The 72089-nt window shown below is 42.5% G+C and overlaps 1 protein-coding gene across 3 annotated transcripts; it reads left to right on the forward strand.

Moving 5' to 3' along the window:
• The first annotated feature begins 16291 nt into the window (after window positions 1–16291).
• Window positions 16292–50196, forward strand: LOC101335186 (patatin-like phospholipase domain-containing protein 4). Of its 3 annotated transcripts, none has more exons than XM_073799732.1 (7): window positions 16292–16354; window positions 17916–18100; window positions 23237–23331; window positions 23987–24122; window positions 33595–33660; window positions 44163–44315; window positions 45036–50196. In XM_073799732.1, exons 2-7 carry the CDS (start codon window positions 17921–17923, stop codon window positions 45174–45176), a joined length of 771 nt encoding a protein of 256 aa, XP_073655833.1. In that variant the 5' UTR covers window positions 16292–16354; window positions 17916–17920; the 3' UTR covers window positions 45177–50196. The 3 variants fall into 3 exon arrangements, with proteins under 3 accessions (XP_073655833.1, XP_033706089.1, XP_033706090.1); XM_033850198.2 differs by lacking the exon at window positions 16292–16354 and adding an exon at window positions 16452–16748; XM_033850199.2 differs by lacking the exon at window positions 16292–16354 and adding an exon at window positions 21963–22887 and having other exon boundaries at window positions 17989–18100.
• Window positions 50197–72089: the final 21893 nt, after the last annotated feature.

The raw sequence follows: 72089 nt of genomic DNA on the forward strand, positions 1-72089 counted from the left end.
TGTAGAACATAATGGTCTGACTTACACACATCATGAAATGATGACAATATGTGTAGTGAAGATGCATCATCTCATATATTAGATACATTAAAGAAACAGAAAAAAATATGTATTTTTTCCTTGTGATGAGAACTCAGGATCTATTCTTAACGATTTCATATAAAATGTGCAGCAGTGTTAATTATCTTTATTATGTGGTACACTACATGCTTATTACTTATCTTACAACTGCAAGTTTGTACCTTTCCACTGCCTTCATCTCATTCCCCCTCTTGCCACCCCCCACCTCATAATCACAAATCTGATTTTCTTTTTTTTTTTTTTTTTTTTTGCAAGTTAAGTTTCATTTGGGGTGAAATGAGGACTGCATCCCAGGAGACACTGCTTCAGATAGCTCTGAGAGTTAAACTGCTCCGAAGAGGCAAGGGGGGAGCCAGGCAGGTTTGCAACAAAGGGCAGGTAGTCTGAATGTCATAAGATTATTGTTAATTAACGAAAACCAGACATCTCAAGTTAAAGAATTTAGGGCTTTTCTATGTATGGGAAGATGCAAGAGCCTGGGCTCACTGAAATCCTTCCTTTGATAGGCACCTCAGCTATCTGGGGCCACTATCCTGTGTTTTCATATCCTGAGTTTCCTCAGGGCTCACCGCGGGGAGTGGCTGCCGTCTGATGGCTGCTAGATGGCAGGTATTCTTCCCTTCCTGAGTTCCCTCAGGGCTCACCCTCTCACCTGGCTGCAATCACTGATGACTGTGACATCCTTTGTTTACTGATAGGGCAGGAAATATCCGATTTCTCAAATCATCCTCTTGGTCAGGAATTCGACCAATACTTGGGAGACACGCATGACCAAATTTAGTCCCATGGTGCTGGAAGGCTCATCCCAGATCAACTCCTGTTGATATGCCACTCCAGGTGCTAATTTCCGGATTAGGCCCTGTTGATAATTAAAGATTCTCTGGATCCTCTGTCTGTTCTGATCCAGGAAATGTTCTCCCTTATTGCTTCTTCCCATACCTAGAACCATGTTATTACAATTATTTTATAAGACTCATAAATGTGATCTATTTCCTCAAGATGTTTAGTCATCATCAATTTTGTTGGAGACCTGGTTACACACTGGGTACTGTTTAAGAGACAACAATCTTATAAAATAGACAGGATGTAAGTAATGCAGCTAGTAACACTGACAAAGCCATAGTGTAGCAGGGAGACATAAAGCACAAACAATTTGGAAACAAAGAACAAATTAAAACACTGATTAGTAAAACTATTTGTAATCCAGTTGCAATAAACCATCAAGTCCACCGGAGAGCCAGCTGGAGAAGCCAAATTCCGGCAAGTCTGAACCTTTTTCTATGAGTCTCTTTGTTCTTGAAGTATAATTGACCTTCAACACTATGCTAGTTCCTGTTACACAATGCAGTGATTTGATACTTCTATACATTTCAAAATGATCACCATGATTAGTCTGGTTACCATCTGTCACCACACAAAGATATTATATAATTATTGACTCTCTGATGAATGCACTTTTAAACTCTTTACCCATACTGTGAAATTCCATTGGCAGGGTACAGCTCAGGAGTCATGCTGCTTTAACACGTGACCTGACCCCAGGGACTGGGTTAGGCAGGATTCCACATCACTGGTGGCACCTTAATTTAACGCTTACACTCCTGTCTTGCAATGGCTGGTGTCATCTTTTCTCTCTCATTAGACTGTAGCCTACCTGCCTCATTCATTATTATATCCACGGGCCTGTGAAAATGCCAACACACAGAGCACTCACAGGTGAATATTGCTGTAAAAATACATTCATAGATTAAGGAGACAGTTAATAACCTCTCAACAAGACTGTGTGGAATAAAATACTTACTTCAAAGTATGAGCTCTGACGGGTGTTAAAAAAATCTATCATATTACTTTATGGACAGTCTTGCTCTTCGTCCATTTGATACTTTAGCACTGACACCCATGGCATGTTGTAATTTATAAATTTAGTAAGACACAAGTTCAGACAGCATTGTTAAAGCTGTTGGGAAGACATCATTTAGGTGGTGAAAAAGCCTAGCAAATAATCAAACATTGACATCTAATATAATCTTTCTTCTCTTTGTATCATTCACAAGGGGACACTACTATGCGTTAAAATGATTTCACAAGTCTAGGTTATTGATAAGATGTCTGGAAGCAAGATATGCAAACAGGAGTCTTACATACATTTAATATTAGGTCACTGACTGTATCATCAATAAAGTTATTGGCAGTTACTGGGTTAGATTATCTCATACTGATGGCTTTTTATATAATGTTTCATGCTAAGTTTGAGATAGAAATCTCTAGAAAGTAAATTATACATTATATGTGCCTATGTGTGTTGGAATATACATCATACATATTAATTTTACATGGGTAGTCATTACTTTATCTAAATTTGTATTTGTTTGTATCCTTTAAATTTTCTATGAAGAATATGTGTTTATTTAGAAATAAGACAAATATTTTATTTCTTAAAAAACTAAACTCTTACAGGAGTAGAAGTAACTCACTTCTTTTGTGAAATAATGATTCCCCCTTGAGTGTGCGTGTGTATATCCATATACAAACATAGTTCAAACGCCTATTTTCATGACCTAGAAGTTACATTAGCAATAGCTCTAATTATGAGAGCTCATTAATAGGAAATTATACTAGTTAATATAGAAATTATACTTTTTTTTTTTTTTTTGCGGTACGCGGGCCTGTCACTGTTGTGGCCTCTCCCGTTGCGGGGCACAGGCTCCGGACGCGCAGGCTCAGCGGTCATGGCTCACGGGCCCAGCCGCTCCGCGGCACATGGGATCCTCCCGGACCGGGGCACGAACCCGTGTCCCCTGTATCGGCAGGTGGACTCTCAACCACTGCGCCACCAGGGAAGCCCCTGGAAATTATACTTATTTTTAAAATGTAGTTTTCCTCACTAAAAAAAATGAGTTCATAAAGTAGACTCTAAGTAACGGCTATTTAGAACCTCAATGAACATTTTAGATACAAATAAACATAGAAACAGTCTGAACAAGTAACATGCTCTATAGCCATCTGACTTTTATTCAGGACAGAACCTAATTCATCTACCTTTCAATCAATCAGTACTCTATAAAGGTGAAGGAGGCAAGAGATGAGAGGGACAAAAATGACCATCTTAATCTCAGCTTTTTTTTTTTTTTTAACATTTTCATTGGAGTATAATTGCTCTACAATGGTGTGTTAGTTTCTGCTTTATAACAAAGTGAATCAGTTATACATATACATATGTCCCCATAACGCTTCCCTCTTGCATCTTCTTCTTTTGAATGTTTACATATTTGATTTTATATCGCGATTTCGGTCATGTCTCAAGGAAGGCACACAGAGCATGTGTGCCCTTTGATGCACTGTAGACTCAAGTGGATGATGATAACTGGGTCTGAAAGCTGACTGCCTTCTCTTTGCAGGTGATGTGGGGAATGATAAAGCACAGGCAGGGGAGAGTCTGCTGGTTTCTAACTGGACTAGGGCCATGTTAAAGTGAGACCTCCCTGGCACTCCCAACCCTGGGAATTGGGGCTTCTCTCTGCCATTTACATCCTTCTGGGATCTGCAGTGTCTCACTCACATCAGCCAGCAGGGGGCAGCCTGTAGACAGTTACAGAAAACAATAAACTCGGACCATGTGAGGAAACCTATTTTCACGTATGGGTCAGTTCCATCTGGCATTACGTTTGTGGGATTTTGCACGTCATCTTGCAGGATGCAGGCCCACTCTTCTGAAAGTCACTCAGTAACTAAAGGCAAACATTTCTGAGAATCTGCTGTGCTTAATTGCTACTATCCCTTTAATCGAGTTCCTTGGACAAAATCAAGGATCAGAAGTTGTCTCAACACTTTGAGAGCAGCCAATGAATAACCGGGGGGAAGGGAAACTATAAGATAGTGATAATAGTCTCTCAACAGTGTGCACTAAAACAACCGCAGTTTACTACTTCCCAGTAAAACAGCTAAGGGTACAGCTTTGCCCTCCGGCGAACCTGGGTCTCTTTCCTTTGCTCCCTCTATTTGGCCAGGTAATCTGGGGAAAGTGCTTCAGCGTGTGTGAGGCCACTTTCTCTACCTGCTTCAGAGCATTTATTGTGGAGGTGGAGATGAGGAACATAACACAATTAGCAAAGGCTCTGGCACACAGTATGGGCTCTGTAACTATTACCTGATTACTATTAATTATGATTATTCTTCATGCACAGGACATTTAATCCAGTGCAAAGGTGCAGCAGAAACTGTCAGGAGTATCTGTCCAGCCCTCGAGCCTCCAGGCCTTGAAGCCCATCCCTCGCCATTCCTCATTGCTTGGACCAGGGATGGAGCCTGATACACATTTGGCCAAGCATATATTCCCTCTACCGGACACGCAGCCTAGAGGGAAAGGGAGGCTATTCTTTGTGCCGTTTGGCTGAACTGAGGGGCTCCCACGTTTGGTCACGTGCACCTTGAGAAGCAGAGAGAGCAGATCTCCTGAGAGGAAGGGAAATACAAGAGATGCTGCATTAGAATCCACAAGACCCTGGCATTCCACATTTGCAGCAACACGGATGGACCTGGAGACTGCCATACTGAGTGAAGTAAGTCAGACAGAGAAAGACAAATATCATATGATATCGCTTATATGTGGAATCTAAAGAAACGGTACAAATGAACCTATTTACAAAACAGAACTTGAGTCACAGAAGTAGAAAACAAACTTATGGTTATCAGCGGGGAAGCGGCGGTGGGGGGGGGGGAGACGGAGGGATAAATTGGAAGATTGGGATTGACATATACACACTACTTTATATAAAATAGATAACTAATAAGAACCTATTGTATAGTGCATGGAACTCTACTCAATACTCTGTAATTACCTATATGGGAAAAGAATCTAAAAAAGAGTGTATATATGTATACGTATAACTGATTCACTTCGCTGTACACCTGAAACTAACACAACATTGTAAATCAACCAAACTCCAATAAAAATTAATTTTAATTAAAATGTTAAAAAAAAAAAAGACCCTGGCAATCCAAAGCAGAAGCATGGTTTCCACAAGCTTTCCCCTTTTCAGTGCCCATCCCCTCTAGACTTCCATCGTTCCTTGGGTTCTGTATTCCAACAGTAATTTTCTTTATCCACATATGATTATTTTTGTTTTTTTCTCTCAGCAACCAAGGGAGCCTTAACTAAGGCAACAAATCTCAAAAACAGAGAATTTTTTTAAAGAGCTCATTATTTTATAAGTAGAACCCAATAATCAAGACAGACTCATTTCAGGTGTAGCAAAATATTTCTTTTCTCCCCTTTTCCTCCAAGATGATATCTGGGTATATGGGAGAGTATTTCCGAGCAGGGCTAGCTAGATGGGCCCCATGCTCAGAAGGCTCTCACACCTGGTTTACTGCTCTGCTGTCACCAACTTGAAATTCTTAATAATTTTACCTCTGAGCTTGCGTTTTACAAGGGAAGTCCGATGGGACAGTAAAGCGTACACACGAATGAGCAGAGAGGATGCATGCGACGTGCATTTCTGCTTTCCCTTGCCACCACTCTCTTGCACAGGGCCTGTGGTGCCCGTGAACAGGCACAGAATTCCAGTGGACCCGCAACGTGTGGCAGACACCCAGTCTCACAGCCAGCACAAGGTCAGCACGCCACACCCGGAACTGAGCCGGCAGGGGTGCTGCCAGCCTCAAGAGGACACGTTATTCATCCCCATCACAACTTCCTACAAATGCAGAAAGAAGGCACAAGGGTACTAAGAAACACAAATGACCAAGAGAGAACCCTATTACTCCCTTTCTTCCTGAGGTCACTTCCCTGTATTGGCCAATCTCTTAACCTGGAAGTGATGACATAGAAGAAAAGTGAAAGAGTAACTCTAGCTGTTTTCCTTGCAGTCCGTGCACACTGGTCAGGTGGAGAATGACCAACGTGGACTGTTCAACAGGCTGTGCAGAATCTTCCAGACCCCCTGATGATCAGGCTGAGGCTTATTCTAGCACTGGCTCTCTACGTGGGCACCTCCGTCGCCCAAACCTGCAACATGGCTCTGGTGTCATGGTGGCCAAATTGAGAACTTCTCAAGAACAGTGGTCCTCAGCCCTGGCTACACCTTAGATTCACCTGGGAGCTGTGTCTCCCTAATGATAATATTGATGTCCAGGCTCCATCCTACACGCATCAAAAGGAGCAGAATTAAGACACTGTACTGGTGTACCACAGTTCCCGAGGCTATGTCTGCAGAAACAGGCAGGGCGATCTTTGTCTACAAACCCCAACATACAAACATGAAGTGGGGGATTAGCACACTGATTTTCTACCTCAACACCCCTCCTTCCCTCACTCAGCTGTGCCAGGGCGTGGGATGGGTTTTCCCCCTTCGCTTAGGCAGGGACTTGCCCTAAGTCGTAACCTGAGTCCTCTTCATCCACAGGTAGCCAATCCCAATCAACAGTCCTCGTGCCATCACAGCACCTGACGGGTGCGGAGGCCCGAGGCAAAGAGGCTGCACCGAAGCTTCGGGCGTGAACAGTGCTGCCTCGTGTGAACAAAGAGAGAAGGGAAGAGACCCCCAAGCCTGAGACGCGAGAACCTCCATGTTTAACGGTTTGCTGCAGGACGAGCCTCTGAAGTTCCTGGGGTGACGGTGCAGCTGGACAGGATCACTGCTGCCTTCACTTAGCAATGTCTTTATGACAACGATCGTCGTGAACGCCCCGTGAGCGGACATCTGCTTTTGAACATCTTGGGGGACAGTAGAGCAAAGCAGTCAAGGAATGAATCCCGGCTGGGCCAACGATCAAGCGTGCGATCTCGAGAAAGTTACTTTGTCTCTTTGTGCCTCATTCAGCCATCGTCACCACGTGAGCGCCACCGTCGGTCGCCCCACAGGGTTCTTAGGGACGTTGAATGTGCACTGGCGCGGGCAAGGCCCCTGGAGGAGACAAACACCAAAGACCACGCAAGTGCACGTTCAACAAGCAGCAGCGAATGCAAATTTGGCATTGCTCCACGCCTTTGAGGACAGAAATAGAAACCAAATAAAAAGCACGCTCAGAGAGCCTTTGCGCTGCAGAAAGTATCAGTCACTTGCCACTCTAACATAGAAAGTACAGGGGAAAAAAAAGGCCTAAGTCAAATGTCAAGAAAAATGTGTAACTAATAGAAATGCCTCTGATTTCAACAATTACGCGTCAACATCTGATGAAAACACACCTCGGGTGGGTGGCCCATACAAGTGGGGTCACTGAAATGAAGTCTACGTGGTTACGAGATCCTTCTCACTCAATATTAAGCAAAAATGTTATTTTAGTTTCTTTGCTAACTGAAGGAAAATAACCTTTACACTCGTCTGTGTTCACAGAATGCTGAAATGAAGCTAACTTATATTTTAAATATTACCTTGTGAATGCTTCTGTACCCTACAGAATCCACATTTTTTCCATAATACAACTGGGAATATGGGGTCATGTTGGTGATGAGCTGATTTTCTAAAATTTGGAGTGTATGAAAAAAGTAAATTAAAAATAAAATTTGGGGCTTCCCTGGTGGCGCAGTGGTTGAGAGTCCGCCTGCCGATGCAGGGGACACGGGTTCGTGCCCTGGTCCGGGAAGATCCCACATGCTGCAGAGCGGCTGGGCCCGTGAGCCATGGCCACTGAGCCTGCGCGTCCGGAGCCTGTGCTCCGCAACGCGAGAGGCCACAACAGTGAGAGGCCCGCATAACACAAAAAACTAAATAAAAATAAAATAAAATAAAACAAAATTTGGAGTATACGTGCATGAAAAAACAGGAAAATTAAATTTCAGAATTACAAAGACCTTTTGGAGAGCCCTGACCTTACAATTTTACTTTTCCAGCTGTTTTTTAAGTGCAACGTGGCCATGCAGCTACTCCAAGGACTCTATTAGGAAAAGTTTACTTGCTGACAGTGGCCCTTCAAAAGCATGCTAAGACTGCAGTCATGCTCCCTCAAGGGGAGAGAGTGAATAAAATACGGGAAAGAAAGTTTGGCGCTTAAAATGACAGCTTAAATAGGGCTCTCTGGCTTCCATGTGGGGATTCAGAAATACAAAACTAATGTTAGGCTGGAGGTAGACTTTCCCAAGCAAGGAATGCTGTTGAATGACTTTGAACTTGCCATCTCTTTTATTCACAGAGAATGAATTCTGTGTGTTCATTATTTTAAATATATCTGCCTACTGGGAAATAGCACAGTTCATCAGAACTTGGGATTTTTTTTTCCCCCAGGAAAAACAGAATCAGTCCATACGATTCAAGAAGTACGGCTCCAAAATACTACCACATTCTTACAGTCACTACTCTGCCGCTAGTTTTCTGAGAATTCAAGCCCTAACAGAAGATTCAGAAATTACAGCTGTCTTTTCCATGTCAGCCTGGGTCCTTTCAAACTTTCACTTTGACCTCCATTTCAGACTTCTCACCAATCTTACCCATTCATTTTGTAGCTTTGTGAATAGGGAATGTTTCTGTGTATAGTTTGCTATAACACATCACTTTTGTCTTAGAAATTCTGTGAAGATGTAAAGAATGATTTTGAAAGTTTATGTTAGCGGTATATTTCTTATGGTTTTAAAATCAAGTATGAAATACATTAGTGGACACTCACTAAATGGGGACTCTACTCTCTTCCCAAATGCTCAGAAGTAAGGGATGATGGGAGGACCTTTGAGATCACTTCCCACTCTACAAAATGCTTTTGGTAGAAGGGCATCGTCATTATTGTCACAGCTGTTAAAAACAAACATCTATTTAGCCTCTACTTCTCTGACCCTATGTGTAGGGTAAGATCCTTGGTAGCACTCCAAGAACCACAGCTCCCTACATGGAAATTTATCACAGGGAAACATTTGCATCCATTTACGCCGATTTGGTGAGCAACAGTCTTGTGCCATCTCTAATATCCAAAATAGCTCGTATAATTCAAAAAAGGCAAACAAAACTACTGATTAATTCAATGGTGAACATTTATGCCAAGCAGCATGTACTGTTCACCTAAACATACCTAAAATCGCAACCAACTTTTCAACGCCGCAAACATTACAGTCGTGTTCTTATTTGTTTGGGGAAATGCTCGCCAGATGAATACGTATCATGAAGTTTTATACATCGAAAAGACTGAATTTCCCTGTTTTATGTAGAGATTATAGCTGCACTTTTGCTTGTTTAACTCAACAAATATTATCAGGTACTGCAGTGGATGTGCTGGTTTAGGCTCGCCCAGCTGACTCCATCTGGACTCGGCAATGCTTCCCTTCATTCTGTCCATCGTCTGCAGTACTCGCTCCCCCGTTCATGGGCTCACATCACTGTATCACCATTTGCTGTTCACGCTGACTCTTCCAGGGACACACATGCGACAAAAATAGAACCAGCAGGAGTCTTTTTCTAAGTTTGAAAGGTGGGTAGTGAAAGAACTTTTCCACTGATATGCTGAGAGTCTGTGAGGCTGCCAGCAGCCTCCTGGGGATGTCCGGACTGCAGAATGAAACTAAGATGAGAAAAACAGGAAATGGCACAATGGTGGTCTTCCAGCACCCACTGCATGCTTGATCCAGCCATCTCTACAGTTAGTCCTAACTCTAAACCTCCCCATATTTGATATTTATCCATTTTGGCTGCGCTGGGTCTTAGCTGCGGCTCTCGGGATCTTCGTTGCGGCATGTTTAGTTGTGGTATGTGCAGCATACGAACTCTTAGTTGCGGCATGCATGTGGGATCTAGTTCCCTGACCAGGGGTCGAACCCAGTACCCCTGCATTGGGAGCATGGAGTCTTACCCACTGGACCACGAGGGAAGTCCCTAAACCTCCCGATATTTGAACTAGCACATTCTTTTTGCTTAAGCCAGTTAGATATCTGAAACATAAACTAAAGATTCTCAACTCATATAAACATTTAGCTACCTTCTACATGCCGGCAAAAACCAAGAAGTAGAGACTTCCCTGGTGGCGCAGTGGTTAAGAATCCGCCTGCCAATGCAGGGGACACGGGTTCGAGCCCTGGTCTGGGAAGATCCCACATGCCACGGAGCAGCTAAGCCCATGCACCACAACTACTGAGCCTGCTCTCTAGAGCCTGTGAGACACAACTACTGAGCCCAAGTGCCACGACTACTGAAGCCCGCGCGCCTAGAGCCTGTGCTCAGCAACGAGAGAAATCACCGCAACAAGAAGCCCACGCACCACAACAAAGAGTAGCCCCCGCCCGCCGCAACTAGAGAAAGCCCGTGTGCAGCAACGAAGACCCAACGCAGCCATAAACAAACAAATAAATAAATAAAATCCAAGAAGTACAAGACAGTCCCTGCTCCAAATCAACTCTGAACACAGAAGGTGGAGGCAACCGCATTTCTAACCAAAATGAAAGGTGAAAAATACTATCGCAATGCCTCAAGCATTGTAACAAAGAGAAGGGTGTGGTTAATATTGACAGAAGGTGTTTGAGTTTAATCCAAAAGGACATACTGAGACAAAAGAGTTTTTTAGGCCCAGAAGAATAAGTAGAACTTAATAGAGTAGAAAAATGTGAAAGTACATTCCAGTAAGAAAAAACAGTTAACTAAAAATGGACAGTTTATCCACTAAGATTTTTTTTAATTTTATAATGCCTACTCCAGTCCTTGTCATATATTAGACACTAAAGTATATTTAAAGAGTGAACAAAGGCATGAATACAATTGATTAGATACATGATTTATCTGGAGTTAGGACCCTGGTCAATGACATGACTCCCTTCTATAACACTGTTCCTAATGGAAATTATGTTCTCTTTACAATAACCTACTTTATGACACAGCTTCCAGGAAAAGGAGTAATAAGAGTGACTTACTGCTGTAATTGATAAATGCAGAAAGGGTAGCTTGAGTTAATTGCTACACTTGCTTTTTTTCTTTTTCCTTTTCCAGATGCAAACTAGTTTCCTAAATGTTATAAACTTATACATCACATTTATTAAACACTTTTACCACTTTTTAGTAAAATTATAAATGCCTAAATGTGAAGACCAATTACAAATTCTCACCAAAGAAAGGACTGAAGGAATAACAAGTTTCTGAGACCCGTCAAGGGCCAAAGAGCACGATCCTGGGCACGTAATAAGAACTTACTAGCTCATTAATTCACGTCTGAACCACTGTAGGGGAGGAAGGTCTGTCAGCACCGTTGTAAAAGTTATATGAGACAATGGGTACAAAGGACTGGCATGGAATGGGCCCTCGACAGGTGTCATAATTATTAATAATAAGCTTCCAGCAAATAGGAGTAGATGCAGAAACAAAATACACCAGAATTCTTATTTTCTCCCTTTGAAGTGAGGTGATTAGATAATTGGATGTTTTGGCAATTAGGCTGTTTCTTTTGATGACAGCATCAGTAATGATGAGATCCTGTACTCCAAATTAAAACAGAGTAGTATTTTGGTGAATCTGATGAAGCATACGGCACCAAAGCTGACATTCTGTTTATCACTCAGTGCTATCACTTGTTTGACACGGATATTATTTCCCCAATAATCCCCTCCAGGAAGGTAATTATCTGAAGGGTAACGAGAAGGACTATTCCCGACCATCTGTACCAATTGTGGACCACAAGCGGCCAGGTCAAGGGCAGAGCTGTTTAGCAACAAAGAAAACAGGGCAGAGAGAATACAGATTTTCTTTTATTGGGCTTTTAAAAATATTTAGGACTCCTCTGTCAGGCATTTGGTATCCCACTCCCACCATCACTTCACAACACCAACACCTGGCTGCCAAAGATCTAAAACCCCCTTTGTATAAAAGATATCTCTTAAGTATGAACATTCTGAAAGCTTCTCTGCTCTATCTCACACTTATGCAGAATATCAACTGCAAGCACTGTAATTAAGTAATTCTAATACAATAACAAACACTCAGAAAATCTTTCTACCTTAATCTCTCAGTTCAGTGTATATTATATTTGGAACCTTTCAGATATTAAATTAAAACAAAGCTTATACATAAAGGTTACATTTTTTAATGTTTTTTTTCTAATAGAAATAGCTTGATACTTAGTTTCTATGCCATGTTAAGATGATCTATAGTGTACACTTTCAGATGTCTCCAATCTCAAGTAAATTACACTTCTTAAGGACGCCTAGCTTTGAATTGTTTTCAAATGTCACCAGCCTGGTTACATACATACATTTGCATATATATGTACATATATAACAGAAAATATATTACATATATAATTCATATACTTTTTGAAAAAAGTATTCTTCCATTTAGAAAAGAGTCACCCAAGGGACTTCCCTGGCGGTCCAGTGGTTAACACTCCACGCTCCCAGTGCAGGGGGCACAGGTTTGATCCCTGGTCTGGGAACTAAGATTCGGCATGCTGCACAGTGCGGCCAGAAAATCAAATGAAAAAATAAATAAATAAACATAATCACAAAAGTACCATCACAGCTCTATGCAAGAAGAGTCACCCAGTTTTACTTCAAGTAGTTGGTTCTTCTAGCGTATTTCTAACAGAGAGAAAACAAGTGCAATGGAAAAGGCCCTTACATTAGTGAGATCTGTTTAGCTTGCAAGATTTAGAAACTCGGTTCTAACTCACTTAAGAAAACAAAGAGCAAAGGGCGGCTGCGGTGTGGGAGTGAGCCAGGGATGGTCGCAGCTGCATGCCCAGGCTCTAGAGATGCCATCACACCTACCAGGCCAGCTTCTCTCCCTCTCTCAGCCCCGACTCCCTCTAAACTGCCTTTATTCCCGGGCTGCCCCTCCACACGGTGGCTTTCGCGACGCCTCCTGAGAGAAAACAACCACCTGTGGGAAGGCATGGAGCCTCCCCTGTGGCTTCACGTGGGACGCTCTACTCCACGACTGCAGAACTGCCTCGCTCAGAATTCTACGGTGGTCTCAAAACAAGGGAATGCTTCAACAAGGCACAGAGGGTGTGGTGACCCGAGCTATCACCTCGAGGCCCCTGTGGCAAAGGGCGCTGCTGTGTGTGCCAACGGTGTGGCCACAATCCTCTGAAATTAAAGGCTGTGCATCTAACTTTTAAAGTGCATCAAGTTCAGCTTGCAAGGCTCTGGGAGGGGGTGACAGGGGTGAGGAGTTCGTACACGGAGGGAGGGTATGGGTGTCGCGGGGAACGATGGCATGTGCCCCACAGAGCTGTTCAGCTGTACTAAGATGCCAAGGTTGGAAAATAAATGCCACCGCGTGGACAGTAGACTGGAACACGAGATTACACCCAGACACTGTGCGATAGGCTCAGTCCTTGGGGCCGAGGTGTGGCAAGCATCCCTTATCCCTCCCTTACCCCATACCTTTCTCTCTTTAGGAGAATACATGATCAAATCTTGCGGGAGGAAGCCGGGGATGTGGAAAGCCTTGGGCACTTCGTTTCTGTGCCAGCTGCTCTCGTAGGTACCTCCCAGAGCTAAGGGTTTGCTGCCCCCCAGCTCAGTGTGGACATGCACAGCACCCGTGTGTGGCTTTGTACGAGCACATGATCACGCCTCTGCAATTACACATTGACTGTCTCCCTACCCTCTAGGCTCTAGATGAGAAAGAACTGAATTCCTGTCAACTTTGTGTGCCCTGAATCAACACTGTGTTTGTTAAACAATGGATACTTAAATGTTCGATAAATGGCTAGAAAATAAACCAGTTCAAAACTAAATTACGGGGTTTCCCTGGTGGCGCAGTGGTTGAGAATCTGCCTGCCAATGCAGGGGACACGGGTTCGAGCCCTGGTCTGGGAAGATCCCACATGCCGCAGAGCAACTGGGCCCGTGAGCCACAATTACTGAGCCTGCACGTCTGGAGCCTGTGCTCCGCAACAACAGAGGCCGCGATAGTGAGAGGCCTGCGCACCGTGATGAAGAGTGGCCCCCGCTTGCCACAACTAGAGAAAGCCCATGCACAGAAACGAAGACACAACACAGCCATAAATAAATAAATTAATTAATTAAAAAAAAACCCAAAAAACTAAATTACCGGGTTTCCCTGGTGGCGCAGTGGTTAAGAATCCACCTGCCAACGCAGGGGACACGGGTTCGAGCCCTGGTCCGGGAAGATCCCACGTGCCGCGGGGCAACTAAGCCCATGAGCCACAACTACCGAGCCCGCAAGCCACAACTACTGAAGCCCGCACGCCTAGAGCCCATGCTCCACAAGAGAAGCCACCGCAATGAGAAGCCCGTGCGCCGCAACGAACACCCAATGCAGCCAAAGATAAATAAATAAAAATAAATAAATTTATAAAAGAAAAAAAAACTATAAATTACTAAGGAAAAAAGAGAGGCAAAACCAGGCAAAAGATTTACTGAAAGATGTTCTGAAAAGGCAATTAAATTACTATATACTCACATCACAAGAGTAATTTACTTAAATCCAACAATCAAAACAAATATTTGTTAATCACACAGTATGTGCCAAGTGCCATGCATGGCGCTGAGATTATAAAGACAAACGTGAATGAATGATATTCTTCCTTACCTTAGGAAACGGAACCTTTTAATTAGTTGCATGTGGGTATGACATGGGGTAGAAGGGAGAAAGGAGAGAGTTAAAAAAAAAAGAGTTTAAATTGTTAAGAATTACGTTATGGAGCTTTGTGGACACTTTTCCTGTGACCCTTAAATTTGGGGGGATCGCACTCACCGGCAGGGGTGGTAATAACGGCTGATCTCATCTTTCCTTTAAGCAAAGGATCCCAAAGCCGTGGTGTGCGTCCTGCCTGCCCCAAAGACAAATTTCTCACCTGTCTTCTGAATCGACCTGCTGGCAGTGCCCCAAAGCAGCAAATAGGTGGCCCGGCCACCACTGCAAATTCTGGCTCTGTGGACCTTGTCTGTGCTTAAATTTTCGATGCCACCACACCACTTTAAACCAGAGCACCCCAGGAGTCAGACCAGGGCTTTGCAAACTTTAGTGTGCATAGCAATGCCTGAGGGTGCTGTTAAAATGCAGACTCTGCTTCAGGAGATCTGAGGCCTGGGATTATTCCTTTCTAATAAGTTTCCCGGAGGAAGCTCTCTTGGGAAGACCACACCCTACCAGAGAGTTCGAAGGAAATGGAAGAAGGCAAGAATGAACAGCTTGGGCTTCCCTGGTGGCGCAGTGGTTGAGAGTCCGCCTGCCGATGCAGGGGACGCAGGTTCGTGCCCCGGTCCGGGAGGATCCCACATGCCGCGGCGCGGCTGGGCCCGTGAGCCATGGCCGCTGAGCCTGTGCGTCCGGAGCCTGTGCTCCGCAACGGGAGAGGCCACAACAGTGAGAGGCCCGCGTACCGCAATAAAAAAAAAAAAAACAACAAAAAAAACAGGTTGTCCTTCTATATTTCCTGGATATACACACACTTGCCCTTCCCGTGACTAAATTCGAATAGTAGTAAAGAATTCAGAGTAATGCAGTTGTGCTATGCATAGGCATTAGGGTGCCTGCAGAAACAGCTGTCTCAGAAGTCTACTTACAAGAATAAACACGAGATCTCTTCCTTAGTCATGACATCCAGCGTTCTTGCTTACAGAAAGTGTTGTGGGCCAGAGCCCAGGTCACTAGCATCCCAAATGAGGGAGAAAGAAAAAAGGCCAAGGTAAAGGCCATCTGGGGAGCTACCACCCACTCCCTCTCATGCTTAAGGTACAGACACGCGTTTTTCGGATTCTCTTCTGTACTTCAGTGAGCGTAAATCTGTCCTTTAACAAGGGGGCCTGGAGAACCTTCAACCAGAAACTCTGCAATTCCTTAAGGCTTGCTTGTTAGGATTAGATAGGGAAGACACTGTTGAGGGAGAGAAGGAATTGTCAGTCCTTTGAATCCGGGCGGGAATGCAAGCCAAGTGGGCCGCCTTAGAAAGGTGCTTCTCAGATCTACCCAGAGCCAGTGGTGCTACCAGACGACACAGGCTGGTCTGCTGAAGCCCTGCTATGCAGCATGAACGTTACGATTTAGCACCAGCTCGGATTTCACCATCCCATTTTGCAGAGAAGTCACCTGGGAAGCTCAGAGAGGTCATATAACCCACCCAAGGCCACACAGCTTAAGGAGGGCTACGGACGTGAACGCTGCCGAAAGCCATAGTGCGACCTTTCCACCAATGCTTAAGGAAATATCTGAGGTAGTCTTCCAAAAGCTGCGGGGCATCCAATCCCAACGTAGCCGCTAGACCCCGCCCTTACACGGACAGCTGGACCGCCCCGAGGCTGAGGGGGGAGGGAAACCACTGCCGGGGAGCAGCCGCCAAGAAGGCCAAGCACTTCCGGCGCACAGAAAATGAGGGTCGTTCAGGGTCAGCAGACGTGCAGGTGAGGGCCGGCCCGCACGTGGCGCATAGGGACTAAAATGCATCCCGAGGTATCCGAAGACAGTATGACCCGAGACGAGAAAGTCTTATCCCTTACCCGCCCTAGGGGACACCAAGGTCAAGCGGCCGAGGGCGCGCCGCCATGCCGAGTCCAGCGGTTTAAGTGGAGCAGGCGGAGCCTAGCGGACGCACGCATCGGCGCGATGACGTCACAGACCCGCGCGGGTAGTCCGGCCTCAATCACTTCTGCGGAAGCTTCTTGGGCGGGCGTGGTCCGGCCCTGATAGGCACGGCCCGGTTGACTGACGGCCCGGCCCCGCCTTCCGGATAAGGGATGACGGGCTGGGAGTGGCGGGGGACGAAGTTCTACACGGAAATGCCTCAGACCTGCATTGGTAGGGCGGAGCGCGGGGCGGGCGGGGGGCAGGTTCTGGCCCTCCGGAGGTGGCTCCCGGGCGAGTGGGTCCGTGTAGGCATCCCTGGGGGTGTTGCAGCAGCGACCCTCGTCCCGCCACCCCCAGACCACAGGATAGTGGGGGCACTGGGCCTGCGTACGATGGGTCGGCCCCCCTGGAGACCCATCCCTTCTGCGCTCTCCAGTCTGAAGAAATTAAACCCAAACCGGGGCTCGGCTGCAGCACTTGAGCCTCCTTTCGCACAGGGCCTGGCTCTGCGCATCAGAACGAGTGTTTTCGGTTCCTAAATAAATTCCAGGCCGGGACCAAGTGCCTAATCTGACGGTCCCGGGACCCCCGAGAAACCCCTGAGGGCATCCAGGGGGAGCAATGTGGGGGGGGCACTGTTTTATACACGTGGTGAAATCGTTCCCCCTGAAGTTTCGTGAAATACAGTTTCATTGTTAGATTTGTTGCAAGTATCAGGTGATGCAGATGTCATTTCTTTGAGCCTCCAGTTGCCCTCGCCAGTCATGACCTCAGTTTGTCTTGAGAAACTTGGCTATGAAATACACTGCATCGTTGAATAATTGAGTATTGCATTATTGAATAATTGAGAGCATCAGGTTAAAAAAAACAAAACAAAACAACAGCAACAAAAAACGGATGCTCACGATGGAAACGGTGGGGAGTCGAGACATATGTTTTAAATTCACTGATGCACTCGCAAAGAGCAAATGTGTCTTTCATTTGAAGTTTGCTACCTTCTCTAATGATTTTACCAGTAGCCCACACCCCCAAAAGTATCAAAAGGTCAAGAAAAAAGGACCAAATGCCTTGCCAATGGGAATTTAACCATTTGGTTTTTGCCAAGTAATTAAAAAGTAGGTTGCATAGTCTATGTACTGAACAAATATAGACTGTTGTAGTTTTTTTTTTTTTTTTTAATTAATATGATTGTAGTGGGTCAAGGTGAGAGAAGGAAAAGTTTCCTTGAAAGATTTGGGTGATTAATTAGACTTTAATTGAAAAGATTATGCTTAGAACAGAGAATTCTGTATATAAAAGAAAGCCTTGGAATGAGGCTAGCATAAGAGTACACAGCATGTGGAACAAACTATACCAACTTAACGGGCATTTTTGGGTTTTGTGTCACCAATTTCACAGCTAGAATGAAGCACATCAACTTGTCGTTTGCAGCGTGTGGGTTTCTGGGCATTTACCACTTGGGGGCAGCATCCGCACTTTACAAACACGGCCAAAAGCTCCTGAAGAATGTCAAGGCCTTTGCCGGGGCTTCTGCGGGATCCTTGGTTGCTTCTGTCCTGCTAACAGCGCCACAAAAAATAGAGGTAATTAAGTAGTAACTAGACTGTGTTTCTCATCCAGAAATTACGCCCAAACAACGAAGATGATTGTTAACTATCTACTAAGTTAACTGCAGAGAAATAATCCTTTGCCTGGGAAACAGAAAAGGTTGACTTCTTTTAAAATTTAATCATTCAGGATCTCTGCTCTCCATTTGGAAAAGATTATTATTTTGGGTGACAACAAGACAAGGAAATAAAATCCCTTCTTTTACTCTTGAGTGTTTATTTAGTCTTAAGATTCCAGCTTTGTTTCTTTCAAGCAAAGGATATTTCTCCATTAACTGATCATGAGAAGAGCACAGAGCCTGTTCTCAAGGCCTTGAACATGTGGCTGATAAGTCTTTGCTTGCTCCTATTTACAGACAGGCATATAAACTAAAATGTTGGCCTGTAATATCTTTTTTTTTTTAATTTTTATTTATTTTTGGCTGCGTTGGGTCTTCGTTTCTGCACGCGGGCTTTCTCTAGTTGCGGCGAGCAGGGGCTACTCTTTGTTGCCGTGCGAGGGCTCCTCATTGCTCTGGCTTCTCTTGTTGCAGAGCACGGGCTCTAGGCACGCCGGCTTCAGTAGTTGCAGCACGCGGGCTCAATAGTTGTGGCACACGGGCTTAGTTGCTCCGCAGCATGTGGGATCCTCCCAGACCAGGGATCGAACCTGTGTCCCCTGCATTGGCAGGTGGATTCTCAACCACTGTGCCACGGGGGAAGTCCCTGTAATCTCTCTTAAGAGGAATGATATTGGAATTTAATTTGTTTTTCATTCCCACAGTAAGAAGAAGCCCTGAATTCCAAGCAGTTTATCTAGAAGTAATAAAAATGAGCATTAAGTATTTCATTTAATGTAATCTATGTTTTTAAAGCCTGTTTTCTGCTTCTAGACAGCCATCATGCATTCTCTGACTGTGAGAACTGGCTTCTGCAGGTGGAGAATATTCTATCTGTTAATTACTTACATTCTCTAGCAGCTTGGAATAGTAATCAAATAATGATTAACATTTCCATGCCCAAGGATGCATTTGTCACATTTAAATGTTGAAATCCACAACATTTTAAACATCAGAAATCTTGTTTTCAAATCTCTGATGAGCTGCTTATGGAAGAGAAACTGGACTTTAGACCAGTTATTCAGAAATCCACTGCTCTTTTTCTTTTTTATATACTAGAAAAGTGATGGAAAATTTTAGAGATTGTACAGGATGAGAACGTGAAGTCAGGGAAAGTAGCAGACTCATGTGCTTTGAAGTGCAGGCTAGTCCCTCCCAGCTCTTTATTTCCTTTCTGAAGCACAGGGCTACTAAGGGGTTGTTTACTCCTGTTCAGTGCAGTCTTTCCTTTAGGTGGGAGCAAATCCCCAGCTTTGGATTGGGGTAGATTTGGTTTTGAATCCTCAGCAGTTTGAAATATATTAAGTGTGATTTAGAATTAGACTGATTTGGAAATGCTGTGATCATATAGCCCCTTCACTGAAATTCTGCGATGTTCAGACATTGAATCCTTTACCTGAATTTGAGACTTTTGATATCAGTCCGATTACCTGTTCTTTTTTACATTTTCGGTAAATTGGAGATCCAGTCGTATTGTCTCATTGTGTTGGTCAGGCCTTAGGGGTAACTCTTTATCGGGCGCTCACGTTGGCAAGTGGAAAATGATTCTCTGGATTCACCTAGGGCATCCTCGTTTCTCTTTTCTCAAAATCAGTTTTCAGCCATTTGCCTTGAGGTTACTTTATTTCTTTTCTCTTGAGCATTTGAAATCTACCCCTTGAAGGATGGCTTTGAGCTTTCTTAGGAAACTGTTTTCTACCTACTCAAGTCCCTGTTAGCTCAGTTCTCCCTGTTGGTATATAAGTTCTTCGAGCTTTGTGGTGTTGTGACAGCGATGTGGGTAATGAATCCAGCTCCGAGCTGGTGCATGTATAATTAAGACCAGCACCTGACGCTGGTGTATTTTAGGTGGCAGGCAGATTTAGACTTTGATATGTTAAAAAGCTCAGCGCAGCCGGCCTTTCCTCAGCCCTCAGAATTTGCCAGGCATGGCGTTAGACACAGCAGGGAGCTAACTCAAAGATAAGTGCATTCCTTAATAGGTTTCCAGTCTGGTCAGGGGCCGTGTCTGTGTGTGTGTGTGTGTGTGTGTGTGTGTGTGTGTGTAACCAAAAATAATACAAGAAAATAAGCTGGGTGTGCAGTGTGGCTTAGTAGAAAGAGCATACACTGGGGGGGGGGGCACCCCCATTTCTCAGCTAGAAGTCTACAGCGGCTTCTTGAACAGGCAGGGCTGCGTCTGCCCCTGCTGCCTACAATCCACCTACCTAAGCATTCAGAGTGATTTCACCCAAACACAAATCTGAACATCTCATCCTGTGACCTCCCCCTCTCTCACCCCCGGGATCCTGTTGACTCAGGATGGGGTGCAGATTTCTTTTTTTTTCTTTTACTTTTCATTTTATATTGGAGTATAGTTTTTTTTTTAACATTTTTTTTATTTATTTATTTTTGGCTGCATTGGGTCTTTGTCGCTGCCTGTGGGTTTTCTCTAGTTGCAGCGAGCGGGGGCTACTCTTCGTTGCAGTGCACGGGCTCTAGGCACGCGGGCTTCAGTAGCCGTGGCTCGTGGGCGCTAGAGCACTGGCTCAGTAATTGTGGCTCGTGGGCTCAGTAGTGGTGGCTCGCAGGCTCTAGAGCGCAGGCTCAGCAGCCGTGGCGCACGGGCCTAGCTGCTCCGCGGCATGTGGGATCCTCCCGAACCAGGGCTCGAACCCGTGTCCCCTGTGTTGCCAGGCAGATTCTCAACCACTGCGCCACCAGGGAAGCCCTGGAGTATAGTTAATTAACAATGTTGTGATAGTTTCAGGTGTACAACAAAGTGATTCAGTTATACATACACATGTATCTATTCTTTTTTAAATGCTTTTCCCATTTAGGTTGTTACCTAATATTGAACGGAGCTCCCTGTGCTCTACAGAAGGTCCTTGTTGGTTATCCACTTTAAATGTAGTAGTGTGTACATGTCAATCGCACACTCCCAATTTATCGCTCCCCCCATCCTTCCCCCCAGTAACCATAATTTCATTCTCTAAGTCTGTGAGTCTGCTTCTGTTTTGTAAATAAGTTCATTTGTATCAGTTTTTTAAGATTTCATGTATAAGCAGTATCATATAATATTTGTCTTTTTCTGACTTACTTCACTTAGTATGATAATCTCCAGGTCCATCCATGTTGCTGCAAATGGCATTATTTCATTCTTTTTAGTGGCTGAGTAATATTCCATGGTATTTATGTGCCACATCTTCTGTATCCATTCATCTGTTGATGGACATTTAGGCTGTTCCCATGTCCTGGCTGTTGTAAATAGTGCTGCTATGAACATAGGGGTGCATATATCTTTTCAAAGTATGGTTTTCTCTGGACATATGCCCAGGAGTGGGATTGCAGGATCATATGGTAGCTCTATTTTTAGTTTTTTAAGTAACCTCCATACTGTTCTCCATAGTGGCTGAGATTTCCATTCCCAGCAACAGTGTAGGAGGGTTCCCTTCTCACCTGGGGTGCAGATATCTTAGTACGACTCCCAGGGCCACGTGGACCTTAGCCCTCTCATGGCTCACTGAGGTTGCCTTTCTGGTCTCTGCCCCGTCTGAGCTGCTTGCACTCTTCTCACCGCTACCTCTGCCTGTTGTCGTATGCCACCTCCGTCTCCTGTCCAACTCCTGTCTGTATCTTAGGTCTCAGCCTAGCAAAGTGAGGTTGGAGGTTGATGCCCACTGTGTTAGCTCCCAGTTGCTGCTGCAACAGATGACAGTAAACATAGCAGCTCTGAACAACACACGTTTATTTTCTAACAGTTCTGGAGGTCAGACGTCTGAAAAGGTCTCACTGTCTACAATCAAAGTGTCAGCAGGGCCACGCTCCCTCTGGAGGCTCCGGAGGACAATGTGTGTCCTGGCCTTTTCCAGGTGCTAGAGGTGTCCTGCCTTCCCTGGCTCTGGCTCCTTCCTCGATCTGTAAAGTCATAAGCATAGCACCTTGACATCTCGCCAACTCTGACCCTCCTGCCCGCCTCTCCCCCTTACAAGGACCCTTGTGATTATATTGGGTTCACTGAGATAATCCAGGAGCATCTCCTGATCTCGCAACCCTTAACTTAATCGCATGTGGAAAGTCCCTTTTGCTGTGTAAGGGCACCAATTCTCAGGGTCCGGGGCTACCCTAACCTTCGGGGGAAGGAGGGGATGTGAATCTGCCCCATACATGGATGCTGTCCTGGCGCCCTGCCATCTCCTCACCGAGGGACTCCTCAGTCCCAGGAAGGCAGGGGCTCTGTGTATCTCACGCTCAGCCATCGAATCCCAGTTCCTAGCCCACCGCCTGGTGCCCAGTAGGTTGCTGAATGGATGAACTAATAAATGAAAGATAGACCTGGGTTTAAATCCTGGCACTGACGCTCATTTTCGATGGCACAGTGGGAAAGATACTTAACCCTCCAAACGTCAGTTTCCTTAGCCGTCTAGTGCGGTGACCATACCCACCTTACGTTGTTATATGAAGACGAGGCAACAGAGGCCGCATCAGTGGATCCCAGCACTGGCTCCCTGTTAGCCCCGACTGGGGGCACTTTTGTGAAAGACCAGTGCCCCAAGCTAATCTCCAAGGACGCTGACCCGGTAGAGTCATCGCAAGCCCTTTCTCTGTTGTTGGTGGTGGTGTGAATCGTCCGCACTGTTGCAGAGCTGCAGTCCGAACGTTCCAGAGGCCACAGGATTGGTGTGGGTGAGGAATTTAATTATGTTGGAGAGGCCTGTAGAGAAATGTGCTCAGTTACAATTGGAACCCAGCCGTCAAGGATTTTCCACAGGTGGGCAAAGCCATGTGAGGTGGTTTAAAAAGAAAAAGAAAAAGAAAAAAAAAGATTGCAATTGGCAGACCATATAGCTTGCCTGGGGCCCAGGAATGGTGGGTGAGGGACAGGCCTCGTGGGGATGCGTGCCTGTGAAGCATCCGACATCTGGGGTTGGCTTTATACGGTCCAGGTGCCTTGTGTGATAGGCACAGGGTTCTGGAACCAGAATCGTAATGTTTTTGACAAAACATAGGGTCACCTATTAATTTTCTTTTTCAGGAATGTAACGAGTTTACCTACAGTTTTGCCGAAGAAACCCGAAGGCAGACTTTCGGGGCAGTGACACCCGGCTATGATTTCATGGCCCGATTGAGGTGCATATATAGAGTACATTCCCCCGCCCCCTCCCCCAAGCCTGTGAAGACAGAGGATGCTCTGGATACATTGTAGCAAGCCCAGTCAGCATTCTCTCTCCTGAAGCATTTACAGGGCGGTCAGTAATTAAAGGTGAATCATGCAGTGCGTGGCCAAGCCGCTCAAGATGGCTGTTCTCTTGCTCTCTGTACATCCCCTGCTCGACCAGTCCTTGCTTCATCTGCACCCTACTCACAAACGTGCTTGCCTCCTGCCCCAGCTCGTGACTGGCCTAATCCTTGGGCCAGAGCGGCTCCACCTGGTAGTTTATTAAAGGGAGATACCTGCCCTCCACGATGGGCGTTAACCTGACGGGCTGTGAGCTGCTAGTTTCTGTGGTAACAGATGAGCCCACCTGACATCAATTCCCCATATAAATGGTGGCCTCCTTCGCCCCTGGGTAGCAAAGATGGCTGCTTTGTCCTGTCTGCCGTCTGCCGAACATGATGGAGTGTCTCTCCAGGCCTTTTTTGCTTTGGACATGTAAGATCCCCCATCCAGTAAGCCATAGGTGTCGCTGTCACTGTCTCCGGGCTCCTTCTCGGGTCTCCAGTCTGGGCAGCTACAAGGCTTGCAGGCCAGTGGGGCGCAGCGGCTCCCTTATTTCTTCTTCAGGAGCGGAGTGGAGGCGATTCTCCCTCCCAACGCGCACGAGCTGGCTCACAACCGCCTGCACGTCTCCATCACCAACACCAAGACCAGAGAAAACTACTTAGTCTCCAGTTTTCCCTCCCGGGAGGACCTCGTTAAGGTAACACTGCCGCATTCCTTGTTGGAGGGAATGAGCAAGTGCTGATATACATACTTCCACAAACAGTGAGCGCGCCCGCGTTCTTTAGGTCCAGCATTGCATACCGTGTCTGATAGATGGTACAGGCTCCATGAATCATGCGTCTGAAGGATGCATCCGCCAGTATCCCTCCGAGGCCGCCTTATGGCAGGCGGCTCCCAGAGACCTCACGAGTAGCTCAGTGTTTTTGCTTGTGATGTTCCGTGTGCTCACGTTTATCCTGGGATTAAACTTGACTAGCAAGAACCATTCCTTACATTGACGTAGATAATACTCCTGCAGTTTGTGTAAGACTTTGTTTCGGTACTACCGTATTCGGTCCTTCCACAGCCCTGTAAATCAGGCAGGACAGGTGAGATTACTGTACTTTTGTCGCTTTTTTAAGAGAAGAAATGGGTGGAAAGATTTTGTGTGACACACCCCAGGGTGTACTGACTGCCAGTGGGAATTCAGGTCTCTTACCTTTCACTCTAATGTTCCTTTTCCTTTCTTCCATTTTGCGTTGATGCCTTTCTATCCAAACACATGTGAAAGTCGGTTGGGAAATCATTGTCTCTGGGATAGTTCAGCTGATTTGCAAATAACAGTGCATTGCTAAGGTAATACATTAAATATTTTACATTTGAAAGGGTGCACTTCTCTTCGAAAAGCCAGGCTATTTTCTTCTTTTTCCTCTTGTGGGAATTGTAGCGAGCTTCAGGTGATGCAGAGGACGCGTGTTTGGATACAGCAGCAGGCGATGGATTGAGAGAGCTACGAGTTCCACCTGAATTAGATGATACATGCATTGAGTTTCACTATCAAAACTCACTGCTCGAATTTTATGTTTGAATGATATGATTTGAAATACCTAATGAAATGTTGAGCTGACAAGTAAAATTACTTTGTGACTTAAGAGATTAGAATATTTTCACTCCCGTCTCTCACTTATACATTCATAGTCATTCCATCTTAGAAAAATATTTTTCTATAATATTATTATACTCTTGTGTAGACTTAAAAAATAGAAAGGGAGAAGCTGATAACCCATGCCTGAATTGTCACCAGTCGTCAATGCCGACGCAGATGTATCAGGCTTGCGGTGGTTAGAATACCTCTTCTTGTTGGGAAGAGAACAAGGTTGGGAGCAAAAGACTATCCTATCGTGAAACGAGGGGAATTCTACCCACAGTTACTACCTGCTCCTTGAGTCTGTCCGTGGCTACTGCATCTACAGTGGCCGAGCCCCTGATGTTTCCTATATCCCGCCCTGATTTACTTACCACTGTTCCGCATACGAATTTTACTGCTCTGTTTACTTAGTTTTTGTCTATCTTCCTTCACCAGAGTGTAAGCTCGGGGTAGGGGTGGGCGGTAGGAGGGTCCAGGGACTGCTGTGTTCTGTCCACTGCTGTATTCCCAGCGCCTGGCACAGTATCAGCTCCCTCAACCTGTGCTCCATGAGTGAATGGGAATGAATAAGTCAATGAACTAAGATGGCATCTATTAAAAGAATGAAGAAGCTGGATCCTTCATGTTCAATGATCTGGACAAAACGTAATTCAGCTCATTAGTGGCCCAGCTGGGACCACAGTCTAGGCCTCTAACATTCTGCTTGGTAGCCATGGCCCCCTCTCCCAACACGAGATAAAATCACCCTCTTAATTCCTTTCATGTGGGAGTGTCGTGAGCTGAATAACGTCCCCCAAAGATGTCCACGCTGTAATCCCCAGGACCTGTGAATACGGCGTCTCACATGGCAAAAGGGATCGTATAGATGGGGTGAAGGTGAGGGTCTTGATGGGGAGGTGATCCTGGGTTAGCTGGGCCGACCCAAACTATTTTAGTCACGTGTGTCCTTAAAAATGGAGATGTTTACTGCTTCAGAGGCGCAGGAGCCTTTGTATGAGGAGGGCACTACGGGTCCTCCCCTTGACAGCCAGCAAGGCAGAGGGACCTCAGTCCTACAGCCAGTGGAGCTGAATGCTACCAGTATCTGAATGAGCAGGAAACCAAGTCTCCCCTCAAGCCCATGGAAGGAATGCAGCCCTGCCAGCACCTGAATTTTTTTGCCCAGGTGGATCTGGCCCGTGCTGGATCCCGACCTCCAGACCCTGGGATCATACATTTATTTGTGTTGTTTTAGCCTTTCGATTTGTGGTAACTTGTTATAGCAGCCATAGCAAAGTACTGCAGTAAGCAAACAGGACTTTTTTGATTTGCTTTGTTTTGGATAATAACTACTCAGAGAACTGGTGAAATTACTTGAGTTCATTGAACAGAAGAGAACTAGTTGGCACAAATGTATAATACCTTGTAAGGAGAATAATTGAATAATTAATATGTATCCTAGGTTATACGAGAAGTATTTTAAATGTTTAGTAGAATGCTCTAACCTTTTGCAGAAACTCAAAGAAAGGAAGGATAGATGGTTCCTTGACAGCAGATGGTGGCTATAAAAATGTATGAAATGTATGCCTGGAATACTCATGAGCATGTAGTTCAAAAAGTAAGACTGGTGAAGACTGCAGGAGGGAGGGAGAAGAATATGAAGGGAAAATATCTCCCCCTCCCGCCAACACACACACACACTGGGCAGTGACATGCTGTGTTCTGATCAAAGAGGCCAGTGGGAGACCGCCGTCTGGGGTGGTAGTTCTGACCACCTCATTCAGTGTCAGGGGAGAGAAGAAAGGCGCCGGCCACTCCCCCACTTCCTTAGCTAGAGACCGGAGGGCGCTGAGTTCCAGAAGCCAAGAGCAGAAGCAGCCCACAGTGTGTAACTGGCGTCTCCTGGGAGCTTTGTCTGCCTGGCTCTGATCCCTCAGCCTTGGGTTATTGTCTATGATCTTGGAAGTCTGTAGGTGACAGACGGAGATTAAGATTGAAACCAGAGGTAGAGTATGTCAAGGATCAATTGCTAGCCAGGACAGGAATATGGGAGAGTACTAAATATTGGTGATTTTTAATCAATGCCTCGTTTATGCTCTTAATTACTAGATTTTTTTTTCTTTTTAATGCCAAGCTCTTCATTATCCACCAGCCGACTGCTGCCTTTTATTATAGATAGGTTCTCTGTGCACCTGAAAATCCAACTAGAAACCTGTATCTCACAGTGTGTGCATGGGTGTCCGTGTGTCTGTGTCTTGTTACACTGTCTTGGATTATCACTTGTTTTTTGTGCATGTCCCAGTGTTCCTATTTAGGTCTGTCATTCCCTGATGGTGTCCTCTGAGGCTAATTACGTTTGAGCCTCAGTTTTCTCAACTGTGAAATGGAGATGAAAGCTAATCGGTGTTACCATGGCGAGTAAATTGAAAAAATCATGTAAAAGTGTGCTTGAAATAGTCAAGTCCTAGAAGCTTGTTAATTACAGTCCATATTTAGTAAGTAATGAACAAATAAGATAATAAGCCACACACATCACTGGTCAGCATCCCTGTGTGAGTCTGTCATGAAATTTTAAGGTCCCAGCTTTCTTTTTGCAGACTGGGTAGGCTTCACCCTTTCTTAAACATTTTCTTCTTTTACCCCTTATCTTTGTTCATGAGCAACGTGCTCACCTACATCTATAAAATCTCAGGAAATTGATTATGACCAAGTTCTGCTGCCTTTAGGCGTCTGATTTTTATACCTCTTCAACCATTGACCTGGTGTACATTCACCAATGTGCTTGTGTGATGATTCATACTTAAATTATATTAACTTCACTTTTGGTGGCATGAAAAAATTATTCTTTCATCTGATAGCTGCAATGATAGTTGATTATTTTCTGAGAACCTCTTTGGACCAATTATGTGGTCCAAAGACTCATTTTATTTGGGATTGGATTTCCATAGTATTTGGGATCTTATGTCCATGGTGATTTAATTCAGTGCTATGGTCTGAATGTTTGTGTCCCCCCCCCCCAAATTCCTGTGTTGAAATCCTAACCCCCAATATGATGGTATTTGGAGTCAGGGGTCTGTCGGAAGTGATTAGGTCATGAGGGTGGAGCCCTCATGAATGGGATTAGTGCCCTTGTAAAAGAGACCCCGTAGAGCGCCCTCACCTCTTCCACCATGTGAGGACATAGAAGTGGGTTCTCAGTAGACACTGAATCTGCCAGCCCCTTGATCTTGGACTTCTGAGATTCCAGAACTCTGAGAAAATAAACTTGTGTCCTTTCTTAGCCACCCAGTCTGTGGTATTTTGTTGTAGCAGCCTGAGCAGACTGAGACAGGAACTTGGCACTGACAGGTGAGGATGCTGCTGCAACAAATACCTAAAAGTGTGGAAGCAGCTTTGGAGCTGAGTAGGGCAGGGGCTCAGTGAGTTGAGAGGTGCATGTTAGAAAAAGCCTGCGTTGCCGTCGGTGATTCTGGTGACAACTCGGAAAGAAAAAAATCAAACCGTAGAGAGAGCCTCCATATTCTTAGAGAGACCTGGATAGTAAAGGCCATAGTGATGAGGTCTCAGACGGAAGCGAGGAAATGTTATCAGACAATGGAGGAAAGGTCACCCGTGTTATACATTGACCAAGAATAGCAGGATTATGTTCATGTCTTCGTGTTCTGGGGATGGTAGAACTTGCAAGTGATAACACTGGATATTTGATGAGGTGATTTCTAAGCACAGTTTTGAAGGAGCAGCCTGGTTTCTCTTGGCTACTTAGAGTAAAACACAAGAAGAGAGAAATACTTACAGATGGAATTGTTCCTCAGAAGCAAAGCAGAACTTAAAGATTTGGAACGTTCTCACCCTATGCATACTGAAGAGAATAAGAGAGCCTGTTTGGGACACAACAGGAAGGGTGTGACCATCTGGCCAGATAACCCTGTGATAAGGAGGTTCCAAGAGTTGGCCGTCTAGACAGAAGCCAGGACCTGTATGTAGTCCAAGACCATGGACAAAGGCCATTCAGAGGTCATCAGGGCAGCTCCACCAGAGGCCCCCGAGTGCCAGGACCCCCGCCAGCACAGGGCACTGCAGAGACGTCCCACGAGGGCAGTGCCCTGCAGAGCCATGGGGGCGGGGCTAAGCCCCACATTGCCCCGTAACCCCATACTATAGACACTGATTCCAGCCCTGGGGAGCATCGGCCAGGAGGCCCAGGCACAGAGGCAAATACTTGTCATGGGTCCTTAGCAACTCCTTGATTTGTGGGCCCGTTTACATATTGTGCCCCGAATGTCCCAATGTATACATCTTGCACCTCAACTCACCCATTTTAAGCTCCAGATTTTATACTGGGCTATCCTTCTTCAGAAGGAAACATGCAATCAGGAAATCCAAACATATTTCAATACTAGCCTCCTGCAACGCATACTTACGGAAGTAAACCCTTTATTTACAAGAAAGTCGTACACCACCTCCACAGCTCAGCAGGAATGGCTTTGAAATTAACCGTGCCACGGAGCGGGAGGGATAGTGTTCTGGCCCTTGTCTGAACTGACACAAATCATCAAATTTGTGTTTAAAACTGACGCCCCGTGTATGTGCTCTGAGATGGTCTTTTGACATCCGTGAATGCTCTTTGACACCCATACGCCCAGGAAGGCGTTCCTGCAGGATGGTGTCCCCCCCACCACCACCCGTCTCCATTGCCAGGATGTCCTGAATTGCCTTGCACACGGTGAGCATGCTCTTACAGCAAGACCTTCTCACGTTTAGCCCCGTGAAGGTGAAATAAGGACTGAATTTAAGATTGGTCATTATCTTGAAGACTGGGTAAGACAAATTTGAATCTGTCTTTGAATTTCAACTGCACCAGCAGGTTCTGAATACACAGCCAGATTCTCATTAAACTCCACAGTCAACTTTAGGCATAAATGAAACTGGTTGACAATTTATTCTCTAAGGAAGCCAGGCCACATAATTTTCTAAACACCCCTTTTCTATAAAATGTAAAATGAAAAAAGCTAATCTGAACGTGTATTGAATCCACACTTGGCAATGATTTATACAGTTGCTACAGTAAGTCGCTGACGTTTATTTTTATCCTTGTGTATTTGGTGAGAAGGAAACACAAAAAATCAATGGTTTCACGTACATGTAATTCTTAAAGTGCTGGGCTAAGTGACAGGGCAGGAACACTAACTAGGTCCCTGCCTTCTGTATTGGTGCCCTCAACCAAAACAGTCTGCAGACATGGGTACATGTCCCCAGGGGGCTCAGACCCCCCACCCCCCCAACTTGAGAACCACTGCCCTAGATGTATCGATATTTGTTGGTGAGAAAAATTTCACTGGAACACCAGTGAGGTAAGACGGTAGAAGCATGTTGAGGCATGATAGTACATATTTCATGAACTGTCTCCCGCCTTAGAAAATCCTGTTTGCTTGCAATAAAATGGCAGTAAGTTGACATCGAATAAGACAAGCCGCTTAGTTCCTAACCATCAAAAGCTAATTTTCCCACTAACCACAGTTTGATATACAAATCACTAGCCCGTATAAACTATGACAGAACAAATACACTGATTCTGGGGGGGGATGACGGGTATTTTCCAGTTCACCGCACTTTTCATGTCAGTTCAGAGGATTCTTACTGTTACTATCTGTATCAAAGTAATTGGGTAGCATTTTTCATCTAAACAGCTCAAAAAGAGTTCTAAGCATTAACTTGTGAACTTCACATTATAACTTGACACACGGGAGGTAGAAAACCCACATAATTCTGTTTCTAAGGGTAGTGATTTTTTTTCTTTTTTCTTTTTTTTTTTTTTGCAGGCCACATGTCTGTTATAGTGAAGTAAGTCCTTACAGTTATAGAGTGTGTCTGGCTGTTTAAAGGCATCTAAGTACTGTAATTTCGCAATATGTGTGCTATGCACAAATTGTTATCGCTATGGTGCAGTGTTGCATTTTTGCCGAATAACTTCATTAAATAGCTGCATTGTGCTTGCAGAACGTACCTAGGGTCTGTAATTATTTTTTTAAAGGAGTAGCCAACTGATGATAGGGCCAGATTCGTTAGGGTGAAGGCAGTGACCGTAACTGTGAACAGCCTTGCTCTGAAAAATGCTCAGCTGCTCAGGTCGGGGCTACCAGGGGGCTGACGAGGTTGGGCCTGAAGAGGCTTGGTTTCTATCCTGTCGGCCCCGCGGATGGACGTGATCTTCCGCAAATCACCGGAGGGGATGCTCACTCCTGCTTGGCGTCTTTGTGGAGAGGGTGTGGGTAACGTCATGGGGGCCCCACACCGAAAGCTGAGATTTTGAAATGAATGCCTAAGTGGGGGGCTCGTTTGCATTGACCCTTCTTAGAAGGCTGAGAATTCTTGTGCAAGGGTGTCTTCGTACCATGGCTTCATGCTTTGCTCTCGACACCTTACAGTTCCGAATACCTGCATTTTCGCTCCACACGGGGCCCAGATGTTGTGTAGCTGATTCTGGCACCCAGCATCAGCCTGGCACAGCAGAGACGCGCAGTAGCACCTGGCACGATCCCTTCCTGTCTCCTGCCAGAGTCCCTCTGTTGTGCTTTGACACCATTGAGTTTGCTCCTACTCCAGTCTGAAGCCCCGCCATGCTTCTCGGACCAGCTGTCAGGGGCCCGTGGCTGAGGCCGCGCTGGCACCCAGGACCGATGCCCTGGCGCTCACGTACACCAGCAGCATGGGAGGATGCTGTTTCCCCACTACGGAGGGTCTTCATTCCTACTATGGAGAAGGGGGGCGGTACCTGCAGGTATCAGTAGCATCTGGCTGTGAAGGAGATGCAGACCCTTTCCCGTCTGTGGGATCTTTGGTCACAAGGAGCCACCGCATAAGAAAGTCTGTGCCAAGTCCCAGCAGTGTCGCAATACAGTTGTGTCAGGTCGCCGCCCACAGAGGAGTGTCCTATAGAAATCACGTTATGCTGGTGACTGGGTCTCTCATTTACTTGCACTTCAGAATAAATCAACTATTTTTAAAAACTTTTATTGGCGTATCGTTGCTTTACAATGTTGTGACAGTTTCAGGTGTACAGCAAAGTGAGTCAGCTATACGTATACGTGTATCCCCTCTTTTTTGGATTTCCTTCGCATTTAGGTCACCACAGAACATTGAGTAGAGTTCCCTGAGCTATACAGTAGGTTCTCATTAGTTATCTATTTTATACATAGTATCAATAGTGTATATATGTCAATCCCAATCTCCCAGTTCATCCCATCCCCCCTTTTCCCCCCTTGGTATCCATAGGTTTGTTCTCTACATCTGTGTCTCTGATTCTGTTTTGCAGATAAGATCGCCTATACCATTTTTCTAGATTCCACATATATGCGTTAATATACAGTATTTGTCTTTTTCTTTCTGACTTACTTCACTCGGTATGACAGTCTCTAGGTCCATCCACATCTCTACAAATGACCCAGTCTCATTCCTTTTTATGGCTGAGTAATATTCCATTGTATATATGTACCACATCTTCTTTATTCATTCCTCCGTTGATGGACATTTAGGTTGCTTCCATGTTCTAGCTCTTATAAATAGTGCTGCGATGAACACTGGGGTGCATGTGTCTTTTTGAATTATGGTTTTCTCTGGGTATATGCCCAGTAGTGGGATTGCTGGGTTTTGAGAGCAGACCTCACAAATCATACTTTTACCATTCTTCCTTTGGGGGAAATGCCCTCTGATCTCTAAAGAATTCTAAGTGGATGATGTACAAATCATTTTGGGGACCATAATCCAGTTCTGAATAATATCTACTTGGAAAAAAAATCTCGTGAACTCTTTGACAACAAACAGCCCTGGAGTCTTCAATTATCAATTGAAGGATTGGAGCTTAAGTATTCCATATCTAATACTGTATCTTTCCAAATAGAACACTAGCGATTTGAAAACTGCATTGCAGAATAAAACTTGCACATGTCAGAAAAGCTCCCAGAGCTCAGCTTCTTCTGTGGGAAGAAATGGTAATCTTTTAAATGGCAATCTTTTTCGACTTTTTAAATGGAAGATAAAGTATAATTGGTGCCCCTCGCTGCCAGTGTCTCATTACATATCCAGGCCATGTAACTAGCTCATGAAATGTGCTACATCCTGGTGACATAAATGAAAACATCCCCTGAGCCGTAATAACCAGAGGGGTTTGTTTCTCTGGAAGATAGAGTGAAACTTTCAAATAATTCTTACAGTGTAGGATAGAACATCGTAAATAACTTACTTGCAACCTGTACACACTCAGGAAGTTAGACTTACCTGGACTTTAATTGTGTAATGACTTGGCTGTCTACAATTTAAGTGCCAGTATTACTCGGGTGAAGTGGATGGAGTTGGAGAACAATGATTTGTGCATATCTCTTTAAGGTCTTTTCTGATATCAATAAATGTTATCTTCTATTTAAGTGTGTCCCTTGAAATACATGGAACTTATTGTTATAGTAAATTTTTGTACATTTAAGCGATTTTAATTTCATAGTAGGGGACCTGAAATATATCGTAGGAGTGTTAATGCCTCCTTTCACAAGCTGTTTCTTTATCCGTCTAGGTCCTGTTAGCCAGCAGCTTTGTGCCTATTTACGCAGGACTAAAACCAGTGGAATACAAAGGGCAGGTAAGATGCTTACAACTGACAGATGATCAGTAAATCCCGTGTTCATATGTTTCCTTCGAAAGATCCAATTGTACTGTTATTCTGGTGGCTCCAACTCCATTTGTATGACTTGTTTCCCCATAGTTTTGTTTCTGTTTAGCAGAAAAAACAAAAAAAATCAAGTGCAGGTGCTGTGGTGCCCTATCGCCTGCACACTTACACACACACTGATAACCAGACACAGTATCTATTCAACACACACCAGAGTTAAAAGTTGTGTGATCAAACACAGTAGCTATTTAATACATAAACCGGAGATACGCATCTCAGAACCAAATGCAGTATCTATTTAACCCACACCAGAGATACGTACTTTTTGTCATCAAATACACTGTCTCTTAACACCTACTCAAGATCAGGCACATATTCATGGATGATTAATGCCATTTGTTTTATATATACATGATATGTACGTATTCATTCATGAATGTGTACAGGAAAAGTGTTTAATAGCTGTCATTCATTCTTTCACTTTGAAGGCCCAGCGAAGGGCCTGTGCTCAGTGAATGCATGATCTTACAACCAAGGAACTGACTTTTGCAAATCTCTTAGCTAATGTGATTGGGGGTCTGTCTGTGTTATGACCTTGTCAGGCCTTGTGATTTTCTTTCTCTGAGTTTTCCTGGTCATTCCCGCCCTTTTCTGTGCTTGTCATAGGATCCTTGGCCCAAAGCAGTCTGCCCTGGGACGGTTGTCTCAAACGGGCAGGTGAGGATGAGGTTGAGTAACTGGATGAGGCCATGTAGATGGACAGCCTAAGAGTGGACCATCAGGTCCAACTTGGACTCTCTTTATTACCTATATGCATACAGTATGTTATTTGCAGTGATGGGCTTACATGTTGTAGGCTAAAACCCTCTTTGTGACCAAGTAGAAACATAATATACATTGAATTTTTTAAAGCAGCATAAAATAAACATAAGCTCATGGAAACCCAGGTGTTTTTTTGCTGTTGTTGTTTTGTTTTGTTTTGTTTTGTTTCCATTTTGGATACTGCCTCTCAGAGCTAGCAGATACTCAGTTACCAAGGAGTATGATCTTTGCTGTCATTTGAAAATTGGAGAGGTTTCCCCTTTACATAATGATTCTAAAGTAAGTTAAGTAGCATTTTCTCTTAGAGCTGTAAAAAAATCAACATTTGTTTTTACGTATAAATTTCGAATACAGATGCTATCAAAATCAACTTTACATTTTGATTATGAACTTTAATTTTATGATCTGAAATGTAATGATTTTACTTCATGCTATTGCTTGATAATATATAATCATGACAGAAATGGCTAAATGGTAGATAATATATAATCATGACAGAAATGGCTAAATGGTAGAAAAAAATATGCAAAATGCTCAGGTGTTTCATGAGATTGTATATGATCATGAAAAGGGGATTCAGAATCCAAGAATCAACAGAATTTCTGTTGTGATAGATAAATTAAGAGGTGGTGACTGAGAACGTGGGATGTAGGTATAGTAAGGAAGTGATGGAAAGGAGATGGGGGGGAAAGGAGGGATGGAATCAAGGCTAGAACAGAGCTGAGTCCCAGAAGCCTAGTATATTCTAAGACGATGCTGAACATTTCCTGTGTTTAAATAGTAATCACTGTATTATGAAGGAGGTATGGGTGGTAATGGCTCCTAGTTTCTTCCAACATACACTGTCCTCTTCTTCCTTAATAACAGAAACCCAGTTTTTTTCTGGGCCTGTTACCGTGTAGCGAAAAGGCCACATTCTCCACCTTCCCTTGCAGCTAGGTGTGGCCATCCCCTTACGTGCTGGCAGTGAGAGGTAGGCCGAATTACTGTGGGACTTACAGGAAGGGAGGTTGTGTACCTTTTTTTCCTTCCTGCTGCCTGGAACTTAGATGTGATGACCAGAGCTCTGGCAGCTGTTATGAATCATGAGGTCACAGATCGCACCCTAGATAGAGTCAAATAATGAGATGGAAAGACCTGGGCCCTGAGTGACTTGAGGAGGGGGACCTTACCAGGCCACCTTCTGTATTTCTTTTACCCGGAAAAGTAAAACTTCCTGTTTTTATTGCTTTCTATTGGATGCATTAGAGTCCACTCCCATGTGCTGTAGGGATTATTACCCCCGTATTTTACAGATGAGGAAATTGAGTTGTAGAAACATTCATTCACTTCACTGAGGTCACCAAGCTTAGTAAGGGGGCAACTTTCCCAGGATGATCTCTAACGTTTGCATCTGCGCTGTGTCTCTTGCTTTACTTTGCTTTGGTCATTCCTTTAAAAAACCATCCCCCTTATTTTATTTCTGTCCCGCCCCATCCCCACTGCTCCAGGTGTATGACCAGAAGCCTAGGAATAGTTAAAGGGTAAGGTGTTCTCAGCTGAATTTCCTGCTATGTGATTGAATACTTAGATGGGAACATGGAACAAGGGCAGTCTCAATTAAACAGGGAATGCAGCACCTAGAGGTGTGAGAAAAAAGGGACCTTGGGAGGCGGGACACGGCCTTGCTGATGACTGACATCTGTGCACAGTTGGCACGTCATAATTACTTGTTGAATAGAATCTAATGTCTCCAGAAAGCGTTCGGTTTACCTTGGGTGTTTAATGAAGTGCAGGAAGAGGGGCCCCCGTGCACACGGTGATTGACAGTGTGCTCCTCAGAGACGTTGCTTCGTGTCTGCAGCCACACGGTGGCGACTTGCCAGCGCCCTTGTGTGCTTGCTATGGACTCTGTCAGGCCCCTGCCTTCCCCCAGCTGAATACGCTTTCTAGACCAGGTTAGTCTGTAGAATCGCTCCATTTTCAGGGAAACGCGAACTTTGCTTTAAATGCAGTGTTTTGCTGTGGGTGTGAGCTTTTCCTAATTCCATAAAACTTTGTGTCACGCTTTCTCCTGTTCTGGGTCTTGATGCTCTTGTGGAGGTCAGGTTTTGATTTGCTGGTTGGCCTTGGTGGTTTTTCTGAAGCGATGGAGGTTGCAGCAGCAGGGGGGCAGAGAGAGCTCAGCATCACTTGGGTTTGAGGCAGAACCACAGGTGTCCTGCGCTGCTTCTGCATGCAGCTCCTGTTCAACCCGCTGACCACTCATCTCCACGTCTGGTGTCACTTAGGTACGGAACATACTGGGTTGTACTAATACTTATTTGTGGACCTGATATTTTTATTGCAAAAAATCTTTTATTAATCACGTAGAAGTTTCATACCTTCATAAGATTTAAGATTGACTTAAGCCACAGCAAATAACAGCATGATTCCTTCCTAAACTGTCTACCAGTTGTTTGAAGTGGTACAACATCTTGGAAAACGGCTTGGTTTTCCTAATTTTTTATTTTTTGAATTTTTAAAATTAATTAATTAATTTTAAAATTTTATTTATTTATTTTTGGCTGTGTTGGGTCTTCGTTGCCGCGAGTGGGCTTTCTCTACTTGGCGAGAACGGGGGCTACTCTTCGTTGCGGTGCGCAGGCTTCTCATTGCAGTGGCTTTTCTTGTTGCGGAGCACGGGGTCTAGGCACGTGGGCTTCAGTAGTTGTGGTGGGCTGGCTCAGTAGTTGTGCCGCACGGGCTTTGTTGCTCCGCGGCATGTGGGATCTTCCTGGGCCAGGGCTCGAACCTGTGTCCCCTGCATTGGCAGGCGGGTTCTTAACCACTGCGCCACCAGGGAAGTTCCTGGTTTTCCTAATTTTCAAAAAAGTTTTTGTAGCTTTCTCTGGCTTTATCTTAGGAGACTGTTTTTAGCACCGTACTTATACTGGATATTCATTAACAATTGAATAAATGGAAATAAATTGAACTTCAATCTTATCATTTTTACCAGTGGATTTTCCTTCAGTGTACATGGCCTCTTTCCAGTGATTGAATAAGCTGTGGGAATGTGCCTACTTTCAGAGCACGTTTTCACAGGTTCTGGTCATCAATGTGGAACAAGAATAAGGATTTTCAAGAGGAGGTCTTAACTGATCAGTTTTTGTTTTTGCTTTTTAATATTTATTTATTTAGGCTTTGCCGGGTCTTAGTTGCAGCACGTGGAATCTTTTTAGTTGCAGCATGCGAACTCTTAGTTGCGGCATGTGGGATCTAGTTCCCCGACCAGGGATCAAACCCGGGCACCCTGCATTGGGAGATCGGAGTCTTACCCACTGGACCACCAGGGAGATCCCTGATCAGTGTTTTGTTTGTTTGTTTGTTTTGTTTCATTTTAAGACATAGCATTAGTGTTGGCAAGTGACTATTTTATTGTTGTTTTGATATTTTAATGTCTGGAACTGTGATGCAGATCACAAGAAGAGCTATAGGTTAGTTTTTTGCTCTGAGTTAGATTTCAAGCACTATTGTAACAGTGTATTGTATAGAGAGTATTTATCATGGTATTCTAGTCATTGAGCCTTTTGCGTGGGTTATGAATTATTAATCTTTTCATTATTGGCATATCTGTGGGAAAGAATTGTAGAATGCTCTGTTACTATGTGTTTATATACAATTATTATTACAGTCCTTTGGCTTCTGTTTCTTCATGATTTAGACATGTCACGAGGATACCTATCTCAGTCACTGTCACAGCGCACGGCGGTGGCTGGCTGGGCGACCAGCTAGATTTGGCTTGATGGAACTCTGGTTATCAATTTACAGCTATGCTGAAATAGAAGCTCTTATTTTTCATCGGCTTTTTAAATTCTGCATGTCTATTTGATTTTTGAAAAAATAGGTTAGTTTTCCAGGGAACGTCTTCCATTAATAAATAGCACTTGTAGAATTTCAACTGCTAGAGTTTTCTGAAAGTTGGGTATATAGAATCACCATTTTTGAGCAACCTTCAGAAATCCAAAACTTAAGTCGGCAATTTACCAAAAATATTTAGTACAAGTCAGTGCTGCAGGTTTTCTCAACCAGGTTTTAATTTTTTAAATTTTATTTATTTTCACCTGTCACGCTTTCATTAAAAAATCTCCTATGTCTCTTGTCCCCTCCTGTGTTTCTTCATCCCAAATGGTAGATTCTGACCTGTGTCCTGGGGGGTGGGTATCTATTTGACATAAACACACTCCCTCTCCCTTCTCCCCTTCCCCTCTTCTTCCCTATCCCCCCTCCCCCTTTGTCCCTCCCCCTTCCTCCCTCTCCCCACTCCCCCTTTGGCCCTCTCCCCCCTCCTCCTTCCACCCTCTCACCCCTCCCCTTCCTCCCTCTCCCCTCCCCCTCTTCCTCCCTCTTCCCCTCCCCCTTTGTCCCTCTCCCCCCTCCCTTCCACCCTCTCACCCCTCTCCCTTCCTCCCTCTCCCCCTTCTCCCCCTCCCCCTTCACCCTTCCTCTCTCCCCCTTCCTCCCTCTCACCCCTCCCTCCTTCCTCCTTCTTCCCCCTTCCCTTACTCTCTCCCCCTCCCCCTTCCTCCCTCTCCCTTCTCCCCCTCCTCCCTCTCCCTCCTCTCCCCACTCTGTTTTGAGTCATGCCCAAGAACCTTCTGTAGGTGTGACTGTTTGTTCTCTATATCATGACAGCAAACAAGGTATGTTTGTAACTAAAATTTTTTTTTTCAAACCTCCTTCACTTCCCCTGGTCTGCTTCCCCTGGTCTGCTTCCCCTCAGCCCTGCAGAAGCAGCTCTGGTCTTCCCCGCCTACACTGTGTCTTACAGTGTGTGAGGAAGAACAGTGAGTGTGGAGTGAATGGACCAGCTCCACCCCTTTTGCCAGCGTGCTTTCCAGCAGGGTCGGCAAATATTTTCTTTTTTTTTTTGTAATTGAAATAAAGTTGATTTACAGTCTTGTGCCAATCTCTTCTGTACAGCAAAGTGACTCAGTTATACACAGAGACATTCTTTCTTCATATTCTTTTCCATTCTGTTTTATCCCAGGAGGTTGGATATAGTTCCCTGTGCTGTACACAGGAACTTGTTGTTGAACTTGTTGGGAACTTGTTGTTCATCCATCCTATACATAATAGTTTGCATCTGCTAACCCCGAACTCCCAGCCCAACCCCCTCCCTCCCGTGCTCCCCCTTGACAACCACAAGTCTCTTCTCTGTGTCTGGGTGTCTGTTTCTGTTTCATAGATAAGTTCATTTGTGTCAGATTTTAGATTCCACATATGAACGGTATCATATGGTATTTATCTTTCTTTTTCTGACTTACTTCATGCAAATATTTTCTGAAAGTATCAGATACTAACTACTCTCTGCATTGTGGGACATACTGTCTGGACCAGCACAACTCCTCAACTTTGCTGTTTTGTGGGAAAGCTCTGTGAAGTGGGAAATGTCATGGCTGGGTGCCAATAAAACTTCATTTCCCGAAGCAGGTGGTTGCCCAACCCCTGACCTAGAACAAGTAACCCTGCCAGCATCAATTTCCTTTTCTGTAAAATGAGGAAACCGAACATACTACTAGGATGGCCCTCCTACCCAATAGGGTCATAGTAAAGGTCAAATTAAATGATACATGAGAGGCTGTTTAATAAACCATTAGGCCCTGTGCCATGGTATTTATAATAATTATAGATATAAATGTCTCATTCAGTCTTCCAAAAAAAGTACTTTAAAATTTTATTTTATTGAAGTATAGTTGATGTACAATGTTGTCTTTAATCTCTGCTGCACAGCACAGTGACTCAGTTATACACATATATACATTCTTTTTCATATCGTTTTCCATTACTCTTTATCAGAGGATATTGAATATAATTCCCTGTGCTCTGCAGTAGGACCTTGTTGTTTATCCATTCTATATATACTAGTTTGCATCTGCTAACCCCAAACTCCCAATTCTTCCCTCCCCTACCCCTCTTCCCCCTGGCAACCACAAGTCTGTTCTCTAGGTCTGTGAGTCTGTTTCTGTCTTGTAGGTAAGTTCATTTGTGTCACATTTTAGGTTCCACATGTAAGTGATATCATATGGTATTTGTCTTTCTGACAAAAGTATTTTTTTTTACTTGCTTTTTGAGCAAAATACACTTGAAGCAAATTCAGCCCTGCATCGCGGTTCTATCGTGAGCATGTCGCAGTGTGGAGTGCACACCCAGGCACACACTGGGTGCTGTGGAAGGACTTGCTAGATGAACAAATAAGCCCTTTCAGCTCAAGTGCCCACCTCAGGTTTTAAAGTTCCCTCTTTAATTATGTAACAAGAGTTGCTGGAATTCGTGAGCCTCGCATGTACCCATAACATGTCATGTGTAAGGCAGAGGTTGACACGTACTGACAGATGAATACACTGCCGGGCTTGGGTGTGACAGGTGCCATTACCCTTTAGAATAACTGCATTAGCTCTGGTTTCCAGTGCTGTCACCCTCAGAGGACAGTTACACTAGACCCCCTACCCCACCATGGGGCACGAGATTTTCTTCTCTACTGAGCAGTTGTGTCTTCACAAGTCTCTGGGCTTAGGCAGTGGACCTTACCATGGAGCACGTTTAGAATATGGGAATCAAGGGTATTAGGACAAGTGACAACAACTGCGGGGACAGAAGCAAGTTTGATTTATTTATTTATTTATTTATTTATTTTTTTGTGGTATGCGGGCCTCTCACTGTTGTGGCCTCTCCCGTTGTGGAGCACAGGCTCCGGACGCGCAGGCTCAGCAGCCATGGCTCACGGGCCCAGCCGCTCCGTGGCATGTAGAATCTTCCAGGACCGGGGCACGAACCCGTGTCCCCTGCATCGGAGGCGGACTCTCAACCACTGCGCCACAAGGGAAGCCCGCAAGTTTGATTTTTGAAACACATTTTGCCCGGGAATTTTTTTTTTTTTTTTTTTACGTATTTGGGCATTCCCTTTCCTTTGAGGATGATGGTGCTAGGTACTGAAACTAACCAACACAGGGCAACGCTACCCTGGGAAGACCCATGAGGAAAATTTTGGAATCCTAGGACTCATGGCAGTAATTCCCAGCTTATGGAGTGCTGTCCACGAGGTGGGAATGGGGGACTGACCTGGAGGAATGTATTGCAAACAGTCAGAGAATCATGGCCAGGAGTATATAAAATGCAGAATTTTAAACCGTCTGTACCACATGCAGTATATTTGCATGGAGGAATGTTGGCTGCTGTTGGCGTCGTTTCCAGCAATTTTCCTAGAATCTGAGTGCCCGAGTGTGTGTGTGTGGTTGCTGGGAGTGATACAGCTCAGGAGAGCATGAGCCAGGAGTAAGATGCACTCTGCATTTAGAACTGAGCTGGTGGGGTTAGGGTGACAGGAGTCAGTAACGCTGAAGACTGAATCAAGTCATTGGATAAGCTGTATGTTTTCCCTAGTCATTTATCCAATCACAATAAGCTAACAAGAGCAAACGAAACTTGGAAAAAAAGATTTTCATGTCCCTGAAACCTCAGTCATTAGCCCTATGGTAGATTAGAACACTTTGCAATTTAATGAGCCAGACTGCCCTTCTTTTCCTTCAGTTGAATAAATCAGGTGAGCTCTCAGTTAAGTTATATGACCCTTGGTACATATTTTTAATTTCCCTTGATGAAACCTATATGAATTTTTACATCATTGGTGAGATGTTCTACTGAGGATAAGAAAGGTAATTTTGGCAGGTGTCTTTTTGTTCTCTCTCTAGGTACTATCCTATTCCAGAAATCGGTGTCTACACCCAAAGCAATCAGGGAAGAAAAAAAAAGCTCCAGGTCAATAAGGCACAGAACCAGATATCTGGGGGCCTTCTCACTACAAACCTCCCTTTTTTAGACTGTGTTTGTATAGTCGTGTGTGTGTGTATATATGTATGCATATATCCACATACACGTATTATACACAAACAAATATGTGTGCTCTATAATAAACATAATTATATGTGTTTTGTTCTTTTAAAAATAATGACAATAAGCAAATTATCTAGGCCAGGTTCATTTTAATCTAATCTATTTATGTTTTCTGCTCCACCAAAATGCAGTTCCCTCAATAGAAATTTTCAACACATTTTCACCTTTTATTTACTTACTTTTATTCCCTCTGCGGGGAGTTGGTGGCTGGCTGAGGCCTTTGTAAACTATGCTGTACTGATCATTTAGTAACCAGCTCTAGAAATCAAAACAAGAAAGATTTAAAAAAGACATGTTAGGAAAGAGGAATGAACAGTTTTAACTGAGTTAAGGATGCTTTATTTTATTTTTTTATTTTTAAAATTTTTGGCTGTGTTGGATCTTCGTTGCTGGGCGTGGGCTTTCTCTAGTTCCGGGGAGCAGGGGCTACTCTTCGTTGTGGTGCGCGGGCTCAGTAGTTGCAGCTCATGGGCTTCAGTAGTTGCAGCACGTGGGCTTCAGTAGTTGCGGCACATGGGCTCAGTAGTTGTGGTGCATGGGCTTAGTTGCTCCGTGGCATGGGGGATCTTCCTGGACTAGGGATCAAACCCCTGTCCCCTGCATTAGCAGGTGGATTCTTAACCACTGGGCCACCAGGGAAGCCCCAGGATGCTTTATTCTAACTGGTTTCTTGCTCATCAGCCCACCTTCTTGCTTTCTCCACAAAAGCTTCTTCTGTGCAGCATTCTCCACACTTTCCAGCCCCCCCTTTTTTTTCTCACATCACCTGCAGGGTATTTCCAATTCAGATACAGCTGGGAGCATTTGAACTTCAGTGTTGCATGTTTGCTTATTTATTTATTGTTAGAGCGGATTCGGTTAACATGTGGGCTCAAGGAAAGATGGAGACTCTTTTGCCTTGAAACAACGTAAGGAGTATTATCTTTGTGTTTCTTCAATCCTTTCCCAGTGTACAATTCTGCACAAGCCTCTAGAAGCTTCTCTGACCTGCTCTGTCCATGCCTTTCCTTCAGGCTTGGGTCTGAACGCACAGAATCTCTTCTGAGTAATGTTCCTGTTTAACACAGCACCTCTCCTCCCCAGTTCTTCAAGGCTTGAAGACGTTACATACTCAGGAACCGCTTTGGAAATGGAAGGGTTTCTGGCGGTTCTATTTATTTTTAAGTTTGCTACAGAAAATGCCGATTTCCAGTTCTTAGGATAAAAGTAGAACCTCCTGGGACTTCCCTGGCAGTCCAGTGGTTAAGACTCTGCGCTTCCACTGCAGGGGGGCACAGGTTCCATCCCTAGTCGGGGAACTAAGATCCCACAAGCCACAGCAGCACAAACTCCTGTTTTGGGGACGGTTTGCTCAGTGTCAGAGTAAACCTGGCTTTGCATTCTGATTAGATAATGAATCCCAGCCTAATTACACATGGCTTCTTATGCAAGCACCGTCATCAGTAAAAATTTAGGTACTTCTTATGTGAAATGATCTACTTAAAGCTTTTAAACAATTGGAGAGACTTCCTGATTCTGTTCAGGGTTCTTATTATATGGGTTAATGATATGCATACAAAGATTTGCTTTGCTTCCAAAACAAATCTAATCTGACGGGTCCTGATAAACCGTAAGTTAAGGGCGTTCCCAAGGCATGCCTTGTTAGAAGGAAAGAGTCCTTTTGGGGAAATGCATGCTCGTTTTCTTCACGTGGGAGGGATGTTGTCGACAGGCGCTGATGAGCGGTGTGCTTTCCACAGAAATGGGTAGACGGATGCTTTACCAACAGCCTGCCCGTCCTGCCTGTAGGCCGGACAGTGACCGTCTCAGCATTCAGCGGGAGAGTGGACATCTCCCCGCAGGACGAAGGGCAGCTGGATTTCTATGTGACCATAGCCAAGCAGCACATACTGGTGAGTAATGATGTTCACTGATAACTGAAGACTCCTCATCTCCGAAAACTTTCCACATGCTTCCAGAACTTTGGCAACTCAGTTTTATGTACAAATTGCATAAATATTTAAATAATCTACATGTGTCATGCATACGGACATGACTGTTACTATCAACAGTCTATTTGTGAAACATTTTCCATTTCTTCACTTATTTTTCAGGTCAGTATACTGGGCAGGATTTCAGTGCACTTTTAAATTAGATCACTTAATTGTTTTAAAACATGGCAGGAATTAAGTAGGTAAGAGAAAAACTTAGGACCTAACAGAATAACTTACATAAAAATGTGGATTCCCTTAATCTCGTCGAATAGCTCTCAATAGGAGGTGATATCGTACACAGGAGACACTGGCAGTGTCTGGAGCCGGTTTTGGTCATCACGTCTGGGGTGTGTGCTGGCATCTAGTGGGTGGAGCCCGGGGATGCTACTCAGCATCCTACAGTGCACAGGACGGCCCCACCACAAAGAAGCATCTGGCCCAAAACGCCAGTGGTCCCCAGGCTGAGAAACCCTCATGCAGTATATGGGTGGGGGTGAATTTTTAAATTTAATTTTCTTCCTCCTGACTTTTTTTTAGATTGCTAATAGCATCTATGATAAGAAAGCTTCGGTTACAGAGATGATGTCCATTTACCTGTACCGTAATATCCTCCAGCTTCCATTTGTCTTTCTATCCTAGCTGTCCACGGCAAACCTGGTGAGGCTTCACCAAGCCCTTTTCCCACCAAGCGAGACGATAATGGAATCACTATATCGTCGTGGCTTTGATGACGCCATCAAGTTTTTACTTAAAGAAAGTTGGTTTGAATACAACGCTTAAAACTTTACAACGCAAAGCACATTTCAGACCGTTCTTGATGGAGGTCTCTAATCCTTTTTTAAAAGCCTATCATAACTCTCTATCTGTTTTGTTATTAGTTTTTGTAATATTTGTAAGTTTTAAATCATTACTTGGTGCAAGGAAATGAGGCATTTTGGTTGAATTTGGCAGCGTCATTAAGAAGGTTACACTCAGGTGATAAGGAATCGTTGTAAGAGAACCACCACATCCTTTGAAAGCCCGCTGGGAACGTAAGGGGTTCTCTGGGGAAACCGTGGAATGCTGGAAATGAGGTTCGTGGTGCACACATTCTCTGCACGGATAACGTGGCAGCACCCTTCAGACGTGAAGCACGGGCGTTTCCAGGAGACACCGGTGTCCTGTAGTTCCAGAATGGAAGGGAGCATGTTCTCAGGCTGGACCCCACTCCCTCTCAGGTGGGCCAGGAGGGATGTGAGAAATAGTCAGCGTCATGAAAGGCCTTTAACAAGGAGTGGAGCAACAAAGGCTTGCTTTTCCTAGGTGTGTACAGTTGTTCCTGGGGTGGAGGTAGAAAGGTGAATAGCAGAGAGTAACCGGAAGCCCAGAGTTTGAAATTAGGTATGTCTTCCTTAGCCCTCGCCCTCCGGAAACCTGCTCGCCAGCTCACGTCATTGTCAGGCTCTTCTGACGCCTCCCTGTCGTTAATATTCTCTGTCCTTATCTCCCCAGCTCTTTCTCTGTCCTGGTTTCTCTGTCTTTCTCTCCCTATTCCTTCAAGGCCATACTTCACCAAGTGTTCAGTCATTACTCTGTGTACCAGACATAGGTACTCTAAGAACTTAAATGGATAAGATACTACTAGACACGAAGAGCCAAGTCAACCAAGTAGCCTAGCAAATAACAATTCAGTCCAGAATCATCATTCCTTCATTATTTTTAAATCATGCTATACCGACCCCAGGTCTTCCATTTTTTGAGTAGTTGTCCTGTCACTTGAGGACTCATGTGTAGGTTTACACTGACTCATGTACACCCGTCTTAAATCTTAACTCGTTTTTATGGTGCTTTCCCAAGCATGAACTCTTAATTACTATGAAGCAGTGAGACACAAACCAGTTTAATTGCATGTCTTTAATTGTTTTGCTTTTCTCTTTTTACCGTTTGAAACCATCTTTAAGTCAATTTTATGGTTCTTGCCCAAAATACACAACTTTTAGCATAGAAACACCAACTACTGCTTGTTTTCTTACGAGTCATGCCAGGACTCGGAGAGTAGTGATGTTTCTTGGGGGTCTGTGTTTTTTCCTACTCTAGCAAACATGTAGTTAAATCTTAATATGTTGTTCTCATAAGTGACTTGAAGTGGATGGATTCTCCGTTCTTCCATCTGTTTATTCACTAGATTTTCCCCTTACCTGTTATTTTATGTGAATAATCTATTTGTATGCTATTTCAGTAAATTACTTATCGATTCCTCCCCGAGCAAAACCAAACCTTCATATGTTAGACTTTTAAAAACGATATCGTACCTTCTACGTATGTCTTTGACCATGTGAGTGGATGGTACTTGCCTTGAAAAATCCTGTAAGATGGTGGGAAGATGGGTCTGCAGGGCAGCAACTTTCTAACACTTGGGAGACGTGGCCCCGTAATACAGCACCTCATCTGTAGCATCAGCGTCCTCCAGGTGTGCTGTGCCATCTCCTCACCTGAGGCCTGTCACAGCCCACGCTGCGTGGTGGCTACGGAGCGTCCTCATGCAGCTGTAGTAACAGAAATGGGCGCTAACGACAGGGTGCCCATGTTATTGGGACCAGCCCTTCAAAGCGCTGTAGCACTGGTGTATGGAACATCTGAAGAGACTTTCTGACCCGGTTCCTGATAGGTTTGCTCGGTAATTACTGGGACTGGCAGCTTGATAAGTGCCCGTTGCCCTGTTGGGGTAATTTCCTAATATCTTTGAATCTGTCATTTAAAATTTCATTAGTCTTCTTTTCAGTAACAGTCTCTACTTTGTAACTATGGTAACCCACTGCTTCTACTGACAATTAGAGAAAATAGATTTGGTTTTGAAGTTAAGTAATGTGCGAAAGGACCAAGCAGTATATTTAAAACAAAACAAAAAAAACCCCCCACAAAACTCTCTTACATTCTGGTTTCCCAATATGGGGCATTGTGTGTGCATATGAGAAGCTTGCAAAGAAAGAGCTGTGAGGCTCTGAGCATTGAATTATGATCCTAAACAGACATGGGCAGTTAACATGGACACATTTCATTTATGCTGCTTTTTTTCCTGATGACTAAAATATATATAAATATATATATATATATATATATATAAGTCATAGAAATGTTTCTGGATCTAGGGCATTACTTTTACAGTTGAGGAACCAATGATTAGGGAAATTCGGGGTTTTGAGGTTTTTCTGGCCTGAGTTATGTCTACACTATAGCAAAATAAAACTGAAATTTGAAGTAATTATCCACATAGCTTGAAGTGGGAGGAAAAGCAATTACTGCAGATGAGGAAAAGTGGATAAACTTCAGTAATAATAATAATTGCTATTATATACGAGTAACAGTATTATTTCATTATAACTTTATATTATAGTACTATTGAAAGTAGTTATCATTGTTCACAGATTGACAGTTTAGGTGGGCTGAATTCATGTAATTGCTCACCTCTGCACTTACGTTTGTCCCTATTGACACAACTCAAAGCTTTGCTGACTAAATGCTAATACATATAGTTATGTATCCTCACATACGTCCCCTTGGGATAATTCTCCTGCTCTCTCTCTTTTTTTTTTTTAATATCCCTTTCTCTTGATGTACTTCAAGAGGGGCAAGAATAGGATTCAATCTTTTCCTTGTTATATATAGAAAGCATCTCTGAATATGCAGTCTTGCACAACTCATAACAGCATATCCAACTTGATCTTGAAATAAGGTAAAGGTAGTTTGTTGGAAGCACAGACGAGGGAAGGGATGCATTTCGCTGCCACTTCTCATGGCTCCTTGCACGGGATGCACAGAAGCAATGGTAGTAGACGGAGGATGTCGTCATCCCTAGCAAGGCATCTTAGTCTATTCAGGCTGCTGTAACAGAAGACCACAGACATTGCTCCCTGTTCTAAAGCCTAGGAAGTCCAAGATCAAGGCACTGGCCAATTCACTGTCTTCACATGGTGGAAGGGGTGAGTAAGCTTTCCAGGTCCTTTCTTAAGGACGCTAATCCCATTCATAAGGGCTCCACCCTTGTGATCTAACCACCTCCCAAAGGCCCCACTTCCTGTTACCATCACCTTAGGGGTTAGGATTTCAACCTATGGTTTTTTTGTCGGCGAGACACAGACATGCCACCTGTAGCTCAAAGGGAGGTAGATTTGCTGCTGTACAACGAGGGGAGGGAGGAATGTCCATGAAACCCAGGTAATTCCCTTGGGTATCCCCTCTACTACCATCACTAGTGGACTAGTTAGTGGAAAACTACTGCGACTGTCTATGGCAGAAGCAAGAGTACAGATCAGTCAGGACTGAACATTTGGGTCATTGCGCTGGAAGATGGGCTCTGATCACCAGAGGTGTGGGTGGAAGCAGAGAGAGTGCGTGATGGAGAATGAGTGAGCGGAGTGAGACTTAGCTGAGGAGCAGTGACACAGCCACAGGCGGGTATCCTGCAGCACAAGGCAGGAGCAGTGCTCTGGGACGGCCAACCTGATGCAAGACAGTCAAGGCTTGGCACTGTTCAGAAGCCCGGGCCTCCATCACTGCTGACTGAGGGAGCCTCCTGCTCATGTCCTTTGAGTGCACTCTCTGTGTGACTGGATTTATCTGGCAGCAACCACCTGGCTTGTGGGAACTCAGTTCCCTGACCAGGGATTGATCCAGTGAAAGTGAAAGGGCGGAAACCTCATCACTGGACCGCCAGGGAATTCCCTCTCTCTGACTTTAGGATAGCCAGAGCCACTGTCTTCTACTTGCTACCCAAGTATAGTTGATATAGTTAAAATGCATCAATTCCTCCTCAACAACTAGGGAAAAAGTAGATGAAGCCTTGCAAATTATCTTTCGCATAATGTCTTGTGTTTAAAAATCCCTGTGAAAGGAAGCAGGCTTTTACGGTAGGGTATCTGTCTTCCTAAAGCATTAAGAGGTTGGTAAACACAAAAGGATTTCAGTTAGGTTGTCAGTTACAGAGACAGAGACTCACCATGTGTCTCCGAATGAGGGGTGTGATGCTTCGTTGGAATTTACATGCAGTATGAGGAGAACCATCATTTGAATAGTTTTAGCACCCTAAAGCTGAAGGACATTGTGTGGGCTGCTCTACTATCATTCTTCATATTTCACTATCAAGTGTGTTGTTAGATTAGCAGCTTTGCAAATCCCTGCCTAGCACACTGAGAACTGAATACATGACTGAATTTGAACGGGTTTTCCGGTTTCACAATCTGAAAACTTGTTTCCAAACACAGTAAGGTTGTTTGATTGCCCGTTATAACCACCCGTATATTGTGATGCTTGCTACACCATTCTCTTCAGAGATTTCCAACCTCTCTTTTTTTTTTGTAAATAAGGTTTTTTAAAATTAATTAATTAATTTAGTCTGCGTTGGGTCTTTCTCGCTGTATGGGGCTTTCTCTAATTGCAGCGAGCGGGGGCTATTCTTCGTTGTGGTGTGCGGGCTTCTCATTGCGGTGGCTTCTCTTGTTGAAGAGCACGGGTTTCAGTAGTTGTGGTACGTGGGCTCAGTAGTTGTGGCTCGTGGGCTTTAGAGCGCAGGCTTAGTAGTTGTGGCACATGGGCTTAGTTGCTCATGTGGAGTATGTGGGATCTTCCCGGACCACGGCTTGAACCCATGTCCCCTGCATTGGCAGGCGGATTCTTAACCGCTGCACCACCAGGGGAGTCTGTAAATGTCCGACCTTGCTTGAATATGACCTACTTTATATGGTGATCCAATACCTATATGCATATATTTTACATACACATATGTATACATAAATTAAAAAATTAAAAATAATTTCATAAGACAGTACTCTCGTTATGTGTAATTCTTTTTGATATTTTTTATCACATTTTATTAAAAAAATATTGTCATGACATTTAAATGATTTCACAGCTGCTAACAAGTCAGGAGCTAGAGTCTGAAAACACAATTCTAACCAAATTTTAGAACATCAGTGTCACTGAGGTTCTCAATTTGTGTTTAAAATGCCTTTGTTTAAATTAAAAAAATCACCCTTCATATATGGCATGGTAGAATAAATCATCAGTACTATGTTTGAAATATTTATTTCTTCTCTCATCCTAAGTTCTTTTTCTGTGTGTGGGGGATTTTTTTTTCTTTACTCAAACAGAAAGTCATGAAAATTATAATCATCCTCATCAGTTCACTCAGTCCCATTTATTTAATTTTTTTTTATCTTGATCTTTTGTTAGCATTTTTATGAATTCATCAGTTTTCCATTAGAGTTCTGAAAATGCTTATTCATTCAGTTCAGCAGTATGGTCAGTTACTGGAAACCTGTACTTGTCACAGTCTTTTCCATGAATTCCTTGAAGATGAAACCCTTTTATAGGAACATTTTTGCAAAAGCATCAGAGTACACCCAGAACTGTCTGTAAATGACAAAAGACTTAAAAATGACCATGGTTAAATATTTGATGAAAGTTCATAATCAATTGACAAGGAAATGTAGTTATTTCTGAGATATACATTTTAAATAACTAGAATTATGACATATAACATTATATCAGAACATATAAGATTTTTAGAAATTTCATGTAATGTCTGAAACATTTATATTAACATATTTCCATACGAATAACCCAAAGAAAGTTTAGTATTAGTTGTTTTTTTGTTTGTTTTTTTATACTGCAGGTTGTTATTAGTCATCACTTTTATATACATCACTGTATACATGTCAATCCCAATCGCCCAATTCAGCACACCACCATCCCCACCCCACTGCAGTTTTCCCCCCTTGGTGTCCATACGTTTGTTCTCTACATCTGTGTCTCAACTTCTGCCCTGCAAACCGGTTCATCTGTACCATTTTTCTAGGTTCCACATACATGCGTTAATATACGATATTTGTTTTTCTCTTTCTGACTTACTTCACTCTGTATGGCAGTCTCTAGGTCCACCCACGTCTCAACAAATGACTCAATTTAGTTCCTTTTTATGGCTGAGTAATATTCCATTGTATATATATGTACCACAACTTCTTTATGCATTCATCTGTTGATGGGCATTTAGGTTGCTTCCATGATCTGGCTATTGTAAATAGTTCTGCAATGAATATTGGGGTGCATGTGTCTTTTTAAATTCTGGTTTTCTCTGGGTATATGCCCAGTAGTGGGATTGCTGGATCATATGGTAATTCTATTTTCAGTTTCTTAAGGAACCTCCATACTGTGCTCCACAGTGGCTGTATCAATTTACATTGCTACCAAAAGTGCGAGAGGGTTCCCTTTTCTCCACACCCTCTCCAGCATTTGTTGTTTGTAGATTGTCTGATGATGCCCATTATAACTGCTGTGAGGTGATAACTCATTGTAGTTTTGATTTGCATTTCTCTAATAATTAGTGATGTTGAGCAGCTTTTCATGTGCTTCTTGGCCATCTGTATGTCTTCTTTGGAGAAACATCTGCTTAGGTCTTCTGCCCATTTTTGGATTGGGTTGTTTGATTCTTTAATATTGAGCTGCATGAGCTGCTTGTAAATTTTGGAGACTAATCTTTGGCAGTTGCTCCATATGCAAGTATTTTCTCCCATTCTGAGGGCTGTCTTTTTTTTAACATCTTTATTGGGGTATAATTGCTTTACAATGGTGTGTTAGTTTCTGCTTTATAACAAAGTGAATCAGTTATACATATACATATGTTCCCATATCTCTTCCCTCTTGCGTCTCCCTCCCTATCCCACCCCTCCAGGCGGTCACAAAGCACTGAGCTGATCTCCCTGTGCCATGCGGCTGCTTCCCACTAGCTATCTACCTTACGTTTGGTAGTGTATATATGTCCATGCCTCTCTCTCGCTTTGTCACAACTCACCCTTCCCCCTCCCCATATCCTCAAGTCCATTCTCCAGTAGGTCTGTGTCTTTATTCCTGTCTTACCCCTAGATTCTTCATGACGTTTTTTTTCTTAGATTCCATATATTTGTGTTAGCATACGGTATTTGTCTTTCTTTTTCTGACTTACTTCACTCTGTATGACAGACTCTAGGTCTATCCACCTCATTACAAATAGCTCAATTTCGTTTCCTTTTATGCCTGAGTAATATTCCATTGTATATATGTGCCACAGCTTCTTTATCCATTCATCCGATGATGGGCACTTAGGTTGTCTCCATCTCTGGGCTATCGTAAACAGAGCTGTAATGAACATTGTGGTACATGACTCTTTTTGAATTATGGTTTTCTCAGGGTATATGCCCAGTAGTGGGACTGCTGGGTCATATGGTAGTTCTATTTGTAGTTTTTTAAAGGAACCTCCATACTGTTCTCCATAGTGGCTGTACCAATTCACATTGCCACCAGCAGTGCAGGAGGGTTCCCTTTTCTCCACACTCTCTCCAGCATTTATTGTTTCTAGATTTTTTGATGATGGCCATTCTGACTGGTGTGAGATGATATCTCATTGTAGTTTTGATTTTCATTTCTCTAATGATTAATGTTGTTGAGCATTCTTTCATGTGTTTGTTGGCAGTCTGTATATCTTCTTTGGAGAAATGTCTATTTAGGTCTTCTGCCCAGTTTTGGATTGGGTTGTTTGTTTTTTTGTTATTGAGCTGCATGAGCTGCTTGTAAATTTTGGAGATTAATCCTTTGTCAGTTGCTTCATTTGCAAATATTTTCTCCCATTCTGAGGGTTGCCTTTTCGTCTTGTTTATGGTTTCCTTTGCTGTGCAAAAGCTTTGAAGTTTCATTAGGTCCCAGTTGTTTATTTTTGTTTTTCTTTCCATTACTCTAGGAGGTGGATCAAAAAAGATCTTGCTGGGCTTCCCTGGTGGCGCAGTGGTTGAGAGTCCGCCTGCTGATGCAGGGGACACAGGTTCATGCCCCGGTCCGGGAAGATCCCACATGCTGCAGAGCGGCTGGGCCCGTAAGCCATGGCCGCTGGGCCTGCGCGTCCGGAGCCTGTGCTCCACAACGGGAGAGGCCACAACAGTGAGAGGCCCGTGAACCGCAAAAAAAAAAAAAAAAAAGATCTTGCTGTGATTTATGTCAAAGAGTGTTCTGCCTATGTTTTCCTCTAAGAGTTTTATACTGTCCGGTCTTATATTTAGGTCTTGAATCCATCTTGAGTTTATTTTTGTGTATGGTGTTAGGGAGTCTTCTAATTTCACTCTTTTACATGTAGCTGTCCAGTTTTCCCACCACCACTTATTGAAGAGACTCTCTTTTCTCCATTGTATATCTTTGTCTCCTTTGTCATCGATAAGTTGACTATAGGAGCATCGGTTTATCTCTGGGCTTTCTATCTTCTTCCATTAATCTATATTTCTGTTTTTGTGCCAGTACCATATTGTCTTCATTACTGTAGCTTTGTAGTATACTCTGAAGTGAGGGAGTCTGACTCCTCCAGCTCCGTTTTTGTCCCTCAAGACTGCTTTGGCTATTCGAGGTATTTTGTGCCTCCATACAATTTTTTTTTAACATCTTTATTGGAGTATAACTGCTTTACAATGGTGTGTTAGTTTCTGCTTTATAACGAAGTGAATCAGTTATACATATACATATGTTCCCATCTCTCTTCCCTCTTGTGTCTCTCTCCCTCCCACACTCCCTATTCCACCCGTCTAGGTGGTCACAAAGCACGGAGCTGATCTCCCTGTGCTATGCGGCTGCTTCCCAGTAGCTATCTATTTTACGTTGGAAGTGTATATATGTTCATGCCACTCTCTCACTTTGTCGCAGCTTACCCTTCCCCCTCCCCATATCCTCAAGTCCATTCTCTAGTAGGTCTGTGTCTTTATTCCTGTCTTACCCCTAGGTTCTTCATGACATTTTTTTTTCTTAGATTCCATATATATGTGTTACCATACAGTATTTGTTCTTCCCTTTCTTGCTTACTTCACTCTGTATGACAGACTCTAGGTCCATCCACCTCACTACAAATAACTCAAATTCGTTACTTTTTATGGCTGAGTAATATTCCATTGTATATATGTGCCACATCTTCTTTATCCATTCATCCAATGATGGACACTTAGGTTGCTTCCATGCCCTGGCTATTGTAAATAGAGCTGCAATGAACATTTTGGTACATGACTCTTTTTGAATTACGGTTTTCTCAGGGTATATGCCCAGCAGTGGGATTGCTGGGTCATATGGTAGTTCTATTTGTAGTTTTTTAAGGAACTTCCATACTGTTCTCCATAGTTGCTATACCAATTCACATTCCCACCAACAGTGCAAGAGTGTTCCCTTTTCTCCACACCCTCTCCAGCATTTATTGTTTCTAGATTTTCTGATGATGGCCATTCTGACCAGTGTGAGATGATATCTCATTGTAGTTTTTTTCTTTTTTGTTGTTGTTGGTTTATTTTTTTTTGCGGTACACGGGCCTCTCACTGTCGTGGCCTCTCCCGTTGCGGAGCACAGGCTCCGGACGCCCAGGCTTAGCGGCCATGACTCATGGGCCCAGCCACTGCGCAGCATGGGGGATCCTCCCGGACCGGGGCACGAACCCATGTCCCCTGCATCAGTAGGCAGACTCTCAACCACTGCGCCACCACAGAAGCCCTCTCATTGTAGTTTTGATTTGCATTTCTCTAATGATTAATGATGTTGAGCATTCTTTCATGTATTTGTTGGCAATCTGTATATCTTCTTTGGAGAAATGTCTGTTTAGGTCTTCTGCCCATTTTTTGATTGGGTTGTTTGTTTTTTTGTTATTGAGCTGTATGAGCTGCTTCTAAATTTTGGAGATTAATCCCTTCTCTAGTTGCTTCATTTGCAAATATTTTCTCCCATTCTGAGGGTTGTCTTTTGGTCTTGTTTGTGGTTTCCTTTGCTGTGCAAAAGCTTTGAAGTTTCATTAGGTCCCATTTGTTTATTTTTGTTTTTCTTTCCATTTCTCTAGGAGGTGGGTCAAAAAGGATCTTGCTGTGATTTATGTCATAGAGTGTTCTGCCTATGTTTTCCTCTAAGAGTTTGATAGTTTCTGGCCATACATTTAGGTCTTTAATCCATTTTGAGCTTATTTTTGTGTATGGTGTTAGGGAGTGTTCTAATCTCATACTTTTACATGTAGCTCTCCAGTTTTCCCAGCACCACTTATTGAAGAGGCTGTCCTTTCTCCACTGTACATTCCTGCCTCCTTTATCAAAGATAAGGTGACCATATGTGCGGGGGTTTATCTCTGGGCTTTCTATCCTGTTCCATTGATCTGTCTTTCTGTTTTTGTGCCATTACCATACTGTCTTGATTACTGTAGCTTTGTAGTATAGTATTAAGTCAGGGAGCTTCATTCCTCAGGCTCCGTTTTTTGTTCTCAAGATTGCTTTGGCTATTCAGGGTCTTTTGTGTTTCCATACAAATGGTGAAATTTTTTGTTCTAGTTCTGTGAAAAATGCCAATGGTAGTTTGATAAGGATTGCATTGAATGTGTAGATTGCTTTGGGTACTAGAGGCATTTTCACAATGTTGATTCTTCCCATCCAAGAACATGGTATATCTCTCCATCTATTTGTATCATCTTTAAATTCTTTCATCAGTGTCTTATAATTTTCTGCATACAGGACTTTTGTCTCCTTAGGTAGGTTTATTCCTAGATATTTTATTGTTTTTGTTGCAATGGCAAATGGGAGTGTTTTCTTAATTTCACTTTCAGATTTTTCATCATTAGTGTGTAGGAATGCTAGAGAATTCTGTGCATTAATTTTGTATCCTGCTACTTTACCAAATTCATAGATTAGCTCTAGTAGTTTTCTGGTAGCGTCTGTAGGATTCTCTATGTATAATATCATGTCATCTGCAAACACTGACAGCTTTATTTCTTCTTTTCTGATTTGGATTCCTTTTATTTCCTTCTCTTCTCTGATTGCTGTGGCTAAAACTTCCAAAACTATGTTGAATAAGAGTGGTGAGAGTGGGCAACCTTGACTTGTTCCTGATCTTAGTGGAAATGCTTTCAGTTTTTCACCATTGAGGACAATGTTGGCTGTGGGTATGTCATATATGGCCTTTATTATGTTGAGGTAAGTTCCCTCTATGCCTACTTTCTGCAGGGTTTTTATCATAAATGTGTGTTGAATTTTGTCGAAAACTCTCTCTGCATCTATGGAGATGATCATATGGTTTTTCTCCTTCAATTTGTTAAGATGGTGTGTCACGTTGATTGAGTTCCATATATTGAAGAATCCTTGCATTCCTGGAATAAACCCCACTTGATCATGATGTATGATCCTTTTAATGTGCTGTTGGATTCTGTTTGCTAGTATTTTGTTGAGGATTTTTTGCATCTATATTCATCAGTGATATTGGTTTGTAATTTTCTTTATTTGTAAATTTCTTTATTGTAAAGAAATTGTAAATTTCTTATAAATTTCTTATAAATTGTATATTTCTTTATTCTTTATTTCTTTATTTTTCCTTTTTCATTTCTACTTTTATTGATGAGTCCTATCCCTCCTTTTCTTGATGCGTCTGGCCAGTGGTTTATCAATTTTGTTTATCTTCTCAAAGAACCAGCTTTTAGTTTTATTAATCTTTTCTATTGTTTTCTTTGTTTTTATTTCATTTATTTCTGCTCTGATCTTTATGATTTCTTTCCTTCTGCTAACTTTGGGTTTTGTTTGTTCTTCCTTCTCTAGTTCCTTTAGGTGTAAGGTTAGATTGTTTACTTGAGATTTTTCTTGTTTCTTGAGGTAGGCTTGTATAGCTGTAAACTTCCCTCTTAGAACTGCTTTTGCTGCATCCCATAGGTTTTGGATCGTCGTGTTTTCACTGTCATTTGTCTCTAGGTATTTTTTTATTTCCTCTTTGATTTCTTCATTGATGTCTTGGTTGTTTAGTAACGTATTGTTTAGCCTTCATGTGTTTTTGTGTTTTTTTACGTTTTTTTCCCCTGTAATTCATTTCTAATCTCATAGTGTTGTGGTCAGAAAAGATGCTTGATATGATTAAATTTTCTTAAATTCACTGAGGCTTGATTTGTGACCCAAGACGTGATCTATACTGGAGAATGTTCTGTGCACACTGGAGAAGAAAGTGTAATCTGCTGTTTTTGGATGGAATGTCCTATAAATATCAATTAAATCTATCTGGTCTATTGTGTCATTTAAAGCTTTGTTTCCTTATTTATTTTCATTTTGGATGATCTGTCCATTGGTGTAAGTGAGGTGTTAAAGTCCCCCACTATTATTGTGTTACTGTTGATTTCCTCTTTTATAGCTGTTAGCAGTTGCCTTATGTATTGAGGTGCTCCTATGTTGGGTGCATATATATATTTATAATTGCTATATCTTCTTCTTGGATTGATCCCTTGATCATTATTTAATGTCCTTCCTTGTCTCTTATAACATTCTTTATTTAAAAGTCTATTTTATCTGTTATGAGTATAGCTACTCCAGTTTTCTTTTGATTTCCATTTGCATGGAATATCTTTTTCCATCCCCTCACTTTCAGTCTGTATGTGTCCCTAGGTCTGAAGTGGGTCTCTTGTAGACAGCATATAGTTGGGTCTTCTTTTTGTATCCATTCAGCAAGCCTGTGTCTTTTGGTTGGAGCATTTAATCCATTCAAGTTTAAGGTAATTATCGATATGTATGTTCCTATGACCATTTTCTTAATTGTTTTGGGTTTGTTTTTGTACATCCTTTTCTTCTCTTGTGTTTCCCAATTAGAGAAGTTCCTTTAGCATTTGTTGTAGAGCTGGTTTGGTGGTGCTGAATTCTCTTAGCTTTTGCTTGTCTGTAAAACTTTTGATTTCTCCATCAAATCTGAATGAGATCCTTGCTGGATAGAGTAATCTTGGTTGTAGGTTCTTCCCTTTCATCACTTTAAGTATATTATGCCACTCCCTTCTGGCTTGTAGAGTTTCTGCTGAGAAATCAGCTGTTAATCTTATGGGAGTTCCCTTGTATGTTTTCATTTTTCCCTTGCTGCTTTAAATAATTTTTCTTTGTCTTTAATTTTTGCCATTTTGATTACTGTGTGTCTCGGTGTGTTTCTCCTTGGGTTTATCCTGTATGGAACTCACTGCACTTCCTGGACTTGGATGGCTATTTCCTTTCCCATGTTAGGGAATTTTTTTGACTATAATCTCTTCAAATATTTTCTTGGGTCCTTTCGCTCTCTCTTCTTCTTCTGGGACCCCTATAATGTGAATGTTGTTGCATTTAATGTTGTCCCAGAGGTCTCTTAGGCTGTCTTCGTTTCTTTTCATTGTTTTTTCTTTATTCTGTTCCACAGCAGTGAATTCCACCATTCTGTCTTCCAGGTCACTTATCCGTTCTTCTGCCTAGTTATTCTGCTATTGATTCCTTCTTGTGTAGTTTTCATTTCAGTTATTGTATTGTTCATCTGTGTTTGTTTGTTCTTTAATTCTTCTAGGTCTTTTTTAAACATTTCTTGCATCTTCTCGATCTTTGCCTCCATTGTTTTTCCGAGGTCCTGGATCATCTTCACTGTCATTATTCTGAATTCTTTTTCTGGAAGGTTGCCTATCTCCACTTCATTTGGTTGTTTTTCTGGGGTTTTATCTTGTTCCTTCATCTGGTACATAGCCCTCTGCCTTTTCATCTTGTCTATCTTTCTGTGAATGTGGTTTTTGTTCCACAGGCTGCAGGACTGTAGTTCTTCTTGCTTCTGCTCTCTGCCCTCTGGTGGATGAGGCTATCTAAGAGGCTTGATGGGAGGGACTGGTGGTGGGTAGAGCTGGCTGTTTCTCTGGTGGGCAGAGCTCAGTAAAACTTTAATCCACTTGACTGTTGATGGGTGGGGCTGGGTTCCCTCCCTGTTCGTTGTTTGGCCTGAGGCAACCCAACACTGGAGGCTACCTGGGCTCTTTGCTGGGGCTAATGGCGGACTCTGGGAGGGCTCATGCCAAGGAGTACTTCCCAGAACCTCTGCTGCCAGTATCCTTGTCCCCACAGTGAAACAAAGCCACCCCCTGCCTCTGCAGGAGACCCTCCAACACTAGCAGGTAGGTCTGGTTCAGACTCCTATGGGATCACTGCTCCTTCACCCTTGGTCCTGATGCTCACACTACTTTGTGTGTGCCCTCTAAGTCTGTGTTTCCACCAGTCCTGTCGAAGTCCTGCAATCAATTCCCACTAGGCTTCAAAGTTTGATTCTGTAGGAATTCCTCCTCCTGTTGCTGGACCCCCAGGTTGGGAAGCCTGACATGGCACTCAGAACCTTCACTCCAGTGGGTGGACTTCTGTGGTATAAGTGTTCTCCAGTCTGTGAGTCACCCACCCAGCAGTTATGGGATTTGATTTTACTGTGATCGTGCCCCTTCTACCGTCTCATTGTGGCTTCTCCTTTGTCTTTGGATGTGCAGTATCTTTTTTGGTGAGTTTCAGTGTCTTGTCCAGTAGCTAGTTGTGATTCTGGTGTTTTCGCAAGAGGGAGTGAGAGCACGTCCTTCTACTCCGCCATCTTGGTTCCTCCCTCTCTTATCATCTCAGCCTAAGTTCTTAAATATATTTGATCTAACTTTATAGCTGTAGAACATTGCACAGAAATAATTTCTACTCTAAAACCACAACAGTTTTCTATTAATATATTATTTTACTACCTGCTGTAAGAGAGCTATAAATAAAAATGCCTTAGTTTATTTCATCTATAAATATCTACTGAAGTGGTGATAGCAATCCCATAATGTAAGTCTTTACTCAATTAATAATACAACTCAAAAAGTAATTTTTATTTTTTAGCCACATTGTGGGTTTTCAAATAGTGACTTTAGCTTTAAATATGTAAATAGTTGATATATAGGTCATGGTCACCTTTGAACAGTGATTATATAATCAGTTGGCTAGATTCTGTCTTGAACAATTTAGTATTGCGAGCTCATACCATTTTTGTATGAAAGAGTACCGTTGATTTCATTGTCATTTGTTATTTGATACACCAGCAATATACTTTGTTATGTTTTACAATGCCTGTACTCTCCTTGTCAGTAAAATATAAGCTTGCTATTAAAAATGAATGCATATGGAGTTAGAATCAACTCCATATGCAATATGGTGAAATACGTTGCTTAAAGATCAGGTTTTACACTGGTCTGTCCCATTTGCTCAGGGCAGTAATTCATTCATTAACATCCATATTATTTTTCAGTGTCATTTAAGTATTGGTATGGCACCAATATAGTTTTTAAAATTTATTATTATTATTATTATTTTTGCGGTACGCGGGCCTCTCACTGCTGTGGCCTCTCCCGTTGCGGAGCACAGCCTCCGGACGCGCAGGCGCAGTGGCCATGGCTCACGGGCCCAGCTGCTCCACGGCATGTGGGATCTTCTGGACCGGGGCACGAACCCATGTCCCCTGCACCAGCAGCCGGACTCTCAACCACTGCGCCACCAGGGAAGCCCAGTGCCAATGTAGTTTTAATGTACATTTCAAAATACCAGTGATCTGCAAGATGTTTACATGCATTAGAAGGACCGGATAGAAGATGTTTCATCTGTTATTTTTGGGTCTATGCCATCAGTATTGATTGAGAAGTTAGTGGGTGCCAGGATGTGTGCTAGATGGCTGAGATGTGAAAGTGAACAAACGGAATAGGTCCCTGGCTTCATGGAATATTTGTTTAAAGGGTAAGACCGTAGAAGATAGTAACAAGTAGCTGTGCAAATAAACAAGGTTTAGGAAAGGCAGATGGTTTTAAATCACAAAAACAAATAGAATACTGTGCTATAGAATAACAGGAGTGGCCTCAGATAAAGTGTCACCATTTCTTCCACTGGCACCTTCCTAGGAGTTCAAAACATGGCTCCATTTCCTCAAGGTGTTTTCTTGCCATCTGCTGGGAAGTTACTGTATTTTTCTCATTGTACTGCCGATATTCCATGTTTTTGTTGTGCGTAACACCTGCCCAGCCACACGCAGGTGCCACTGTGTAGACGTTGTTAGAGATGCCGCCTTGCAGTAGTTTGGTTGTGTCTGTGGGGGGGATGGTACTGTTAGTGATGGACCTTCTTTGCATGCTTTTCCTCTTGGGTTAGCTTGATAAGGTGTGGGCGCAGATAATGCAAAATCATGAAGAATAATAATGCATTTTCTTTTTCATTTTGTTGTGTGTGGGTGGTCAGAAATGTTCTGAATGCTGCATCAGAGAGATAGGCATCCATGTCCATACATCTCTCCTTTCATGGCATGACCCCACCCTTTTTTTTTTTTTTTGCTTTATTTTGTCAGAATGAACTCTCCTTTGGAAAACAGTTTATTTCCTTGTACAGTATTTTTCCATACTGGAAAAAGAAAAATATAGACGGTCTTAAAAGGGACAACCTCATATTTCATACCTTAATTCAACTGTTGGCAATTAGCACATTTGCTTCGACATTTAAAAAACACACAAAAATATTACATTTTAAATCAAAAGCTCCTCTTCTTTTATTCCCCTTCTCTCCTGTTTCCCAAAGGTAACACTTGTACTGAAATTGGCCTGTAATAAACACGTATCCATATGCATACACAAACACACATACAGATATAACAAAATGAAGTATTTCTGTGTGCCTTTTAACGTTTATATAATGTCATCATTCAGTGCGTATCTTTTAACATCTTTATTGGAGTATAACTGCTTTACAATGTTGTGTTAGTTTCTGCTTTATAACAAAGTGAATCAGTTATACATATACATATGTTCCCATATCTCTGCCCTATTGCACCTCCCTCCCTCCCACCCTCCCTATCCCACCCCTCTAGGTGGTCACAAAGCACAGAGCTGATCTCCCTGTGCTATGTGGCTGCTTCCCACTATCTATTTTATGTTTGGTAGTGTATATATGTCCATGCCACTCTCTCACTTTGTCACAGCTTACCCTTCCCCCTCCCCATATCCTCAAGTCCATTCTCTAGTAGGTCTGTGTCTTTATTCCCGTCTTGCCCCTAGGTTCTTCATGACTTTTTTTTCTTAGATTCCATATATTTGTGTTAGCATACGGTATTTGTTTTTCTCTTTCTGACATACTTCACTCTATATGACAGACTCTAGGTCCATCCACCTCACTACAAATAACTCAGTTTCGTTCCTTTTTATGGCTAAGTAATATTCCATCCTATATATATATGCCACATCTTCTTTATCCATTCATCTGTTGATGGACACTTAGGTTGCTTCCATACCCTGACTATTGTAAATAGAGCTGCAATGAACATTTTGGTACATGACTCTTTTTAAATTACGGTTTTCTCAGGGTATATGCCCAGTAGTGGGATTGCTGGGTCGTATGGTAGTTCTATTTGTAGTTTTTAAAGGAAACTCCATACTGTTTTCCATAGTGGCTGTATCAATTTACATTCCCACCAACAGTGCAAGAGTGTTCCCTTTTCTCCACACCCTCTCCAGCATTTATTGTTTCTAGATTTTTTGATGATGGCCATTCTGACTGGTGTGAGGTGATATCTCATTGTAGTTTTGATTTGCATTTCTCTAGTGATTAATGATGTTGAGCATTCTTTCATGTGTTTGTTGGCAATCTGTATATCTTCTTTGGAGAAATGTCTATTTAGATCTTCTGCCCTTTTTTGGATTGGGTTGTTTCCTTTTTAACTCATTTTTCTCACTTGACCTTTTATCGTCAAGATGGATGCCTGTTATAACTGTACGTCAGGCTCAATCCTTTCAACTATTCTATCAACATATCATAATTTCTTTATCCATGTTTCTATCAATGGACATTTCAGTCATTTCAAGTTTCCAAGCTTCAGATATAGCGTTGTTGCGACCCTCTTCAGACATGTTTTCTTGTACAATGTGTGTAAAACTCAAGGGTACCTATGCACAGGTGGGACTGCTGAGTTGTCACAGGTTACACATAGCTTGAACTTGGGTAGATACTGCCAACTCCGCTCTAAGGCAGACGCACCTCTTTCACACACATAGCACTGAGCAGGAAGTCCTACCACTCCTTATTTTTATCGATACTCAGTTTCCTCAGACTTACTGATTTTTTCTAATCCTATTTTTGCTTCAACTTACCTTTCCCTGGTTACTAGACAGGTGGACATTTTTAAACAATACCAACTTTAAAGAATCATAAATATTGACTATTGAGTAGGAAGTTATCCCCAATCACCTGTGAGTCAGTTCCCCCACCTGCTGTCCCACCAACTGCCAAGCACTTCCCCTTATACTTCCTATAAATAGGGACATTCTCCTACACATGCACAATATAATAAAATCAGGGAATTAATATTGATGTGTGTCCTCAGAGTTGATTCATGTTTCACCAGTTGTCCCAAGAATGTCTTTTATGACAAAAGAACTCAGGTAAGAATCATAGGTTCCACTCGGTCTTCACATCTCTTCAGTTTCCCTCAGTCTAGACCATGTTATCGTCTTTTTTTTTTTTTTTTTTGAATTCATGTACCTGGGAGTTTGGAAAATTATTAGTCTGTTATTATATTAGTTTCTTAGGGCTGCTGTAACAACTGCCACAATCTGGGTAGCTTAGAACAGCACAAAATTATTCTTTCACAGTTCAGTAGACCAGAAGTCGAAAAATCAAGGTGTTGGCGAGGTTGGTTCCTGCTGGAGGCTTTGAAGGAAAAGCTGCTCCAGGGCCTCTCCCCTAACTTCTTGTGGTTGCTGGCAGTCCTGGGCATTTCTTTGCTTGTTGCTGTATCAGTTTAATATCTACCTCTGTCTTCTCAGGATCTTCTTCCCTGTGTGTCTCTGTCCTCTTATATTCCCATAAGGACATCAGTCACTGGACTTAGGACTCTCCCTAAATTTAGGATGATCTCATCTTGATATTCTTAATGAATTATATCTGCAAAGACCTAGTTCCAAACAAGGTCACATTCTGAGATGCTGGGTGGATATGAATATCAGAGGGATATACTATTCAACCCACTACACTATTTTATAGGATTTCCCTCCTTTGGAGTTTCTGCTGTGTTCTCATGATTGGCAGGAAAATCACAGGTGATTTCCTTCTCATTGAGGGAGGTGATGCTACCTTCTCATTGCATCTTACCAGATGAGAAGTGGCTTAACCTTGGTTAAAAGTGATATCCGCCAAGCTTCTTCCCAATGAACTTACTCTATTCCCTTTTACGTTAACTACCTTGTGGGGAAGTATTTTTAAATCACATAAATATCATGTTCTTTACAAAGATTTCCACTTGTTTAGATGTGTATGGACTTGTGGTTTCCTCTTCTATTTAATGGATTATAATCTATGATCATCATGCATTTTTATGCTCAAATTTTCCTCAGTTTGGTCAATGGGAGCCTGTTTTGGCTGATTCCTCTGTCCTTTTCTTCTTTTCAATTGAAATATAGTTTACAATGTTGGGCCAATCTCTGCTGTACAGCAAAGTGACTCAGTTATACATATACACACACACACACACACACACACATATATACTTTTTATATTCTTTTCCATTATGGTTTATCACAGAATATTGAGTATAGTTCCCTGTGCTATACAGTAACACCCTGTTGTTTATCCATTCTAAATGTACTAGTTTGCATCTACCAACCCCAAACTCCCAGTCCATCCCTCTCCCTTCCCCCATCCTCCTTGGCAACCACAAGTCTGTTGTGTATGGCTATGAGTCTGTTTCTATTTCATAGATAAGTTCATTTGTGCCATATTTTGGATTCCACATATGAGTGATATCATGCGGTATTTGTCTTTCTCTGACTTACTTAGTATGATCATTTCTTGGTACATCCAAGTTGCTGCAAATGGCATTATTTCAATTTTTTAATGGCTGCATAGTATTCCACTGTATTGGGTTGGCCAAAAAGTTTGTTCGGGTCTTTCCGAAAGATGTTATCGAAAAACGTAAATGAACTTTTTGGTCCACCCAGTACATATGTAGCACATCTTCTTTATACATTCATCTGTCAGTGGACATTTAGGTTGTTTCTAAGTTTCGGCTATTTGACATATCCTCATCACTCTTTGAGCAGTTCCTTGCTTTGTGGAAAGTACTCTCCAGGCTTAACTTGTCCCTTCTCTGCCCCAGCTCTGGAATCAGCTATTTCTCCAAAGGTTGTAATTCCTTATAGTAGAAAATGGTATTTATATTTATGGTACGTATAAACAAAACTTATCAGCCAAATAACAGTCTTATTGGTGTGATGCAGCTCCCAGGTCCTCTCAGTGAATAGTGATAGGGAATTTGGACGTATATGTACATGTGCACGGACGTACCAACATTTACATCTAAGTATATTTATTTCTATGTCTCTGTATCTGTCTATCTAATATATGTAAGCTCTCCTTCTTTGCCAGCTTGGTTGTGCTGTCTTGCCTGTCCATCATTCAACAATTGGATTTTGATAGTTCAGCAGTAAAATTCTAAATTAAGTCATATGCAAATTGCCAAAAATAAAAAAAAAACCTTTTGGTCTGATGCATTAATTTGATAACTTGCAATATGCATGCTAGATTAATAAAAAAGTGACAAGAATAAAGAGGTTTCAATAAGAAAATCATTCAAAAAATTATTCACAGGCAAATGACAAGCCTATGCATAGTAATAGTGTGAAACACATTCCATTAAATCGGGAATAAGACAAGTATGCCTGGCATCTCTGCTACTGTGCCTCAGGTTTTGGAAGCTCTAGGAAATACAGAAGCAAAGATAAATAAATAAAGGCTAAGAAAATGTGGAAAAAAATAGCAAAACCAGTATCATTTGTAAGTTGCGTCCAGCATTATGCACATGAGGTAACACACCACAGATGCTCAATAGTTGAGTAATCAGTGAATGATTCTGTGCCTAGAAATCCAAGATAATCAACTGAAACAGTACTACAAAAAGTTAAAGAATTCATTAAAAATGCTATAATAATATACAAAAATTAATAGTGCTTTTATACCAGCAGAATTTAAAAAGTGGAACAGTGAATTCACTGTAACAAAAAAGATGCATAACCTCTTAAAGACGTGCAAGACATATATGAAAACTTTACATATTTGCCTACTTATGTGATAATGACATAAAATCTTCTGAGACAGGAAGATTACACCTGTGTGGTGTGTAGTCTTATGAAGCTACACATTTTACAGACTTTGATCACATGATCACTATTTTTATTTTCAAAATGTGACAAATAGATGGTAACATTCATCTGGCAGAATAAATGCTCAAGGACAGCAAGAAAGGATAAGTGATTTTTTTTTCTTTTTCTTTATATTTCATTTTTTATTAACATATAGTTGCTTTACAATGTTGTTTGTTTCAGGTGTACAGCAGTGATTCAGTTATACATATATATGTATGCATCTATTTTTTCAGATTCTTTTGTCTTATAGGTTATTACAAAATATTGAATATAGTTCCCTATGCTATACAGTAGGTCCTTGTTGTTTATCTTTTTTATATATAGTAGTGTGTATCTGTTAATACCAACCTCCTGATCTATCCCTCCCTCCCATTTCCCCTTTGGTAACCATAAGTTTGTTTTCTATGTCTGTGGGTCTATTTCTGTTTTGTATGTAAGTTCATTTGTATCATTTTTTTTTTAGATTCCACATATAAGTGATAATCATGTGATACTTGTCTATGTCTGCCTTACTTCACTTAGTATAATAATCTCTAGGTCCGTCCATGTTGCTGCAAATGGCATTATTTTATTCTTTTTTATGGTTGTGTAAGATTCCATTGTACATATATTACCACATCTTCTTTATCCATTCATCTGTTGATGGACATTTAGGTTGTTTTCATGTCTTGGCTATTGTAAATAGTGCTGCAGTGAACACTGGAGTGCATGTATCTTTGTTTTTTTTTTTTGGCTGTGTTGGGTCTTCGTTTCTGTGTGAGGACTTTCTCTAGTTGCGGCGAGCGGGGGCCACTCATCGCGGTGCGCGGGCCTCTCACTATCGCGGCCTCTCTTGTTGCGGAGCACAGGCTCCAGACGCGCAGGCTCAGTAGCTGTGGCTCATGGGGCCAGTTGCTCTGCGGCATGTGGTATCTTCCCAGACCAGGGCTTGAACCTGTGTCCCCTGCATTGGCAGGCAGATTCTCAACCACTGCACCACCAGGGAAACCCCATGTATCTTTTTGAATTATGGTTTTCTCCAGATGTATGCCCAGGAATAAGACTGCAGGATCATATGGTAGCTCTATTTTTAGTTTTTTAAGGAAACTTCATAACTATTCTCCATGGTGGCTGTACCACTTTTTACATTCCCACCACCAGTGTAGGAGAGTTCCTTTTTCTCCACACCCTCTCCAGCATTTATTTGTAGACTTTTTGATAATGGCCATTCTGACTGGTGTGAGATGATATATCATTGTAGTTTTGATTTGCATTTTTCTAATAAATAGCGACGTTGAACATCTTTTCACATGCCTACTGGCCATCTGTATGTCTTTTTTGGAGAAACGTCTATTTAGGTCTTCTGTCAATTTTTTTATTGGGTTGTTTCTTTTTCTGATATTGAGTTAATGCACTGTTTGTATATTTTGGAAATTAAACCCTTGGTCGCATCATTTGCAAATATTTTTTTTCCTATTCTGTAGGTGGTTTTTGTGTTTTGTTTATGGCTTGCTGTGCAAAAGCTTTTAACTTTAATTAGGTCTCTTTTGTTTACTTTTACTCTAGGAGATGGACCCAAAAAGATATTGCTCCAATTTATGTCAAAGAGTGTTCTGCCTATTTTTTCCTCTAGGAGTTTTATAGTATATGGTCTTATATTTATGTCTTTAATTCATTTTAAGTTTATTTTTTGTGTATGGTATTAGAGAATGTTCTGATTTCATTCTTTTCCATGTAGCTGTCCAGCACCATGTATTGGAGAGACTGTCTTTTCTCCACTGTATATTTTTGCCTCCTCTGTTGTAGATTAATTGACCATAGGTATGTGGGTTTATTTCCAGGCTTTCTATTCTGTTCCATTGATCTATATGTCAGTTTATGTGCCAGTACCATACTGTTTTGGTGACTGTAGCTTTGTAGTATACTCTGAAGTCAGGGAGCCTGATTCTGCCAGCTCTGTTCTTTTTTCTCAAGATTGCTTTGGCTCTTTGGGGCCTTTTGTGTTTCCACACAAATTTAAAAATGTTTTGTTCTAGTTCTGTGGAAAATGCCATTGGTAATTTGATAGGCATTTCGTTGAATCTGCAGATTGCCTTGGGTAGTATATTCATTTTGACAATTTGAATTTTCCAATCCAAGAACATGGTATATCTTTCCATCTATGTCATCTTCGGTTTCTTTCATCAGCATCACATAGTTTTCAGAGTACAGGTCTTTTGCCTCCTTAGGTAAGTTTATTCCTAGGTATTTTCTTTCTGATGCAGTGGTAAATAGGAATGTTTCCTTAATTTCTCTTTCTGATTTTTCATTGTTAGTGTATAGCGATGCAATAGATTTTTGTGTATGAATTTTTTATCCTGCAACTTTACCAAATTCATTGATGAGCTCTAGTAGTTTTCTGGTAGTGTCTTTAGGATTTTCCTTGTATAGTATCGTGTCCTCTGCAAACAGTGACAGTTTTACTTCTTTTCCAAATTGGATTCCTTTTATTTCTTTTTCTTCTCTGATTGCCATGGCTAGGACTTCTAAAATTATGTTGAATAAAAGTGGCAAGAGTGGACAACCTTGTCTTGTTCCTGATCTTAGAGGAAATGATTTCAGCTTTTTACTGTTGAGTATGATGTTAGCTGTGGGTTTATCATATATGGCTTTTATTATGTTGAGGTAGTTTCCCTCTATGCCAACTTTCTGGAGAATTTTTATCATAAATGCATGTTGAATTTTATCAAAAGCTTTTTCTGCTTCTATTGAGAGGATCACATGGCTTTTATTTTTCAATTTGTTAATGTGGTGTATCACACTGATTTGCAAATATTGAAAAATCCTTGCATCCCTGGGATAAATCCCACTTGATCAGGGTGTGAAATCCTTTTAATGTACTGTTGGATTCAGTTTGCTAGTTTTTTGTTGAGGATTTTTGCCTCTATGTTCATAAGCGATGTTGGCCTGTAATTTTCTTCTTTGTGATATGTTTATCTGGTTTTGGTATCAGGGTGATGGTGGCCTCATAGAATGAGTTTGGAAATATTCCTTCTTCTGCAATTTTTTGGAAGAGTTTGAGAAGGATGAGTGTTAACTCTTCTATAAATGTTTGATAGAACTCTCCTATGAAGCCATCTGGTCCTGGACTTTTGTTTGCTGGGAGTATTTAAATCACAGATTCAATTTCAGTTCTTGTAATTGGTCTGTTCATATTTTTCATTTCTTCCTGGTTTTTTTTTTTGAAGATTGTACCTGTCTCAGAATTTGTCCATTGCTTCTAGGTTGTCCATTTTAGTGGCATACAGTTGCTTGTAGTAGTTTCTTATGGTCCTTTGTATTTCTGTGGTGTCAGTTTTAACTTCTCCTTTTTCACTCCTAATTTTATTGATTTGGGCCCTCTCCCTTTTTTTCCTGATGAGTCTGGCTAAAGGTTTATCAATTTTGTTTATCTTTTCAAAGAACCAGCCTTTACTTTCATTGATTTTTTTCTATTGTTTTCTTAGTCTCTATTTCATTTATTTTTGCTCTGATCTTATGAGTTCTTTCTTTCTACTAACTTTGGGTTTTGTTTGTTCTTCTTTCTCTAGTTGCTTTAGGTGTAGGGTTAGGTTGTTTGAGATTTTGCTTGTTTCCTGAGGTAACCTTGTATTGCTATAAACTTTCCTCTTAGAACTGCTTTTGCTCACAAGTTTTGATTAAAGAGGACGAAAGAAGAAAGGAAGAAAAAAGAACTACAAAAACAAATATAGGAAATTCCCTGGCAGTCAAGTGGTTAGGACTTGACACTTTCACTGCCATCAGCTGTGATATGATATCCTGGTCAGGGAACTAAGATCCCAAAAGCCGAGTGGCACAGCCGAAACAAAAACAAACAAACAGAAAAACAAATCCAAACAATTAGCAAAAAAGGATAAGTGATTTCTTAGTGTCTTTTGTCTGATTTTCTAAGGAAGCATTAGGGATGTTTCTTATTTAAGGGAAGCCAAATAAAGAGATAATTTTTAGGACAAATAATTATCAAAACTTTTTGTTGCACATGAGGGAACCCCGGTTCCAATGACCTTCAGCCAAAGAGGGTTAAAAGAAAGAAGGAGGAATCACTGGAACATTTGGCACACAGACCAGGCTCTATCTGGAACACACAACTGCCCAGGTGAAGTCACTAGGTATTCACTATCTTTAGTACTGGTTCTCCCCAGAAGGTGAGAAAAGTGGCTGCTCTCTGAGGAAAACTTGTATTTTACCATATTAGTGGCCACAGAGCATAAGGAGAATATTGTTTTTAATAGACTTAATAGAAAATTCCAAGAGGCAATTCTGATTGGGTGTGATGGGGTCACATGCCATCTCTGATGTCCTGTGGGCTTGGGGCTGGATATTCTGACACTTCAGGCTTTGAGGCCATGTTCATCTTTTTGGCATGAGGCTCAAACACTATGGAAAGAGGTAAATACTGAAATATTTTCATTACTGGCTTTTTATAAAGAATAAAATTGATGTTTGCTCAGTAGTGCTTTTAAAAGAATCTCTTCCTCCAGGGAAGCCAGAGTTGTACATTTTCATCATGTGAGTAGTCTACTGTGTTGAATTCAACAGAGAAGGTCATTTAAAATACAGATGGGAAAGCCACCGGATGTGACATCATAGAGACAGACTAGTGGTGAGAGCCTGTTTTGTTGGAGGGATGGGCTCTGGAAAATAACAGCAATGAGTTGAAGAGTGAAAAGAGATGAAAATATGAAAACAAAGTTCTAGTCTTCATTGCGAAATGACAGCTTGTGGGAAAAAACCCAATATGTCTTTGAGTAATGATGCTTTAGGCTCCTGCATTTCAAACTGTGGTCCTGGGCGTTGCTTAGCAACTTGTTAGAAATGTAGAATCTCAAGGTTCATCCTCAACCTCACAACAGAGTCTGCATTTTAACTACATTCCCAAGAGATTCATTGAGTTTTGAGAAATGCTTCTTAGATGGTGCATTCCACAGTGATTGGAATAAGAAATTGTTCTGTGAGGGTAGTAAATGGCAGGTTATACTGTGTTGCTATATATTATAGACTGATTTTTCCAAGGTGTTTGTTATTAAAGGGATGGAGAGAGGAGAGTAAACTTGAAAGTTAGATGTTTGGATAGATATTATTTTTGGTCGGGGTCAGTAAGGAAATTGGGAAAGAAGTGTCTGGCATTTTTGTCAGCACATGAGGAAGATCCTGTGGATGGAGGAAAGGAAGAGAACACCAAGAGTGTCCATTTATTGAGCAAGTTTTTGGTGAAAGTTGGAACAGGCTGAGTCGAAGGCACTGGTGCAAGACTGAGAAGGAGCTCCTTTAGAGAATCAAGATCTCAGGCAGGGAGACGTGGACTAGAACAGATTGGTTGGGTAGAAAAGACAGAGTGAACAGGGTGTTGGCTTTCATTTCAGAACAAAAGACAAAGCATCTAAGTGTAGAACAGCTATGTAAAAAAAAAAAAAAAAAAATGTGTGCCTGCCAGACTAGCCAAGATCATTTATTTTGACTATTCATGAAACCAATAAGTTGCTTTGTACCACAATTAAAGAGCCAACATGTGCAAACAGAATAAGGACTCTGATGGTGGGGAACTGGAGATAGGAGAGTGGCAGGTCATGATGTGCAGGATGCTAGGATGGTAAGAAAGCACTCTGGTGCCAGAGCTGCCCTGGATACGGATGGATGGAATAACTGATTGGGAGGAATGAGGTGTGGGCCTGGGAGAGAAAGAC

The sequence above is a fragment of the Tursiops truncatus genome, chromosome Y (genome assembly GCF_011762595.2).
Source record: "Tursiops truncatus isolate mTurTru1 chromosome Y, mTurTru1.mat.Y, whole genome shotgun sequence".
NCBI classification, from domain to species: Eukaryota; Metazoa; Chordata; class Mammalia; order Artiodactyla; family Delphinidae; genus Tursiops; species Tursiops truncatus.

Coding starts and splice junctions, on each gene's coding strand:
- LOC101335186 (XM_033850198.2), top strand. CDS start 16,688: ATGACGGGCTGGGAGTGGCGGGGGACGAAGTTCTACACGGAAATGCCT. Junction 18,101..23,236: donor CAGCGCCACAAAAAATAGAG/GTAATTAAGTAG, acceptor TTTCTTTTTCAG/GAATGTAACGAGTTTACCTA. Junction 44,316..45,035: donor TAGCCAAGCAGCACATACTG/GTGAGTAATGAT, acceptor TTTCTATCCTAG/CTGTCCACGGCAAACCTGGT.